Here is a 72,089-nt window from a genome sequence, read left to right on the forward strand (position 1 = left end):
AGGAAGATTAAAACGCTGCGGACAGGATTCGAACCTGTGCGGGTAAAACCCAATGGATTTCAAGTCCATCTCCTTAACCACTCGGACACCGCAGCTTTTTACAATGCAACATTCAAGACCACCCACAATAAGCATATCATTGTTGACGGATAAATGCATTTACTAGTACACTCAGAAAAAAAAAATACTTTTTAGTTTTATTAAAGTTTACTAAAAGTTTCATTTCGATATTTTATAACTTAGTACATTTTTATAAGAAAAATAACCATGTTTCGTAATTTGTTGCTAAAAATAAAATTTATATACAGTGAAACCACTGAAACTTGAATATTCTAAAAACTGGATACTTCTCAAAAGTGGACAATCACTGGAATGACGTTTGCTATATTATCACATTTACCGTAACCTCTTATAAATGGACACATCAAAAATGTGGACAAAATGTAGGGGACCGTGCGAGTTCACTTTTAAGAAGAAAATGAACCCGAATTTGTAGCAAGCGTTTTAATGATTGTCTAAAGTCTTTTGTTTTTGTTAAAAAAATATATTCAAAATTAAAAGATAAATTTCGTTGCTCAGAAAAGAGAACTTTCCTTTCAGTGTACCAAATTTCATGGTTGGACGGACAGCTAAATCTACTGAGTTCGATTTTATTAAGGTTTTTATAAATTGGCAAATGCTAGTAAAGACTATAAACCCAGAATGAGAACAGCACAAAAAATTCTAAATAACATATATATTTTTCCTTCTTTTTTAAGAAGGGCAAATAAGGCTGATTTATTGTTATGGTTGCTGTAAATAACAAATTATAAAAGAAATATAGGTTTTTAACTCACAAACCAAAATCTTCCTATTCTCTGTAGACAATCGCTTTAATTTCTTTTCATATCTTAACTCAAAGTAAACTATCATTTTTTTCGTGTGTAGTACTCAACTGATTGAAGTTTGTCATCTCATTATGTACCCCTATCACATACGTACATATTTATAAATATGTTTATGCATTTTGTTTTTTTTTTTGTTTTTGTTATTATGTATGTACAACGTGTTATCCGAATATGAGTAACAATTCTAAATATAGATGCAAATATGTAAATTTGTTTTCTTTGTTATTAATAAAAGTGCATGATTCATAGTAATGTTTTAGTTTCTGTAATAAACTAATAAGCAAGAAGATACTCTAAGGCTGATTAGGCGCCAACATTTGGGAATTTATTACATTACCATTTGTGGAAAATTTATTTATTTTTAGATTTAAGTTAAATTTAAGTATATAAGTTGCTTGATTGGCACGTTGAACAAATCGAAGTAATTGTATGATTATTGGTAATAATCTTAATAAAATCTAAATTTTCAAAACAAAAAAAAAAAAATAATAAAAAATAATAATAATAATAAAATAAACAAGTATATACGGCCGTAAGTTCGGCCAGGCCGAATCTTATGTACCCTCCACCATGGATTGCATAGAAACGTGTACTAAATACTGTCATCCACAATCGAATTACTTGGGTTGAGGTAACACTTGCCGATGGCAACGTATCTTAAAACTTCTTAACACCGTCTTCTAAATTGGAAGTTAGTCCATACGGGGTATATATTAAACAAAAAAAAGCCTATAGAAATAAAATTTTGACAAAATTTTCTATAGAAATAAAATTTTGACAACATTTTCTATAGAAATAAAATTTTGACAAAAATGAAAAAATATAGAAAACTTTGGCAAAATTTTATTTTTATAGAAAATTTTGTCACAATTTTATTTCTATAGACAATTTTATTTCTATAGAAAACTTTGGCAAAATTTTATTTCTGTGGAATATGTTGTTAAATTTTTATTTCTATAGAATATGCTGTCAAAATTTTATTTCTATAGAAAATTTTGTCAAAATTTTATTTCTATAGACAATTTTGTCACAATTTTATTTCTATAGAAAATTTTGTCAAAATTTTATTTCTATAGATAATGTTGTCACAATTTTATCTCTATATAAAATTTTGTCAAAATTTTATTTCTATAGAAAATTTTGTAAAAATTTAAATTCTATAGAAATTTTTTTTTTTTAATATTATTTCTATAGAAAATTTTGTCAAAGTTTTATTTCTATAGAAAATTTTGTCAAAATTTTATTTTTATAGAAATTTTTGTCAAAATTTTATTTCTTTAGAAAATTTTGTAAAAATTTTATCTCTGTAAAAAATTTTGTCAAAACTTTATATCTATGGAAAATTTTGTAAAAATTTTATCTCTATAGAAAGTTTTGTCAAAATTTTATATCTATGGAAAATTTTGTCAAAATTTTATATCTATATAGAGGTACTTAGTTGAGGAATTTTTTGCAAATTCTACCAAAACATCACGAATTCTTCGAATCCACCAAACAGTAAAAAATTTACTATTTGAGGTAGAATTCTACCAACTGTGGCAACCGTGCACAATACTAATATTTTATACACTGTATTGGTCGATTTGGTCAAACATTGTTCCAAAACCCACATTTGACGAGTTTTCTTGGCAAGATCTAGCTCATAATTTTATAAAATCGCCAAATTGCATAAAATGGCTGTAACTTTATATATTTCCATTATTATACCCATCACCATAGTATGATGATACACTCAGAAAAAAGTGAACTCTCTATTTCACTAAAGCCAATTTAACTTTATTTTAGTTCATGGAATTATTATGTTTGGAGAAAGTTTCCTTTACTCCAATAATTTTTTGCGTAAAGGGTGATACGGTCAAAATTTGGTCAATATAAACTGTACGTATTTCTTTCAATTTTGCATTTAAGAAATCTGAACACCCCTCATTTTGAAGGTGTGTGTGTGTAGAATGTTGCTCTTATTTTGATGTTGGAATTCACTCTTCAGTTGTCAAAATGCCGTCCAAGCAAGAAGAGCAGCGTATCAAAATTTTGCTCGCGCATCGCGAAAATCCGAGCTACTCGCACGCAAAGCTGGCAAAATCGCTAAAAGTTGCCAAATCAACCGTTACAAATGTAATTAAAGTGTTTGGGGAACGTTTGTCGACAGCCAGGAAGTAAGGATCGGGGGGAAATCGAAAACTGGAAGCTGCTGAGACGACAAAGAGAGTTGCCGGTAGTTTCAAGCGAAACCCTAACCTCTCTCTACAACCGTGCATCGAGCCAAAAAACGAGCCGGACTATCGACTTACAAGAAGGTAGTGACTCCAAATCGCAATGATAAACAAAATACGACGGCCAAAGCGCGATCCCGGAGGCTGTACACGACGATGCTGACGAAGTTTGGACGACGAAACCTACGTCAAAGCCGACTACAAGCAGCTTCCGGGACAGGAGTTTTATACGGCAAAAGGAAGGGAAAAGGTAACAGATATTTTCAAGCACATAAAACTATCAAAGTTCGCAAAGAAATATCTGGTTTGGCAAGCCATCTGTACCTGTGGCTTGAAAAGCAGCATTTTCATAGCTTCCGGGACTGTCAACCAAGAAATTTACGTGAAAGAGTGTTTGAATAAACGTCTGCTGCCTTTCCTGAAGAAACACGGTTGTTCCGTACTGTTTTGGCCGGATTTGGCATCTTGCCATTACGGTAAAAAGGCCATGGAGTGGTACGCCGCCAACAACGTGCAGGTGGTTCCCAAGGATAAGAACCCTCCCAACACGCCAGAGCTCCGCCCAATTGAGAAATACTGGGCTATTGTCAAGCGGAACCTAAAGAAGGCCAAAAAAACTGCTAAGGACGAGCAGCAGTTCAAGGCAAACTGGCTTTCTGCGGCGACGAAGGTGGACAAGGTGGCTGTACAAAATCTGATGGCAGGTGTCAAGCGTGAGGCTCGGCAATTCGGATTTGGAAAAGCGAAAGCCTAACTGAATATTTTTCCTGAATTTTATACTAATTGAACTTGAAAAGGAAATTTAATTTGATTTTTTAAATAAACGATTTCACCGATTTACACGCGTTTTCCCTTGACCAAATTTTGACCGTATCACCCTTTACGTTAGTTAAATTATCTAAAACCGAGGGAAAAATATACACAAATGAAGCAAAAAGATTAACTAAGTTCGTGTCTTCCACAAAATTGTTCAGTATTTCTTTAAATTTGTAAATTGTACTACCAATGCGTTCATCATGAACTTCGTATGTCACTAAAGACATTCTTGCAATTTTGAACTCCAGAGAATAAGAACAACAAATTTCATCCGATAAGGCTGAAATTTGGTACATGGTGTTAGTATATGGTCTCTAACAACCATGCAAAAATTGGTCCATATCGGTCCACTTTTACGTATAGCCCCCATATAAACGGACCTCCAAATTTGGCTTGCGATCGCTCTAAGAGAAGCAAATTTAATCCGATCCGTCTGAAATTTGGTACATGGTGTTAGTATATGCTATGTAACAACCATGCAAAAATTGGTCCATATCGGTCCATAATTAAATGTAGCCCCATATAAACCGATCCCCCGATTTGGCTTGCGGAGCCTCTAAGAGCACCAAATTTCATCTGATCAGGCTGAAATTTGGTACATGGTGTTAGTATATGGTATCTAACAACCATGCAAAAATTGGTCCACATCGGTCCATAATTATATATAGCCCCCATATAAACCGATCCCCCAATTTGGCTTGCGGAGCCTCTAAGAGAAGCAAATTTCATCCGATCCGGCTGAAATTTGGTACATGGTGTTGGTGTATGTTCTCTAATGGCCATGGAAAAATTGGTCCATATCGATCCATAATTATATATAGCCCCCATATAAACCGTTCCCCAGATTTAATCTCGGGAGCCTCTTGGAGGAGCAAAATTCATCCGATCCGGTTGAAATTTGCAACGTGGTGTTAGTATAAGGCCGCTAATATTCATGCCAAAATTGGTTCATATCGGTCTATAGTTATATATAGCTGATCCCCTATCACACAAAAATTGGTCCATATCGGTTCATATTCATGGTTCCCACTCGAGCCAAAAATAATCTACCAAAAATTTATTTTTATGGAAAACATTGTCAAAATGTTATTTCAATAGAAAATTTAGTCAAAATGTTATTTCTATAGAAAATTTTGTCAAAATTTTATTTCTATAGAAAATTTTGTCAAAATTTTATTTCTATAGAAAATTTTTTCCAAATTTTATTTCTATAGAAAATTTTTTTCAAATTTTACTTCTATAGAAAATTTTGTCAAAATTTTATTTCTATAGAAACTTTAAACTTAATTATATACGTATTTAATCGGCCTATTTAGTTTAATATATACTACGTATGGACTACCTTGTAATTTAGAAGACGGTGTTAGGAAATTTAAAGATACCTTGCCATCGGCAAGTGTTACCGCAACCCAAGTAATTCGATTGTAATACTGTTTAGTTAAAATTTTCTAAAAGTATTCCAAATTTTCTAAAATTAGCCGAAAGTTTTCTTCCTGGTGGGTTCACTGTTTTTTTTTCAGTGTAGGGATATAATAAGTTTGCCATTCTGGTTGTAACATATCGAAATATTGATTTTCGTCTATATAAAGAACATACATTCTTGATATATGCCCTGTTCCAAAGATTTGGTCTTTACTAACGATATTGGTATTGATTCGGAGCCAAAGAAGCGAAGAATTGAACTAAGGATACATTTAAAACAAAGTTCTCTTTTAATTTTGAGTTTTGCGTACTTGGTTCTAGGAAACAAATTTTAATCTATTCGTTTTCCAAAGGAAGTGTAAGAAAAATTTTTTCAAATTTGGTTTAGATTTAAATATATGTATATGGGAATATAAACCTTTATATATAACTGTTAACAAATTTGAAGGATTTGAGATGATATCGAATATTTTGGTCTATAAAGTGGCGAAATTACAGTATATTCGGTCCTGCTTGTTTTCTTTTATACAAATTAATTTGGTAGTTTGGTATGTCTGGGGATCAAGAAATTTAAAGATGAGCCTAGTCGTATATAATTAAAATAAAATTTTGGTTATAATGGATTTTATATATGAAGTTCATTTGTCGTTTATTTTTCCATATGTTCGGTTTTTCGACCAAAACTCTAAATTAAAAGTGCTACAACATATATGAGGACAATTCCGGAATTTGACGACGTTAATCGAAACGACGTAAACCGAATTGAAAATTGCTCATATTTACTCCTAAGTCCATTTAATTTTGTATGTATGTGCGTGTACACAATAAAAACAACTTCAAAAATAAAGGTAAACGTCAAAAGAAAACTTTGCTTGTCTAAAATTTCATTCCTCTTCTCTTCTTTCGGTGCACTTCGACAATTGCATTATATATGCAATATCAATCAGAATTCGACGAATTTTCGGTAAGAATTTCAGAAATAAATGTTTCGATGTCATCATCGTTGGTACTTCCGAGTATTTCACTTATGGAAGGCGTTTCTGATAAAGTTGGCAAACAAATCGACGACGTAAATCCTTGAAAATTGGATAGAAGAAAAAAATTTGACGACGTAAATCAAAACAACATAAACCGAAGCGACATAAATCGAGGGATTGCTGTATTTAATTCAACTCTTTTTATACCTTGGGTGGAAACTGTTAAAGCATTTCGACATTTAATTGATTCAAAAAAGTAAACGGAAAAGTATAGTTTTCCGGCAAAATTTTGAAGCAGAATTTTCAAATTAAATTGGGCACGTTTGTCTCTTCTGTAATGCGAACAATATTATATTTGTATTTGTTTTTAATTGAAGGAGAATCGACCCACGTTCCACACGTCCTATATATTCCTAAAAATTTCACAGGAATCAGCTGTGATTTGTATTATATATGGATTTTTTTTGTAACAGAAATAAAAATTTTTATAACAAAAATTTTGTTCTGCTGACAAAAGAAATTAAACAAAAAAAAACTGCAACAAAAGAACAACGTTTGCGATAGCCGTTTTCCAAAGTTTTTTTTTTTTTTATGTAATACCAAGCGTAATATATGAGACTAAAGCATGACAATGGTGCGACAACGATGCATTCTACTATCCCTATTGACAATTATTGCATGCAACATGCATTTAACCGCAATTAGTACATTTATTGGGCCAAGTATTAAGTAACGTAGCAAAATAGTAGCAGGGCTTGAAATTTTTAACTTGAAACAAATAAACCATATGGGTGGTGGTGGTAAACATAACATTTTTTGAGAAACACAGTGGTTTATAGGTAACTAATAACCGGATCTAATTTCTTTGCTTTTTGTACAGAAGAAAATTGCACGAAACATTTACCAAGTTAAATCTTAATTGAATTTCAAAAAATATTAAATTAAAATTTTAATTGATTCAATAAATCTTTTAACTGTAACAAAAATTAATAGTATAAACTATTTTTTAGCTGGATCAATTAATCTTTTAATTGACTCTCAATTAATTTTTTAATTGATACTATTATTTCTGTGATTGAAGACTTTTCAATTAAAAATTAATTGAATCAACTAATTTCGTGATTGAAAACAAATCTGAAGCAATTTTAAGGAAACTTCGAAAAAGTTTATTTATGATTTATCGCTCGATATATATGTATTAGAAGGTTAGGAAAATTAGAGTCATTTTTACAACTTTTCGACTAAGTAGTGGCGATTTTACAAGGAAAATGTTGGTATTTTGACCATTTTTGTCGAAATCAGAAAAACATATATATGGGAGCTATATCTAAATCTGAACCAAATTTGGCACGCATAGCTACAATGCCAATTCTACTCCCTGTGCAAAATTTCAACCAAATTGGGGTAAAACTCTTGCTTCTGGGACCGTATTAGTCCATATCGGGCGAAAGATATATATGGGAGCTATATCTAAATCTGAACCGATTTCAACAAAATTTGGCACACTTGACTATAGTACTAATTGTTCTTCTTGTGCAAAATTTTAAGTAAATTAGGGTACAACTCTGTTTTCGGGAGCCATATAAGTCCATATCGGGCGAAATATATATATGGGAGCTATATCTAAATCTGAACCGATTTGTTCCAAAATCAATAGGGATCTATTCTGAGCCAAAACACATACTGGTGCCAAATTTGAAGTCGATTGGACTAAAACTGCGACCTAGACTTTGATTACAAAAATGTGTTCACGGACAGACGGACATCGCTATATCGACTCAAGAGCGCACTCTGAGCATTTTTGCCAAAGACACCATGTGTCTCGCTCGTCTACTTCTGGGTGTTGCAAACATATGCACTAACTTATAATACCCTGTTCCACAGTGTGGAGCAGGGTATAAAAATTTAGATTAAATTCCTATATAAGCAAATTCAGTTCGTAATCGGTATATATAGAGGAGTCTATAAAAAAATACGAACCGATATGATCAATTTTAACATGCTAATTGGAATTGAAATTTTGGGACCGATTCATATGTGGACTACACATATTTATGGACCAATATGAATGGATTTTTGCATGGTTATTAGAGGCCATATACTAACACTACATACCACATTTATACTGGATCGGATGAAAATTGCTCCTCCAAGAGGCTCCTCAGCCAAATCTGAGGATTGGTTTATATGGGGGCTATATATAATTATGGAGCGATATGGACCAATATTTGCATAGGTGTTAGAAACCGTATAGTTTCACCACATACAAAATTTCATCTGGGTCGGTTTATATGGAGGAAATTAGCGTGATTTCAACAGATGGACGGACGGACATTGCCAGATCGACTCAGAATTTCACCACGACCCAGAGTATATATAATTTTTGTGGTCTGAAACCAATATTTCGACGTGTTACAAATGGGACGACAAAGTTAATATACCCCCCCCCCCCCCCCCTTCCTGTGGTGGTGGGTATAAAAACACATCCAACTTGAAAAAACACTCCACCAAAAAAGCGTCGCTTAACAAGTAGTGAAAATGCTCTTTTGGATCCGGAAGTGGTGCACAATTAAGGCAGAAGCGATGAACTTAACATGGGCTTGTCATAGGATGGATGTCCACCATTTCAACAGCCATTGCAATTCATTGTTTTAGGTGTGAATTAAAAATCTTTGTGATATTTTGCCAAATGGATAATTTTAACAACTTTTTGTAATTTATAATGCATTCAAAGGCTTGTCTGAAACGTTTGCACTCAAATATTTCCGAAAATTAGCAATTTCCTAGAATGGATTTAGCATTTTTTAAACAAAATGTAAATAATTTGTACCATTTTATTAATTCTTTCTCTGTTTTTCGGCATATTTAAAACAAAACACTTAAACTTACCCATTAAAAATAAACTGGTAGAATTTTTTTCTACCAGTTTATGCGCTATTCAAACATAATATGTTTGAATAATACAAACAATATTTTGTTTGGACCAATGCCGAAAATATATATGCTTGAAGCAAAATGTGTTTGGAGTATATGTTACAGAAGCGATTTTTTTTGAGGTTGTAGTTAAAATAAAGATCAAGTTTGGGAGGGAAGTGCTTTTAAAGTTGTGCCTGTATAACGACTTCTAATTTTTTTTGCTGGGAAGCTATTATGAAATATACTGTCCTGTAAAAATTACATTCAATAATTTCAGATCACATGAATTAAGATATTTTTATTGTCATCGTGTAATCTGAAGTTTTTATCTCATTCACTATGAGAGATATAACTTAAAAAAATATGTCAATGGAGACCAGTGTTCTCTTCTCGCTTGAATTCCATAAACTGCATGTAATGAGCAGTTTTAGCAGCAAACAACTACCAAACGTAATTATAGGCAAAAGTCTGAATGTCCCTGCAAATTGAGCTCCTTCTACGACACTACATTTAGCATTGCATTTACCTTGGATAATTTTCAAGAATTTTGTTTCGTTTTTTTGGTAATACATCATATGTTGTTGCTTGATCAATGTTATCGTTGAAAATCGCTCACTGTTTTAGTTTATTTAGCTTCTGCTGGGGAAATAGTAGAAATATAGTTCAGAAAATGAACATACGAACAGTGGAACAGACAGACAGATGGAGAAATGAGAGGAAAAAATTCTGCTAGAGGCTGTTTCGCATGCAAACGGAACTTGACAGGTTTTTTAAATGGTGACGTTTATTTGAGAAGTGGTCAGTTTGCTTTGAGCTTTTAGAGCACAAAATTGCACAAATGTTTCTTCGATGTGACTTAAAACAATGGTAAGGCAACACCAGCACACCACGTTGGCAATAACATGCGACATTGCTATAGGAATGGTTTATCTACCTCAATGTACAATTAATACCTTGGAAATGGAACTGAATACACAAGAATGAATATTAGAGTCCCAGCAAAAAAATTTCCTCCAAAGATGTTCTTCATTTTAACTACTCAGGAAGTTCTTTTAATTAAATTTTTTAGAACTCGGTTTATTCATATTTTTAAACGGTAATTTTAACTTTTTTGTCTCAAATAGGTTAAAAAGTGAGTAAGGATTAATAAAATGGTACAAATTATTTAAATTTTGTCAAAAAAAAAAAAATGCTTAATCCAATCTAAAAAAATTGCGAATTTTTGGAAATATCTGAGGTCAAAGGTTTCGAACAAAGGTTAGAATGCATTAAAAATCATAAAAAAATATTTGTTCGGCAACATATCACAATTTTTTTAATTTACGTTCAAAACACTGAATTCGGATCACACCTTAAGAAGTGAAGTACATTCAGTGCAACGGCTGTGGAAATGGAGAACATCCGTCGTATGACAAGCCCATGTTAAATTCATCGCCTCTGCGCCAATTTTGCACCACTTCCGGATCCAAAGAGCACATTTTTGGCTACTTTTTTGGCGACGCTTTTTTTGCTGGGGTATCCTACAACTAACTCCGATTGTGGGGATTGTAATAACAATCAAAAAGTGGACATTTCTATTTTTTTAATTTTGGAAAAGACGACTTTCGACTTTTTTAAATGTTGGAGAAATCTATTTCCGATTTAAAAAAATTTTGAACCGAAGGTTTTGAATTTTCCTTATTATACCCTGCGCCACACTGTGGAACAGGGTATTATAAGTTAGTGCATATGTTTGCAACACCCAGAAGGAGACGAGACACATGGTGTCTTTGGCAAAAATGCTCAGGGTAGGCTCCTGAATCGATATAGCCATGTCCGTCTGTCCGTGAACACATTTTTGTAATCAAAGTCTAGGTCGCAGTTTTAGTCCAATCGACTTCAAATTTGGCACAAGTATGTATTTTGGCTCAGAATAGATCCCTATTGATTTTGGAAGAAATCGGTTCAGATTTAGATATAGCTCCCATATATATCTTTCGCCCGATATGGACTAATACGGTCCCAGAAGCCAGAGTTTTACCCCAATTTGGTTGAAATTTTGCACAGGGAATAGAATTAGCATTGTAGCTATGCGTGCCAAATTTGGTTGAAATCGGTTCAGATTTAGATATAGCTCCCATATATAGCTTTCGCCCGATTTACACTCATATGACCACAGAGGCCAATTTTTTGCTCCGATTTAGTTGACAATTTGCACAGGGAGTAGAGTTGGCATTGTATTTATGCGCGTCAAATTTGGTTGAAATCGGTTCAGATTTAGATATATCTCCCATATATAGCTTTCGCCCGATTTACACTCATATGACTACAGAGGTCAATTTTTTACTCTGATATAGTTGAAATTTTGCACAGGGAGTAGAATTGCCATAGTAGCTATGCGTGCCAAATTTGGTTGAAATCGGTTCATATTTAGATATAGCTCCCATATATAGCTTTCGCCCGATTTACACTCATATGACTACACCCAAAAAAAAAATTCTGATTCAATCACGAAATTAATTGATCCAATTAATTTTTTATTTGAAATGTCTTCAATCACGAAAATGATAGTATCAATCACAGTTTTAATTGGGCATAGAAAAAATTCTTGATTAAAAAAATAATTGATGTCATTAGCAATTTTCAATTAATTTTTTAATTGATTCAATTAAAAATTTAATTGATTTTGAATGCAAACCCCAATTAATTTTTTATTTAAAAAGGTAACCATTTTCAATTACTTTCTGAATTGGCTTAGAGTTTTTATTTGGATTAAGAAATGTTCATCACTTTTTTAAACTGACTTAGTCTTCCGAATTTGATAAAAACATTAATTGTATCAATTAATTTTTTAATTAAAAATTTTAAAATTTTCAATCATTGACTTAATTAACTTAATGTTTCTATCTTTATTAGAAAGTTAATTGTATCAATTAATTTATTAATTAAAAAAACATTCTACTTCAATTAACTTTTTAATTGGAAATATTTTGGTGATATTTTTTTCTGTGTACAGAGGCAAATTTTTAACTCCGATTTAGTTGAAATTTTGAACAGGCAGTAGAATTAGCATTTTAGCTATACGTGCCAAATTTGGTTGAAATCGGTTCAGATTTAGATATAGCTCCCATATATATGTTTTTCTGATTTCGACAAAAATTGTCAAAATACCAACATTTTCCTTGTAAAATCGCCACTGCTTAGTTGAAAAGTCGAGCGATAAATAATAAATAAACTTTTGCAAAGTTTCCTTAAAATTGCTTCAGATTTAAATGTTTCCCATATTTGTTTATAAACATTGTGTTTCCCCCTAGCGCATTAGCCGACTTAATTTGAAGTCTATACACCCTCACAAAAAATCGCTTCTGTAACATATACTCCCAAACATATTTTGCTTCAAGCATATACATTTTTAGGTATTGCCCAAACATTTATATGTTTGATCTCTTCCAATATATAATATGTTTGAAAGCATATTGGTCTAAACAATATATGTTTGGGTAGTCTAAGTTCCAAACATTTTGTATTTTTGCATCCAAACTCAATAATGTTGTCTTCCAAAAAACAATATGTTATTATGTGAACATATAATATGTTTGGAAGCATTTTGCACCCAAAAATATTATATGCTTAAAAAAAATTCTCCCAAACAATATTGTGCTCAAAATTTTATTTATTTATTTATATATTTACAATCAAAATGAATTATGAAAATAAACAGGTAATATATGTGCTAACAACATAGATTTTCGACCTGAATGCTCAAAATTTTGTTTCTGCCTAATTGTATATTCCCTCACATCTTTCTAACTTCCACGAGATTTTTTAGTTCTTAGCACCTTTTTCTGTAATACAAACATTGTAGAAGAAATTATTCAATTTTTTTATTTTAATTTTACATTTTGCCGGACGGGGATTCGAACAGCGGACCACACAGTTTGTAAGGATCAAAGAAGTAGCTGATCAATTGCCCAATGGAAAATAAAATATTAATTTTGTAATAACAAGCAACAACCACCAACTTAATTCAATATCGCTCCCTGTTAAATAGCGCTCCAAGCCACTAAACACATATATGTTTATAGGCTATTTCTAAATTAATATATGTTTGCATCCAAGCATATTATATTTACAAACATTGTATGTCCCAAACATAATATGTTCTAACATATTAACATATATGTCCCAAACATGTTATGCTAGTTTATGAACATTATATGCTTGCACTCAAAAATATTCTGTTTACAAATTTGTGTTCCAAACACATAATGTTTATAGCCAAACATATGAAAAACAGTCTTTTTCATCCGTGTAGATTATAAATTTTGTTCAGATGGAGTCAGATTTAAATGTATGTATTTGGGACAAACCTTTATATAGCCCCCAACACATTTGACGGATGTGATATGGTATCGAAAATTTAGATCTACAAAGTGGTGCAGGGTATAATATAGTCGGCCCCGCCCGACTCTAGACTTTCCTTACTTGTTTATAGCTTAGTTTTTTGCTCTGGAAGACTCTACCTAGATCAGGAAATATTTGCAAGTTCCAGATCGTTTGAGTAGACCCAAGTTTGGATGACACTAGATGCTACATGACATTAGGGACATCGGTACCTGTTTTAATTTTTTTTTAATTGACGGACGTTACTATTACAATTTCCATTGAAAAAATCTGGGTTTTTGTTAATACTTTTGAGCTACATGTGTACAAAAAGATGGTATTCTTTCCAAACAGACGAAGAAAAAAAGAAGAAAATTTTTTCTTCTTTGTCATTGAATATTGAAATTCCAGATGAAGGAACATCCTAATGTACAGTAGTGAGAATCCATCACTATGCCTTGACTAAAACAAAACCTAAGTGTTCTGTTTGAAATTCGTTAATGTTCTGTTTATGTTGAACCCTTTTATTAAATGTGGCTACGCTCAATTAAATTTATTGTTTGTCATTTAGATAAAATGCCATTTATATCCATAGGCAATATGGCTAGAAAAGAACATACGTAATATTTGCATTTATAAACTTAATACTGTTTCCATTTGTTTTCTCAGGTTTCCTATCAATTTCTTTTAATTATTGATAAATGCTACGAGTCCTTATAATTTTCCATTTTTTTCCCTGTGTTTAACGTTGGCAAGTCGAGAAAACAAATACACATATTTAAAAAAAAAAAAAAGGAAATTTGCAAGGTCAATTCATCTTAAGTTTATAGCAAGAAAATCAATTAATTGCAGACAATTTTCCCCAATGTGATTTTAATTATTTTTCGCTTACTCTAAAAACATAAACTCAAAATGAGAAACAGTTTTACACTTTTAACATAGTTAAATATTTCTTAAACAAAACTACATTTATTTTACCTCTTTTTAGTGTAAAAAATGTACATTCATATAGAACTAGCTGAACTCGGCCCGCTACGATGTGCCTTCCTAATTTTGTTAACTGAGAGACTATTTGTTAAAAATATCGCATTTCTAAGGAACATTTTGGATTAAGTAAGTCAACCCTATCCTGTTGGTTCTAACAGTTAAAGATTTTTTTAAAGAATTAGGCATGGGATGGCATCTTACTGGCTCAAAAACATGAAGTGTACCGTTTTAGTAAATTTACTTTCGTCTGTTAAAGTCGTATGTCTTTAAGTTTAGGAAAATTTTCTTTAAAGTAACGAAAAAAATTTTTCGATTTAAAGAAATTGTCCTTATTGTCCATAAAGTATATATATTCTGGGTCGTGGTGAAATTCTGAGTCGATCTGAGCATGTCCGTCCGTCCGTCCGCCCGTCTGTTGAAATCACGCTAACTTCCGAACGAAACAAGCTATCGACTTGAAACTTGGCACAAGTAGTTGTTATTGATGTAGGTGAGATGGTATTGCAAATGGGCCATATCGGTCCACTTTTACGTATAGCCCCCATATAAACGGACCCCAAATTTGGCTTGCAATTGCTCTAAGAGAAGCAAATTTCATCCGATCCGGCTGAAATTTGGTACATGGAGTCAGCATATGATATCGGTTCATAATTATGGTTGCCACTCGAGCTAAAAATAATCGACCAAAATTTTATTTTGATAGAAAACATTGTCAAAATTTTATTTCTATAGAAAATTTTGTCAACATTTTATTTCTATAGAAACTTTTGTCAAAATTTTATTTCTATAGAAAATTGTGTCAAAATTTTATTTCTGCATTGTTGTTGTTTTTTATTGCAGCTTAAAACCATACATTGACTAAACTACAAGTGTAGCTTAACCAACAGAGGAAAATAATGTTTGTCAAATTTATTTGGGCCCTATAGACTGCAAGATGGTTGGATGGACGCACGTTTCGGAATTACCACATTCCTCATCAGCATCCTCTACTTGCAGCAAAACTATCAACCAATTATCAGAATAAATTCAGGCAGTTTATTAAACCCAACAAAAACCCAACAAAAACCACACTTGAACCCTCCGAAAAAAGGTTTTACATTGATAGCCGGCTTATGCCGAAATAAATTCGAAACAAACATATCTCTTTTCCTATGCCACTGTCAAATCATCGATTTGAATTCAGTTGGCTGGGTTTATTTTGAGCGTGCCTAGGAAAAGAGATATGTTTGTTTATCACAATGGACTGAATAGTCTAAGTGAGCCTGAATCTTAATCGGGCTGCCACTTTAACCTTTGCTGCAAGTAGAGGATGCTGATGAGGAATGTGGTAATTCCGAAACGTGCGTCCATCCAACCATCTTGCAGTCTGTAGGGCTTTGCCCAAATAAATTTGACAAACATTCTTTTCCTCTGTTGGTTAAGCTACACTTGTAGTTTAGTCAATGTATGGTTTTAAGCTGCAATAAAAAACAACAACAATGCTTAAAGAACAAAACCAACAATAACAAAACAAAACGAATGGAAAATTTTATTTCTATAGAAAATTTAGTCAAAATTTTATTTCTATAGAAAATTTTGTCAAAATTTTATTTCTATAGAATTTTTTTTTCCAAATTTTATTTCTATAGAATTTTTTTTCCAAATTTTACTTCTATAGAAAATGTTGTCAAAATTTTATTTCTATAGAAACTTTAAACTTAATTATATACATATTTAATCGGCCTTTTTATACCCACCACCATAGAATGGTGACGGGGGTATAATAAGTTTGTCATTCCGTTTGTAACGCATCGAAATATCGATTTCCGACTATATAAAGTATATATATTCTTGATCAGGGAGAAATTCTAAGACGATATAACGATGTCCGTCTGTCCGTCTGTCTGTCTGTCTGTCTGTCTGTCTGTTGTAATCACGCTACAGTCTTCAATAATGAAGCAATCGTGCTGAAATTTTGCACAAACTCGTCTTTTGTCTGCAGGCAGGTCAAGTTCGAAGATGGGCTGTATCGGTCCAGGTTTTGATATAGTGCCCATATAAACCGACCTCCCGATTTGGGGTCTTGGGCTTATAGAAACCGTAGTTTTTATCCAATTTGCCTGAAATTTGAAATCTGGAGGTATTTTGTGACCGTAAAGAGGTGTGCCAAAAATGGTGAGTATCGGTCCACGTTTTGGCATAGCCCCCATATAGACCGATCTCCCGATTTTACTTCTTGGGCTTATAGAAACCGCAGTTTTTATTCAATTTACCTGAAATTGGAAATCTAGAGGTATTGTAGGACCACAAATACGTGTGCCAAAAATTGTGAGTATCGGTCCATATTTTGGTATAGCCCCCATATAAACCGATCTCCCGATTTTACTTCTTGGGCTTATAGAAACCGCAGTTTTTATTCAATTTACCTGAAATTGGAAATCTAGAGATATTGTAGGACCACAAATACGTGTGCCAAAAATTGTGAGCATCGGTCCATATTTTGGTATAGCCCCCATATAAACCGATCTCCCGATTTTACTTCTTTGGCTTATAGAAATCGCAGTTTTTATTCAATTTACCGGAAATTGGAAAGCTAGAGGTATTGTAGGACCACAAATACGTGTGCCAAAAATTGTGAGTATCGGTCCATGTTTTGGTATGTTCCCCATATAAAACGACCTCCCGATTTGGGGTCTTGGGCTTCTAGAAACCTTATTTTTTATCCAATTTGTCTGAAATTGGAAATCTAGAGGTATTTTAGGACCATAAAGAGGTGTGCCGAAAATGGTGAGTATCGGTCCATATTTTGGTATAGCCCCCATATAGACCGATTTCCCGATTTTACTTCTTGGGCTTCTAGAATCCGAAGTTTTTATCCTATTTGCCTGAAATTGGAAATCTAGAGGTATTTTCGGCTCATAAAGAGGTGTGCCGAAAACGGTGAGTATCGGTCAATATTTTAGTATAGCCCCCATAAGAACGATCTCCCGATTTAACTCCTTGGGTTTCTAGAAACCGTAGTTTTTATCTGATTTGCCTGAAATTGTAAATATTCTGGTATTTTAGGCTCACAAAAACGTGTATCGGATTAGGTTTTTATAGGTCCATTTGGTAATGCCACCATATAGACCGACTTCACTTCTTGAGGGTGTAGAAGGCGCACTGATGATGAAAATTGCTTGAAACTCAATGTAAAATTTCCAGATTTTACTTCTACAGATTTAAGATTTCAAATCAAGACGTTATTTTATAATTTTCTTGCACACTTACAAGAGATGTTAATGATTCCTCTAAAACTCAAACAAAAATGGTTCTTATAAATCCAGAATCTGATATAGTCCTCATGGATGAAATCTTTAAATTTATCTTCGGGAAGTGTCCTCAAGTCCTCAAGCCCTCCTGAAATTTCAAAGGAAACCCTAATATTTGGTTCATGGTGGTGGGTATTTAAGATTCGGCCCGGCCGAACTTACTGCTGTATATACTTGTTTAGTTTAATATATACCACGTATGGACTATGTGGTATATATTACGGTGTTAGGAAGTTTTAAGATACCTTGCCATCGGCAAGTGTTACCGCAACCCGAGTAATTCGATTGTGGATGACAGTCTTCGGTAGAAGTTTCTACGTAATCCATGGTGGAGGGTATATAAGCTTCGGCCTGGCCGAACTTACGGCCATATATAATTGTGTACTTTGAAGTACCTGTTATAATTTGGATTTTTTAAACTAGCATTTGGTGTACACTCAAAAAAAGTTTTTTTGGATTCACAAATTTTGACTTCCCCTCAAGGATTTTTGTATTGATTCCGAATTAAAGTTGCGGCTTTTTCAAAATAAAGACATTTTTTATTTTTTAATTTGAAGTATCCATTATAATTTAGAGTTTTAAACTAGCATTTACATACACGGGAATAGCTTTATTAATATATCGCAAAAAGATAATGCAAATTCCATAAATGAGATATATATCATAATTTTAATTTTATTGGTCCTAGATTTAAAGCTACATAGGCCCCTAGAAAAAGGTCTTTATTTTAAAGAAGTTGAATCTTTGGCTTGGAATCAATACCAAAATCATTAAGGGAAGGTCAAACTCTTTGGATCCAAGTAAACGTTTTTTGAGTGTGTGTGGTAACCTTGAGGAGAATAAAAAATAAACCGCAGAATTCGTTTGAAGAGTAAGACCTGGGAAAGTTCCTTTACTGGCACACAAAACGTAAGTATATCTTCTTCCTCCTGTGTGAAGTCCATTGGGAGTTTTTTACACTCAAAAAAAAAGTGAATCCTCTATTTCACTAAAGCTCATTTAACTTTATTTTAGTTCTTGGAACTATTATGTTTGCTTCCTTTACTTTTACAATTTTTTGCGTACGTTAGTAAATGAACTAAAAAAGCATACAGACTTACTAAATTCGTTCTTCTAATAAAATAGTTCATTATTTCTTTAAATTTGTAAATTTTACTAAAAATGCGCCCATCTTGAACTTCGTATGACACTAATGACATTTTTGCAATTTTGAACTCTAATTTTTTCCTTCAAACAACAATTTTTTTTAACAAGTGAAAAAAATTAATTAGTCTAATAAATTTTCTTGAATTTGTCGAAAAATATTTACTTATTTTTGTAATATCGGTATGATGTCAGCGTTTGTAATACTAATTAGTTAAAATTTTCTACAATATTATATAAATAATATTAATTTTCTTACATTAACCAAAAAATTAAGTTCTTACACGGTAGAAAAAATGCGGTTTGTGGCCATTACCGTTTGGTATTAATAAATTGATTCACGTTACCTTTTAATTTTGGTACTACTTTGTATCAAATCATTTACATCCGGTATTATTGTGGTATTAACTATCACAACGCCGTAACACATGATATGCAGACGGTGCGATCAATTGTAATTGGTCGCCTTGGTAGTTTAGTTTTTTTTTTATGCGGCCTGTAAATAACAATAACAGGTTGGCTGATAAGTCCCCGGTCTGACACATAGATGGCGTCGCTAGTATTAAAGCATGGAGCTACTTTTGTTATTGTGAAAAAAATGGAAAAAAAAGGAATTTCGTGTTTTGATAAAATACTGTTTTCTGAAGGGAAAAAATACGGTGGAAGCAAAAACTTAGCTTTATAATGAGTTTCCGGACTCTGCCCCAGGGAAATTAACAATAATTGATTGGTATGCAAAATTCAAGCGTGGTGAAATGAGCACGGAGGACGGTGAACGCAGTGGACGCTCGAAAGAGGTGGTTACCGACGAAAACATCAAAAAATCCACAAAATGATTTTGAATGACCGTAAAATGAAGTTGATCGAGATAGCAGAGGCCTTAAAGATATCAAAGGAACGTGTTGGTAATATCATTCATCAATATTTGGATATGCGGAAGCTCTGTGCAAAATGGGTGCCGCGCGAGCTCACATTTGACCAAAAATAACAACGTGTTGATGATTCTGAGCGGTGTTTGCAGCTGTTAACTCGTAATAAACTCGAGTTTTTCCGTCGATATGTGACAATGCATGAAACGTGGCTGCATCACTACACTCCTGAGTCCAATCGAAGTCGGCTGAGTGGACAGCGACCGGTGAACCGTCTCCGAAGCGTGGAAAGACTCAAAAGTCCGCTGGCAAAGTAATGGCCTCTGGTTTTTGGGATGCGCATGGAAAAATTTTTATCGATTGTCTTGAGAAGGGAAAAACCATCAACTGTGACTATTATATGGCGTTATTGGAGCGTTTGAAGGTCGAAATCGCGGCAAAACGGCCCCATACGAAGAACAAAAAAGTGTTGTTCCACCAAGACAACGCACTGTGCCACAAGTCATTGAGAACGATGGCAAAAATTCATGAATTGGGCTTCGAATTGCTTCCCCACCCACCGTATTCACCAGATCTGGTCCCCAGCGACTTTTTCTTGTTCTCAGACCTCAAAAGGATGCTCGCAGGGAAAATTTGGCTGCAATGAAGAGGTGATCGCCGAAACTGAGGCCTATTTAGAGGCAAAACCGAAGGAGTACTACCAAAATGGTATCAAAAAATTGGAAGGTCGTTATAATCGTTGTATCGCTCTTGAAGAGAACTATGTTGAATAATAAAAACGAATTTTGACAACAAAATGTGTTTTTCTTTGTTAGACCGGGGACTTATCAGCCAACCTGTTAAGCATTAAATGGATGCGACAACCATGTCCAAACATGTTTTTGTCTGTGCGTGTATACCTAAAAAATCAGACAAAGGGGAGAGTAGGACCTCTCCTTTGTCCCGACCAGATATAATATGAAATCAGGTTCACTATTTTCACCACATGATGACCCTGAACGTTCTTTTAAAATTTCAAGTAAATCGGCTGAGCTGTTTCCGAACTTATCCGGAACAAACATACAAATAAGCATAACTTGGATTTTATATACATAAATATATATTATTGCTCAGGAAAAAAATTCTAAGACGGTTTATCTATGTACCTCTCTTCGATTATTTGTCTGTATGTTATAATCACGCTACAGGCTTTAATAATGGAGCTTTCACCTCGGAATTCGTCACAGATTCGTTTTATTATGCAAGTTATTCGCTATATAGCTTCCATATAAACTGACCGCGCCATTTTGTTTCTTGAGAAAAATTGGAATTCTATACGTATATGTAGGAACCGCCATTTGTATGCGATTTGCCTAGAAATCTAGAAGTATTTCAAGTCCACAAATAGCTGCGCCAAATATTGTACGTATCGGACCAAGTTTTGGTATAGCCCCTATATGGATCGATTTCACTTCCAGAGCTTTTATACGTCGCAATTTTTCTCCAATTCCACTTTAAATTAGGTACCTGATATTTACTTAACTTGTTCAATACTGCAAAACATTACCCTTTTACGATAAAAGTCATCAAGTCGGCTTAATTGTTTCTTGTTTATAAATAAAATGCATTATGTTTGGGTTTAATACTTTTGAGCTAATTTGTATTTGTATTTGTTTTGTTTTACAATAAGAAAATGAATAAACATTACATTTACGACTTAATTGCTATTACGATAAATACATTATTTATTTTTAGTACACATATAATTTAATTAAAAAAATAAAATAAAAAAAATAACCAAAATAAAACAATTACTGACGATCATTTGAAACGTTTTAAAATGCCGAAAATTGGGAGCACATTCACGATGTTTTTTTTGTTTTTTTTTGTAATTTACAAGTATTTTTTATGAACTTTCAAGTACATCTTGTTGTAATTATCTAAGAAAAAAATATACAATTTTATGAATATTATTAAATACCTTTTTTAATATCATTGATTGGTTGTTCACATTTGCATGGGGTATTTTATTTTATTTTTTTTTTCACTAAAAAAAATATATATATATATATATATATATATATATATATATATATATATATATATATATATATATATATATATATATATATATATATATATATATATATATATATATATATATATATATATATATATATATATATATATATATATATATATATATATATATATATATATATATATATATATATATATATATATATATATATATATATATATATATATATATATATATATATATATATATATATATATAAATACGCTGCTATAAACTAAAATGCACAAAATTTTATATACAATAAAAATCTAGATAGTAAAAGATTTTTTGTTTTTTTTTTTTTTTTTTATATAAATTAATTTATAATTTGTATTTAAAAAATTAAACAAAACAATAATAATAATTAACAATAATACATAGATACAAGGAGACCTTAACTAAGCTATGCTAAATGTGATTGAGCCAATTGTTTGCCATGATATTGATATAGTAACAAATGTCCTTGGTTCGCCATTTATATGTCATTGTCAAGGATATTTGTATGGACGTAAATATCATGGGCATTCTCTACCACAATGAATAATCTCATGTGTTTTGTCCTTTGATTCGAACAAAACAATATTCCTTTTTTACTCGGTTGATTAACCTTCAACTCAAACCTGTATGTGATCTTCATCATCGGATTGGTGTTGTGACGAACTATCCACCGATCGACCAGGTGGACTACCAGGATTTAGAGTAGGACTAGGCGACCTTGTACCAGCTGCATGAACGGGTGAGGATTCTGCCAAGGGGGTGGGTGGTGAGGGACTTGTAGGTATGGGTTTTATAACACCCAATGCGGTTGCAGTAATTCCTGGACCCGCACCACTGCCATTCGTTGCATGTGGTGGTGAGGTTGGAGCACTGGCTTGAGCTGTGGCAGCACTTTGATAATAGCTACTCAACGACGATAATGAACTGGAGGCTGTAAGATGTGAGAAAGGTGTGGCCGCGGCTGCCGCTACGGGTAAACCAGCCAAGTGACTCATATTTGGTACGCCAGCGTAAAGACTATAGGGTAAAGGTTTTTGCATAGCAGCTGCTGCAGCAGCTTGTCTATAGTATAGATCAATGGAATTTGGTGGATGACCAGCATGGGCAGATTGTGCTCCTGGATAGGGCCAGGCTCCTATATATGGAGAACCACCATAGAGACGTTGAAAAGCGGCAAAGTTTCCAGCTTCGGCCAGGAGTTCTAATCCTACAGCAGTTTGACGTTTCCATTTAGTTCTGAAAGAAACAGAAAAAAAAGAAAAAAAAACACTTAATTGAATTTCGTCTGGTAGAAGCGAATAAAGTTAATGTAAATGGATTTGGATATTTATGTGTCCATAGGCCTGTGGAGAGCATTTATAAAACGGTCATATGATTTATTTATAAATATACAAAATTGTAGCATACATTTAGGCTTTAAGAAAAAATTTTATTTTACCACAGATAGATAGTCAAAAACTACAAAAATAATATAATTTATCTATATTTAATAAAATATTAATTTTACGACCAAAATAATGATAATATATATTATTATAATTATATATGAAGTTTCTTGGATAAGGTAGATGTACATAACTCTTGTGTATAATTGTAATAATATTTTAAACATCTTTTTTTTTAAATATTTCTAAAGAATCTAAGAAACTTTCTTAATGTAATAGGTTTAGGGTTATTAACCTTTTGTTGGAATTTTACAGAATATTACTGGTAAATCAATTACTCTCCAGTCCAAACCATAAATTTTGCTACCAGAATTATATCCATAAGATTTTTAATTAGCCCTAACCTTTTATGAATTGTAGCATTTTGGATAATAGCACCATAAAGAACATTTTTCACATTACCTGAAATGTTTATATTTGTACCAAAAGCTAGCTTTGAGAAAATATTCATAATTTCCCAAAAAAGGAAAAAAATACGAATTTTATAATTTAATTTTCTAGGGGATAATTTTTGATGATTTAGATAAAAATGAGATTTAGCTTAAAAACGAATTAATACTTTGGAAAGTGTTTTATTTAAATATAGTCGATATACTAGGACCAATTATTTTTACTCAACTGATGACTTTCTCATTCGATTCATATATGTGGCCACCCAGCAAATAAAATTTGAAGTTTTAAAGGCACAATTTTTAAAACACTTCCAAAAATGTCCTCCCAAAGTTGTTCTTTATTTTAACTGCACAGGAAGTTCATTTGGGTCACATTTTTATAATTCGCTTTTTTCGCATTTTTAATGGGGATTTTAAATATTTATTGTTTCAAGTAGGTTAAAAGCAGACTAAGAATTAATAAAATAGTGCTAATTATTTAAATTTTGCCTCAAAAAATGCTAAATCCTATCTAAAAAAATTGCGAATTTTTTAAAATATTTGATGTCAAACGTTATAATGCATTAAAGATCATTAAAAATTTTAAAAATTATTTAGTTGTCAAAATATCACAAAATTTCTTAATTCACATCCAAAACAACGGATTCGTATCACACCTTAAGAAGTGATGCAAATTTAGTGCAACAGCTGTTGAAATGGTGGGCATCTGTCCTATGACAAGCCCATGTTAAATTCATTGCTTCTGCGTCAATTTTACACCTCTTCCGGATCCAAAAAGAGCATTTTAACTACTCTTTTGGCGATGCTTTTTTTTGCTGGGCTCACTGCCCATGCTATAATGAAGTTTAGAAATAAACGAATTTATTTCAGGCCCTGCTCTGAAATGGTCTCTTGATTGTCCTTGTTGTTCGATATCAGCAAAAGCGATAGTCATCTTGCCAACAACATTGTCACGCCTATAATTTCGTGCAGAGTCTGTGCCAGGCAATCTTTTGAAATGCCATGGCCAGTAAGAGATCGTGGGTTTTTGTCACTTTATTGTCAGTGATAATCTTTTTCGAGGTCCTTGACCTTTTTCATCAAAAGGGTTATATTATCGACTGACATCGAAATGGTCTTTAACTTTAGCTACTTACCCTCCAAACAAGTATGGAGTCGGCGAACGAAATTGCTCATTTTCCAATATTCTATTATATTTTTAGCCAAAAAAAAAATATTATCTAACACTAATAAAGTGTTTATATATTTAATTCAATATTACCCAGCAAACAAAACGCCGTCAACAAAGTATTGAAAATATCCGTTTTGCATAAGGAAGTTGTGCAAAATTAGTTCAGAAGCAATGCATTTTAAATATTCGTGTCTTAATTTCGTAAACAGAAAAAAATCCGTAGTTAAAAATTTTTTGAAATTCCTCCTTACAAATGGTTTTTATTTATCAACTGAAAAGAACTTCTTGTAAAGTGAAAAAGAAGTGCATCGCTAGATAATTAAATAAATTTCGGATTTTAATATAGTTTCAATGAAAATAACAATCTGTATTAATGCATATAGGAAGCGAAATATTCAATATTTGTGGGATTCGTGAAACATATGCTCCCGTCCGAATGTTGTTAATATAAATCTTGACAATTAAAACCATATGTTTGAGGAAATATAGTTCACTCTAAAAAATATCAAAAAAAGTTTAAATTTGTATTCCTAATTTTTGATTTTATTATTTTTTTATTTTTATTTTTTTTAATACAAATAAAAAAATTAAGATTAAAAAAATAAATCTTTAAAAACAATTTTATCCTAGTAAAATAAAAATATCATTTTTTTAGATTTTTTTAAATTAAGATTAGATCCTAAGCTAATGTAAATCCATAGTGGAGCATATGTGAGCTTTTACTCCATTTTTACCAGATTAATTTAACATAGCTCTCAAAAAATAATTGTTTTTTCTTGAATAATGCATAGTGCAAACACAAATTATTTTTACAATTTCAAAATTTGTTCACACGCATTCGTTAGAAGTGTGAAAAGTTATTTTCAAATTCAATGAGCTTTTATTACATTGTAATTCGTGGAAAATATGTTTGGTTTCGAGTTCTCATTATTTATTTTTTTTTTTAGAATATTTTCCATACAATTTTTTGCAATTTTTCAAAATTTATTCACTTTAGGCTAAGAAACATTGTTTCAATATTTTATGATAATTTGTTATAACCAATGTATGTATAATTTTTCTGGCTCGATGATTGTTTCGTGTTGTATAGCATTTGGCCTTTGGTTTGTTGGTTGTATATGCTGCTGTTGTTACAGTTGCAGTTGTTTGTGTGAATAATTGCTATTTCATAGTGGTCTTACACGCACCTATCGAATGGCCAGATCCATATGATATATATCCATCAGTAGCATTTTTATGCATTTCAATGTAAAAATTTTGGTACACAAAATACAAATATTCACATTTTATGCCTCAAACTCATTGTTCACGTTCTTCCCTTACAAAATGTTTTTCTGTTTGTCTTTGGGTCTTTCTAAATTTGCTTGCATTGCATTTTGCAAATGTAGCTGCTGTGGAGTTTTACGTTTTAGTTTATGGTTTCAAATGGTTTTTAATGTTGGCTGTTAAATGTGCAGCAGCTACCAAAAGTGGTAATTAAAAAACGCAAAACGAGCAACTGCATTAAAAAAATGAACTATCGACAAACCGGGGCTGTAAAGAACAATATGAGTGCACAGAAGCGTAGTGGCGGGTCGGATCTTTGTTTTCTCAATTTTAGATAAGTTTTTTTTTTTATATTTGGGTACCTTCACCATTGTATGAAATTAATTTAAATTTTTTGATTTGATAAAAACAAAATCTTCTAATTAAATTAAAATCATAGCAAGGTGCTAAAATTTATTATTTTCCAAAATGCTAACGGAACAGACTGTATGATATCATAATCTAAACCTAATATATATGTAGGAAATTCGGCACCATTGTGCTCCACTAGTCGCAAATTTTTCGATTTTTTCAAGCTTTGACACATTTGTGCCACATTTTTGTCATGGCTTTAAATTGCATACTTTTTTCATTTTGCTACCACTTTTTGTCATGTTATGACTCATTTTGTTAAAATATCTAGAAAAAAATTTTGCACAAGCTTTCTACAGAAATAAAATTTTGACAAAATTATATATAGAAATACAGTTTTTACAAAATTTTCTATCGAAATATAATTTTGACAACATTTCCTATTGAGGTGAAATTTTTGGGAAAAATCCTCTCCAATTAAGAGGTACTTCAATTTTCCATAGAAATAACATTTTGATAAATTATAAACTAAAATTGTGACAACATATTCTATATATATAACATTTTTGCAAAAATTTTCTATAGAAATAAAAATTTTGCTAAATTTTTCTATAGAAATAAAATTTTGCAAAACTTTTCTATAGAAATATAATTTTGAAAACATTTTCTATAGAAATAAAATTTTAACAAAATTTTCAAAATATAATTTTGACAACATTCTCTATAGAGGTGAAATTTTTGTAAAAGAATTTCTATAGAAAAAAAAATTCAAGAGCTTTCTACAGAAATAAAATTTTGACAAAAGAAATACAATATTGACAAAATTTTCTATCGAAAAAAATTTTGCAAAAAATTTCTCTCCAATTAAGAGGTACTTCAATTTTCTATAGAAATAACATTTTGACAAAATTATAAACTAAAATTTTCACAACATTTTCTATATAAATAACATTTTTGCTAAAATTTTCTGTTGAAATACAATTTTCCTAAAATTTTGTATTGAAATAAAATATTGCAAAACATCTCTATAGAAATAGAATTTTTAATAAATTTTTCTATAGAAATAAATTTTTGCAAAAATTTTCTATAGAAATAAAATTATGTAAAAAAGATTCTATAGAAATACAATTTTGACAAAATTTTCTATAGAAATATAATTTTGATAACATTTTCTACGGAGGTAAAATTTTTGCAAAAAAAAATCTATAGAATTAAAATTTTGCAAAAGCTTTCTACAGAAATAAAATGTTCGACAAAATTTTCTATAGAAATATATTTTTAATAAAATTTTCTATAAATTAAATATAAAACATTTCTTTCGGAAAAAATATTTATACTATACATAAAAATTTGGTGAACAACTTAATTAATAGTAATTTTTTTTTAATTTAGGTAGATTTTTGTGAAATTTTAGTAGATTATTTTTAGCACGAGTGACAGCCGTGATGATAATACATACAAAGTACCTCAAGTTTCAAAATGGTGAGCAAATCGCACTATGACTTGTAATTGCTCAAAAGGATAGATGGTAAAAAATGATCCATATTGGTAACCGAAATTCGACACATAATGCCCACAGTATTAGAAAAAGTTAAAAAAATATTGATTTTATAATGATAACATTTCAATAGTATATCCACTTTAAACCCTTTAGGTATCCACCAAACTACGTCCCTGTTTATTCAAAATAAAAAACGCAACTCTACATACAGCATAAACGTGTTACTAGCTGCCACAAATTTATAATAAATTCCACGAATTTGCAATAAGTTTTATAAGTATGTGAGGCACTTTTTAGCTGGTGGTCATGAAGGTGATGATGGTGTGCCATCTACCAGAAAGACAACAGCAGCAATAATGCAGACCACCAGTACCATTTGGTTTTGTGCTAAGTGGGCAATTTTCAGAAGGAACACTAACAAAAGCTAGTGTACGAAAAAAAAACTAAACAGCTCCCGGTGCTAAACTTTAACTGAATATCAAGCTCGAACAGAAGAGCTCTATGTAGTCTAGCAGAGACAAATGTCTATGGACAATGTTGGCTGGACTAGCAGCCTAAGTGGCTGGCTGGCTGGCTGCCTGATTGTTGTTTGAATAATTTATGGTTTGTTGGCAGCACCAGTGGCAGCAGCAGCAGTCTGGGTAATTTACAGATGCATATGGTAGAAAAATTGTCATATGTGTATGCTGGGGGATATTGTTTATTTTTGTTTTATCTCAAGTTGTGCCATGATTTTTACACCACCCCGAATGGTTTGAGAAAATTTATGACACATTAGCCAAATCTTCGTCTATACACTTCACCAAAGGCCTAAATGGACTTTTTGTTACTTTAGATATCATTTACACTTACCTTCGATTTTGATACCAAGTCTTAACTTGACAATCACTGAGATCCAATTTGTGGGCTAGCTCTTGTCTTTCTTGGACACTTAGGTATTTTTGTCTTTCAAAAGATTTCTCCAATGTCTGTAGCTGATGATCGGTAAAGGCGGTGCGTGCTTTGCGTTGCTTTTTACTTAGGCCACTCATGTCATTGGTGGAACCACTTTTAATACTATTGCCATCGTCATCTTTGCCTCCTGCAAAACAACAATGAAGAAAAAGAAACGCCACAAACAAAAAGGGCGGAGATATTTTATGTTAGCAACAAAATCAATGCAAAAAATACAAAAAACAGACAAACTACAAAATTTTACTAAAGGAAAGGGGAAACAAATCATACAAATCTCTATATATATACAAACACACACACACATACGGTCGCTAACTACCTCATAGTATTTATCAAGAAAGCAAAAAAGTTGATAAAAAAACTCATTTCCCTGGCTAGACTGTGTTAACTGAGCATAAAACCCCAAAACAAAAGACTTAAGACACAAACTTGTTTGGTTGGTTCCTAGAGGCCGCAACCAAAATGAATGATAAGTTGTGACTGCTCGTTAGTTAGTTCTCTTGTCTATGTAGTGGTGAGTTGTTTTCTCTTCGTTTTTTTTGCACTCAGATTTAATTATTACGTTTTTTATTATTATTGATTTGCTCGGTCATTATCTATTTTATAAATTTAATCACATTTGACTTTAGTAAATCTATCTCCAACTCTTGAGGCTCCCACCTTTAATTTATTTTTCTATTTATTTTTTTTTTTATAATTTGCATATGCCCATGCTGTTTAAGTGGATTTGTTATCGCATTTCGCTTTTCTATTTATTTTTTATTATTCTTAAAACGTTAAACAAATTGTTTTAATATTTATCTCATACTGTTGTAGGGGTTTGCATGTTTTTTTCATGATCGTTAACTGCTAACTAGCACTGCCTTCTATTAAAGTAATCATAATTTTATTTTATTTTTTAATTATATGCTAAGTGTAACTAATCTATGGAATTTCTTCCTCTATTTGGATAAATATTTAATGTGATTATAATGTAAAGGAAATTGCTTTTTGAGATTTTGCTAGATTTTTCTAAAATGTATGGACTATTTTATTGGTTAGGAGACTTGGGAATTTTTTATTAAAAATGAATATTTAATAACTAAAATTCATAGAAATAAAAATAGGATTTTTAAGTGTTTTTCTTTAAAATAAAATAATAAACCCAAATTAACGATTTTCCAGCAAGTCGGATATACTAAATTGGGACTTCAAGATTTTCGTAAAATAAAATTCTTGTATATAGTTGTTATATCAAAATATCGGCCATTCACACGGCGTCTCCTGATTTCAAATTTTAGGCTAGCTTAGAAATTGGGAATAGGGAGTACCAGACCAGAGATATTACTTTTAAATGGAAAAAATAGATTGGTCAGAATAAATAAAGACATTTAAAATAAAAAAGAATGTCTATAAGACTGTTTACCTATAGATTTATATATATGAAAAGCGTAGTTGTTACAGGGGCGAAAAGATTGAAGATGATGGCTTGTAATTCAAAACCTAATGAACCATCTGAATAAACTGGGTGAATAAAAGGCAAAAAGAATTAAACTTAGTGAACGCTTGGCTCACACACAGAAAAAATTCACAAAATTTTTTCTAATTAAAGTCTTAATTGTGTTAAAAAAATATTCAATTAAAGATTTAATTGATTCAACAAAAATTTTAATCGAAACAAAAATCAATCACAAAAATATAGTATACATTAATTTTTTAATTAGATTAATTAATTTTCAATTAATTTTTTAATTGATATTATCATTTCTGTGATTGGAGACATTTCAATTAAAAATTATTTGGATCAATTAATTTCGTGATTGAAGACATAAACCATATTTTTGTGTGCAGAGACAGAGAATGAAGCCGATTCGTTTTTTCGGTGGCGGCTGACACCAAATGTTTGCCTCCGGCGGCAGCTGATTGACGGTTAAGCCGACATAAATTTGTATATTCGGCGGCGGACAATTATCCATTATAAAACCAATTTCAAGTTATCCTAATGGTTAATTGGAAATTAATTGTACAATCAATCTTACAATCAAATTTACATTTGATTCAAATTTCCTGAGCTAAATTTTTGCAAAATTGTTGCAGCAGTTTGATATTGATTAATTGTGGGTGAATGGTTCAAAAATTTGGTGAAAAATACCACAATTATTAATACATTTTTCTGATTTAAATTAATATTTTTGATTGATTGACGGCTTAATTTGTGCATAGAGGCCATCACACAGAAAATATTTCACCAATATTTTTTCAATTAAAATATTATCATTATTAAATATTAATCTGGAAAAAAAATATTCAATTAAGAAAATTAATTTATTTTATAATCTTTTAATCAAAATAAATATTAATCACAAAAGTTAAATGAAAAAAAATTATAGCTTTAACCCCCTTTTTCATGAGCCTCGTTAGTGCTACGTTAGCTAACTAATTAGTAAACCGATCTGTGGACATATCTGTTATCTTGTCTATACATTCTATATGCCAGTTAGAAGCTTAACTGCTAGAAATTTTTCAGTTAAAGTTAACTGGAGAAAATATATTTGCAATTTACTTTCTGTTAACTGACAGTTAAAGCCTAACGGGGCTACATGAAAATGGCGGTAATTAGAAAAAATTAGAAAATTAGAAAAATCTATTTCTATATTTGTGATTTATTATATTCTTGTGACTTACATCACATTCATATGTTTTCAACACCCAGAAGGAGACGAGATAGACACATGGTGTCCTTGGCAAAAATGCTCAGGGTGGGCTCCTGAGTCGATATAGCCATGTCCGTCTGTCCGTGAACACATTTTTGTAATCAAAGTCTAGGTCGCAGTTTTAGTCCAATCGACTTCAAATCTGGCACAAGTATGTGTTTTGGCTCAGAATAGAACCCTATTGATTTTGGCAGAAATCGGTTCAGATTTAGATATAGCTCCCATATATATATATTTCGCCCGATATGGACTTATATGGCCTCTGAAGCCAGAGTTTTACACTAATTTGCTTAAAATTTTGCACAAGAAGAACAATTAGTACTATAGTCAAGTGTGCCAAATTTTATTGAAATCGGTTCAGATTTAGATATAGCTCCCATATATATCTTTCGCCCGATATGGACTAATACGGTCCCAGAAGGCAGAGTTTTACTCCAATTTGGTTGAAATTTTGCATTAGGAGTACAATTAGTAGTGTAGTCAAGTGTGACAAATTTTATTGAAATCGGTTCAGATTTAGATATAGCTCCCATATATAGCTTTCGCCCGATTTACACTCATATGACCACAGAGGCCAATTTTTTGCTCCGATTTACTTGAAATTTTGCACAGGGAGTACAATTAGCATAGCAGCTATGCGTGCCAAATTTGGTTGAAATCGGTTCAGAGTTAGATATAGCTCCCATATATAGCTTTCGCCCGATTTACACTCATATGACCACAGAGGCCAATTTTTAACTCCGATTTAGTTGAAATTTTGAACAGGGAGTAGAATTAGCATTTTAGCTATGCGTGCGAAATTTGGTTGAAATCGGTTCAGATTTATATATAGCTCCCATATATATGTTTTTCTGATTTCGACAAATATGGTAAAAATACCAACATTTTCCTTGTAAAATCACAACTGCTTAGTCGAAAAGTTGTAAAAATGACTCTAATTTTCCAAAATTTCTAATACATATATATCGAGCTATAAATCATGAATAAACTTTTGCAAAGTTTCCTTAAAATTGCTTCAGATTTAAATGTTTCCCATATTTTTTTACTAACATTGTGTTCCACCCTAGTGCATTAGCCGACTTAAATTTTGAGTCTATAGATTTTGTAGAAGTCTATCAAATTCTGTCCAGATCGAGTGATATTTAAATGTATGTATTTGAGACAAACCTTTATATGTTATATAGCCCCCAACACATTTGACGGATGTGATATGGTATCGAAAATTTATATCTACAAAGTGGTGCAGGGTATAATATAGTCGGCCCCGCCCGAATTTAGACTTTCCTTACTTGTTTAATTGCACTAAGTGTACAAAATCAAAATTTGATTATTCGAATTTAAAGAATTTCTTGATTGTAACGATTTTAACACTGAATTCAGGGTGGTGAGGCTACTTTCAAAAAATTATGTTTTGAGGAAGCAACTCAAATATCATATAAATTTAGGCTCTATAAAATAGAAATTAGGATACACACATCATTTATCAAATTTTATTTTTGCAATCTATTAATCAAAGTATTCGTGATCAGTTAAATATTAATTTAAAAATTTTATTTATAATAATTTTAAAATTGCGCTTCAAATTAAAAAAGAATCCCTTAATTAAAAAAAAAAAACAAGAATGGAAGTTCTCAAAAAAAAAAAATCATATTCAATTTTTGAACCTTTTTTAATTCCAAAGATTTAATATCCCTTAATAATTAATTACCATTTCTGGCAAATCCTACAATACATGTCCATGATGAATAATGTAATAATTTCTTCTCTAATATTTTGTCCACAAACTTTCTCTACCAATGTACAAAACATTCAATTTTAATTCACTTATACATATTTTTCTAATCTATTTTTATTGTCTGGCAACTAAATACCCATCATATGAATACCCTATAAAATACCATATTTACAAGTCAATGATTTAATGGTTTTCCGCCCAGAAAAAAGTAAAGAATATAAAACCAAAATAACATCCTCAACATGATTAACATAAAGTCAATAGAAATGTTTTTTTTTTTGAATGGTTTTTGTAAAAAAAAATAATTTACTCATATTAGTTGGGAGGTTCCATTTAACCCAACCATTTGCCATAATGTTGAACATTAAAACTCAACTATGGAAAATAAAAACAACGAACAAAATCACCAACTACAACAACCCATAACATAATTGTATATTTTTATGGCAAATAACAGAACATTCAACTGGAGTTCTGTATAATTTTCTAATATTAACTAATACATGAATGGGATTTTAGCAAAAAATAATAGAGAAGAAAAAAAAAACACAGCCAAAAGAATAGACGAAAACCAAAACTTCCTGTTGGCAGTAGGAATCACCACACATATGATGATAGACTATCAACGAAGAAAAAACACAAAATAGATGGAGGGACAAGCTATAAAAGATAACAAAACATTGGATATGAACATAACCACAGTTTATTCCAATGTTTATGGTCATAGAAATTAGCAGCTAATACTCCTCCCTATTGATGATAGCAGTAACAGCAAAAACAAAAAAAAAAAAAAGAAATTGAGGAAATTTAGCAAAATAAATAGCCAACATGAGTTAGGGAATAAAAACCGTTGAAGTTTTTCCACTACAATAAAAAATTTAAATGTCTCTTTGGTGTGGAGTATGTGAAGTCAAGTCAACTAACATTAAAAAGCCATCACTCTTTTTTGAATCCTCTTAATACAATGAACGAGAGAAATACCCACCACCCTAATCTCGAAACAAAATAGTTCATGTGAAAAATGTATAGCCCACCAATACCACAAAGGCTTCTCATGAAATGTCAGAAAATGAAAGAGAGTACTCCAAATAACACTTCAAGTCAACGGGGTTCTTTTTCATTAGCCTAGACTATAATGCACGTTTCATATTCATGGTAAATTCGCATATTCCAGCTGCGAGTACATTAAAGCGAAAATAATCGCTACATCCGGTAAAACGATAAAAATTGCCTCAACGAAAAACAAATAAAACCAAAAAATACCAAAATCAAATTAAACATTGAATTTTATTTGCTTTTAAATTCAAGCGAAAATTTATGTTGGCTCCTTTTATATACTGGAGTTTGCCAAATTTCAAAAAAAAAAATATATACGAAGACTACCTTGTGTACAGTAAAAGCTCCTCTGTCAGTGGGAGGAAATTACCTATGGAAAGAAAGTACTTTTTTTCAAATGTAAGTATTTGGTGTTTTTTTCCTTTTTTAAGTTATTTACTCATAATAGTTTCACCGTAATTTTTGCCATTATTTGTTTTTGGGCCATTTTTTGTTTTAGTGGATCAGTGCAGTTGGTATGAGACGGGGTGGGATAGTCAGTCTACCTCAATTAAATTGTCTTCACGGGAAATGGCTGGTGTAATAAATTTCATTAAATTCATTACAATATGAATAGAAGTAGGAAATTGCCTTTACCTTTTAAATGCTATGATGATATAATGTTTTAAAGTGATGGGTGGGGGAGATTACAAAATTAACACAAGAAAAAAGTATTCGCTACAAGTAGATTTGTTAATTTAAGACTTTCAAAAATTTGAGTTTTCAAAAGCAAACAACAAATTATTAAGTAAACGTTAGCAATTGAAAAATTTTCCACAATGGCTTTTTTAGTTTCAATTAAAAGTTTGTAATACATCGAGATGCCATATCGATGTCCTCATTCCAGAGTACGCTAAGTCGATTTAGCAGTTTTTGACGGAGTTCGTTGTTTTTTATTCGGATTGATGTGAATTGCATCCTGTCAAAAATCCGAATTTATTGGAACTGTGACTAAAATTTTAAAAATTTCTAATCCTAAAAGGGCAATAAACATGATTTTAAGACATACAAAAGTAAATTTATATCTTATACGGTTTTTGAGAAATTTAAAAAAAAATTAAACTTGTTTCTTGTAAAATTCACTTTTTCGACTTAGCGTACTTTGGAATGGAGACATCGATATTTATTACAAATATAAATTCGATCAATAAATAAGAATATACCCATATTTTTATACGCTTCACCATAGGATGGGTCATTCCGTTTGGAACACATCGAAATATTGCTCTAAGACCCCATAAAGTATATATATTCTGGGTCGTGGTGAAATTCTGAGCCGATCTAAGCATGTCCATCCGTTTTTCAGCGGTGGATTATCCCACCTCAGTGATGCTGGTGACATTTCTGAGGGTTTCAAAGCTTCTCTAAGTGGTTTCACTGCAATGTGGAACGCCGTTCGGACTCGGCTATAAAAAAGAGGTCCCTTGTCATTGAGCTTAACATGGAATCGGGCAACACTCAGTGATAAGAGAGAAGTTCACCAATGTGGTATCACAATGGACTGAATAATCTAAGTGAGCCTGATACATCGGGCTGCCACCTAACCTAACCTAACCTATGTCCATCCGTCCGTCTGAAGAAATCACGCTGACTTCCGAACGAAGCAAGCTATCGACTTGAAACATGGCACAAGTAGTTGTTATTGATGTAGGTCGGATGGTATTGCAAATGGGCCATATCGGACCATAAACCGACGCTCAGATTTGTCTTGCGGATCCTCTTGGAGGAGCAAAAATCCGATCTGGTTGAAATTTTGTACATGGTGTTGGTATATGGCCTCTAACAACCATGCAAAACTTGGTCCACATCGGTCCATAATTATATATAGCCCCCCATATAAACCGATCCCCCGATTTGGCTTGCGGAGCCTCACAGAGAAACAAATTTCATCCGATCCGGTTGAAATTTGGTACGTGGTGGCAGTATATGGTTTTTAATAAGCATGCAAAAATCGGTCCATAATTATATATAGCCCCCCATGAAAACCGATCCCCCGATTTGGCTTACGGAGCCTCACAGAGAAACAAATTTCATCCGATCCGGTTGAAATTTGGTACATGGTTTCAGTATATGGTCTTTAATAACCATGCAAAAATTGGTCCATACCGGTTTTAATTATATATAACCCACATTTACACCGATCCCCAGATTTGACCTCCGGAGCTCTTGGAGGAGCAAAATTCATCCGATCCGGTTGAAATTTGGTACGTGGTGAAATTTGTTACATTGCGCTAACAACAATGCCAAAATTGGTCCATATCGGTCTATAGTTATATACGAGTATAGCCGATCCCCAAAAATAATCTACCAAAATTTTATTACTATAGAAAATTTTGCGAAATTTTTTTTTTCTATGCAAAAATGTGTCAAAATTTTATTTCTATAGAAAATTTTGTAAAAATTTTATTTCTATAGAAAATTTTGTTAAAATTTTATTTATATAGAAAATTTTGTCAAAATTTTATTACTGTAGAAAATTTTGTCAAAATTTTATTTCTATAGGAAATTTTGTCAAAATTTTGCCATCGGCAAGTGTTACCGCAACCCAAATAATTCGATTGTGAATGTCTGTCTTTAGTGCAAGTTTCTATGCAATCTATAGTGGAGGGTACATAAGATTCGGCCTGGCCGAAATTACGGCCGTATATACTTGTTATAAATGAAGTTATGGGAGCTATAAAAAATAGCAAAAACGATGAACATGTGTAAAATTTGAAAGAGATTGCTAAATAAATAAATATAATTATGTCATATTTATCAAGAATGGGCGAAATTCACTGAAAAATATTGACTAATATTAAGGATTACTAAACATACATTTAAGGACAGACAATTTATACAATATTAAAGGCAAACTTCTTTAAAATAAAGAAAATTAAAATTAAATTAAATAATTCCTAATCTATGAGACTTTGAAATCTACGTCCCTACTTTAAAATAGCATGTTTTTGGAATATGGCAAATTTTCCTTCATTTCAAGAAAAACATTTTGACTTAAAGAAATATTCTTAAAATTAACTGAATCTTTGGATTAAATATAAAAAACCTTCAAATATAGACTAAAACATATTTTGAGGATTTTTGTATCTTTGGTTAAATTTTTTTTAATTTTATTTATATTTGTTTGGTTCGGCTTGAGGTCATGAGGTTTTTTTAATTAAAACATTTTTACTATGAAATTGTGTTATAATTTAGATTTTTAAACTGAAATTTATTTGTTAGTGCTTTATATATGTTGAAAAAGAACTATCCCTAAATTAAATCTAGCTTTAAAATACCTAAAAATGCCTTTATTTTATGGACAGACATATGCACCGATTTTTTTAATCTAATGCCAATTTGGTTCTGACTACAATCCCTAAAAAAGTAAAAAGAAATTGTAACTTATTTTAAACTTTGAACGTAGTTTTTTATCACGAAATTATTTACTCCAATTAACATGAAATTGATTCAATCAAGTTTATTCAAAATTATTTCAAATTTAATTTAAATATTTACTGAAAAATGATTGTTGATATTTCTTTCTATGCATATAAATCAAAAATATCTCTATAAAGTGTTTCGCATATGAATTTTATATTTATTTTTTATTGATTTGGCATTAGAGCAGAAATATATAAAGGGGGCATATTTTTAAATGCCATTAAATTTAGGTTTATTTTCTATTAGAAAATACACAGAAAAAAGTAAAGCCAATACGAACTCAAAATGTCCTTTTTGAATCGGATCAGAAGCAATGAATTTTACAGTGGCTTGTCATAAGGTGGAAGTCACATTTTTAAATATTGTGCTTTTTCATTATTTCGGGAAATTTTAAAACGTATAGTATTTTATTTGGTTTTACAGTTTTTTACACCGGATTAAATTCAGAAAATTGAAATTTATGGCATAAACATTATAAATCAAAAATCTGTTATATAACAATTCAAATTTTCGATATACCAGAATAATAAATGTAAGGTAACTCGACAAATTATTTTTTTTCTGAGCCTGTTAGTGTGGAATAAGAGTATTTTTGGATATATACAATTTTATTGACTACTAAATTGGCAAAAAAATGTCCATATTATCTTGCCTGGGACTGTTCATAAAAAGGAAGAAACTTGGTCCATTTTTATTTCTATTAATTTTAGGTATCAGAAGAGCAATCCTCCTTAGATTTGCATAAGACCAATACCAATAATTAATGCTAATTATTGGTGGAGTAAGATATTAAGCCTTTTTTTATTTGCATCATGTTAAATTAATTTCATTTAGGGTTTTTCCAAGATTAAAATGCGATTTCAAATAGATTTTTTTTTAATTTCTTACACTATTTGTAAACCTAAAATTTTATTATTTCTATTTTATTATTTATTTATCTAATTTTTTTTTGAAAATAATTAATTCTAAACACAAATCCCACCAAAAATAGCAAGCGGTAAATCTCAATCTAATATCATAACTCTTCGTTTTCATTCCACCCTTTTCCAAGATTATGGCAGAAAATTCTGAAATAATGTGAGGGGCATAACAAAAGATGATTGCAATTCGTTGAAAAATTGAAACCAAGCATGAAAATGCAATTTTTCTAGTGATGTTTGAGTGCAAAAAAAAAGGTAAACGTATGAAGAGCAGTAATCATATGAGTAACACAAATTCATTTCATTGTTGTTAAATTTTTCTGCCTGCTTTACTCAGGCAATTGCAGTTAGGTTGAATATGATTTTTTTATTTTTATTTTTATATTAAGTTAAATAAACTATATAAGTGGTTTTAAATTGAAATTAGACTTTTCAGTTCCTATATAAACGCCAAACGTAAAATTGTTGGCAAATATGCCTTCTAATATTGAATTTTTTTTGCATCACACTATGAATGTTATTTTTTCTCTATACTTTGCCGGTTGTTGGTTTATAATAGATTTTGTTTGCCGTTGATTGTTGTTTAAAAAAATTTGCTTTTATTTCTATTTACATGGTCTTATGATTTTGTTATTTCCTAATATGTTCTGTTGTACGATTTGCCATGTTAGTATGTTGTCGATGTTAGTGTTATATTTTTTTTTTTACTTTGTCTTATGGGTAAGTATGTTTTCAGTTTAAGGCAAATTGTTGAGGTTTTTTTGTATGCATGTTGCACGTTAAATATTGCTTGATATCATGAAGAGTAGGAATAAGGTAAAAAAAAACTGAAATTATATCACTTAAGCAAACATGCTAGTTTAACATTGCATTTGAAAAAAAAGAAAACTCTTTAGACAAAAGACTTAAGTGACAAACTTGTTTTTGCTTTTCGTTTTATTTTCTATGATATAGATTTTGACACATTAACAACATCCAGTATGGGCTGAATGGTTTGCTAAAATTTTAGTTCATTTTGTTAAGATTTTATTTTTTGTCATATATATTTGGTATTTTTTGCAAAATGTTTTTCGATTTTTTGGGGTTTATGTGGCCTTGTCATATGAATTAGATTTTCATATAATTATAGATTTTGTTTATGTAATGGTAGTTTTTTATTTTTATTAATCAAGAGTTTTAAGCGATAAAATAAAAAAAAAACGAAAAAAATATTCTCTCATAATTCGCTTTCTCAATATTTTTCTCCGGAATTTTGCGCAATTGAAATAATTGTTTTTAGTGCCGAAAATTAGTGAACCTAACATGGGTTAATAAATGAATAGCATCTAATTAAATTAAATTGAACTAACAAAAACTAATAAAAACATTGAGCTGTTTTTCTAACAGTTAACTTTAAATATCCTATACTGTAATTCATCATTTTTAGTTCATGTTTTCTTTAACAAAACTTCAAATTTCTGAGCATTCGATATACAATTATTATAAAAATGCATTGTAAAATGTTCGCCGTTAACGAAGTAGGGTTTTAAGATATTTTAAGTCTAATGTCCGTTTTCAAAATAATGTACGCGCAGTATATCGAAGGTATTTATACAGAAAGAGAAGTTTTAAAGTTTAATAAAACTTTATTTAAAATTTAAAGTCTTTGAATTTCGTTCCGATCTAGTAATTATATCTATGAGAGATTCCAATTAATAGTGTTTAAGAAATCATTGCAGTAGTTCTCATTATAAATAAAATGAACACAATTTGAAATTGAAATACCCACTATAATCCATTTTATGAGATATCATTTACAAAAATTTTCTATACAAAAAACATTTTGACAAAATTTTCTATAGAAATAAAATTTTGACAAAATTTTCTATAGAAATAAAATTTTGACAAAATTTTCTATTAAATAAAATTTTGACAAAATTTTCTGTACAAATAAAATTTGTTGGCAAAATTTTCTATACAAAATAAAATTTTGACAAAATTTTCTATAGAAATACAATTTTGACATAATTTTCTTTACAAATAAAATTTTGACAAAATTTTCTATAGAAATAAAATTTTGACAACATTTTCTATAGAAATAAAATTTTGACAAAATTTTCTATAGAAATAAAATTTTGACAAAATGTTCTATGGAAATAAAATTATGACAAAATTTTCTATAAAAAGAAAATTTTGACAAAATTTTCTATAAAAATAAAATTCTGACAAAATTTTCGATAGAAATAAAACTTTACCAAAATTTTTATAGAAATAAAATTTTACCAAAATTTTTATAGAAATAAAATTTTGTGAAAATTTTCTATAGAAATAAAATTTTGACACAATTTTCTTTACAAATAAAATGTTGACAAAATTTTCTATAGAAATAAAATTTTGACAAAATTTTTTATAAAAATAAAATTCCGACAAAATTTTCGATAGAAGAAAAATTTTACCAAAATTTTTATAGAAATAAAATTTTACCAAAATTTTTATAGAAATAAAATTTTGTGAAAATTTTATATAGAAATAAAATTTTGACAAAATTTTCTATAGAAATAAAATTTTGACAAAATTTTCTATGGAAATAAAATTATGACAAAATTTTTTATAGAAAGAAAATTTTGACAAAATTTTCTTTAAAAATAAAATTCTGACAAAATTTTCGATAGAAATAAAATTTTACCAAAATTTTTATAGAAATAAAATTTTACCAAAATTTTTATAGAAATAAAATTTTGTGAAAATTTTCTATAGAAATAAAATTTTGACATAATTTTCTTTACAAATAAAATGTTGACAAAATTTTCTATAGAAATAAAATTTTGACAAAATTTTCTATAAAAATAAAATTCCGACAAAATTTTCAATAGAAATAAAATTTTGACAAAATTTTCTATAGAAATAAAATTTTGACAAAATTTTCTATAGAAATAAAATTTTGACAAAATTTTCTATAGAAATAAAATTTTGACAAAATTTTCTATACAAATAAAATTATGACACAATATTCTATAGAAATAAAATTTTGTGAAAATTTTCTAAAGAAATAAAATTTTGACATAATTTTCTATAGAAAAAACTTTTTAACAAAGTTTGCTATAGAAATAAAATTTTGTTAAAAAATATTAAACCGATTTCTTGAAAAAATCCCCAAATTTATAGAAATTCCCCAACTCAGAAATTTCGTCCCCATTCACACGAAAAAATATCCCCATTTTGGGGAAAAACCCCCAACACTGGCAACACTGCATACGTGAGATATAAAAATTTGATTGGTTTGTGCATATGTTTTAAAAATGTATAATATAAACTGAATCTTTTGTTTTTAACGTATAGACAATTTGCAGGTCCATAGCTCAACTCTCAGAAAGGCCCCACTACAATTTTTATTTTTTAATTGGAATCAACTTAAATGAAATATGAAAATTATTTGTTTGCTTTAGTTTAGATTAGAGAATATACATATGTATTTTTTCAATCTACAATAAAAATAACAAAAAAGTTCGTTTGGAAAAATGACCTACATAATGGAAAATTTTACTTATTTTTATGTTCCATGTTTAGGTTTGTCGAAAACATATTGCCGAAAGAAAATATTTTTCCATATATAATTATTGTTCCATTTAATTTTTCGATGACCCTATTTGCATTAAACAAAAAAATAATTACTAAACAATTAAACTATCTTGGGCTTCAAATTATTTCGGTGAGGAATTGTCGAATTAATATAAATTTAGAATTTTTAGGAAGTTTTGCTTTCATTGTAACTATTTTAAAGTTAATCTAGTTAAACTTGATATGACGGCGTTGATGGATATAAAAATAGCGGCAAAAATTATGCAAAACCAAAATTTCATATCGAAAAAATAATATTGATATTTATATTTATTTTATTTTATTACACTGAAAAAACAGTGAACCAACCAGGAAGAAAACTTTCGGTTAATTTTAGAAAATTTTGAATATTTTTAGAAAATTTGAATTAAACCGTATTACAAACGCTGGCATCACGCCGATGTCACAAAAATAAGTAAATATTTTTCGACAAATTCAAGAAAATGTATTAGACATAATTAAGTTGTGTATAATTTTTTCTCCTTTTTTAGTTCATTTAACTAACGTAGGCAAAAAATTATTAGAGTAAAGCAAACTTTCTCCAAAAACAATAATTCCATGAACTTAAATAAAGTTAAATTGGCTTTAGTGAAATAAATGGTTGACTTTTTTTTGAGTGTAAATAGCGCTAAAATAAAACATATCGTTAAAATCATGATACAAATTATGCCTTTCAACAAAACGGAAGTGCGTTTGTCTAAACAAAGTGTCGGCCAACTCTACGACTACATTTATTAAAACCATTATTTTAATTTAAGGAAATAGTTCCCTCCCATTTGGGACATGTTTAAATATCATTAAAAGAGTAAACAATTCCCCACAATTTATTCTATTTTATTTTGATAGAATTTTTCAGATCAGAAATTTTTGTAAATTCTTTACTTGTTCCAATCTGTAAGAATTTGTATCAAATGTTTAACTTTAACTGCCAAACGTTTTGTGTAATAAAATAAAAGATTTTAATAAATAAGGTTTATGCCGCTAGTAGTAGCCATGTGCTCACTTTTTCATTGCCAAATTTCTTTTACAACTCCCCGTCGGCGCCTGAAAGTATGTACTGCCAAGTTTCAGACATAGACAATCAGGATTGCCGGCTAATTCTATCAAGAGTTAACTCAGATAAATTAAAAGGAAAATGATTTTTCAATAATTTTTAACTCAGAGTAAAAATGGAAATTTATCAGTATTTTTTGGAATAGCGGTAATTAGACCTCTAAATCAAAAATTTTCTCTTAATATCAAACACTATTGAAAAATATTCGGACTTAGATTTAGGATGCTGGCTATACATCATTAAGATAAAAAAACTTAGTATACCATGCATACTCAGTAGTGGTGGAGGATACAAATAGGATGAGAATAACCATTTTGCTGTGCAAGAAATTTACAACTTGTATAGGTTTATAAATTTTTTAATTATTTTTCAAACTGATTTTCCTCGTATATGTTTGTGGTGGAAATTATTTTATCCACCACCGAATTACTTCTAATTTCTCTAAAGAATTGCTTAAGTATTTGCGTAGGAAAATGGCATAATATTTGGGAAAACACAAACCAAAGTTTTGTAACGATCCGTTTCATGCATTTTTTGTTTGAAATGTATTTTTCTTACAAATAATGCACAAATTATATTTATATTTGCGATGCAAACCCCAAGCAATTTTTTGATCGTTATCCTAATCCTATATCTCAACCTATCACCTAATCCCTAAACCATAGTAAATCAAAGCTCACCTCACCATTACTACAAACGCTGTTATCGTCCATGTGTCCACCGCTGCCATTCTCGCTATCACAATCATCATTGTCCTGATAGTCACTGCTATCATCCAATTCGGCTCCATGGTTACGTTCCACAGCGGCAGCTCTAGCGGCTGCCGCTGCATTTGCCGCCTGGGCATAATGTTGTTGCATAGCAGCAGCATATTGGGCCACATTGAGACCATTCGAACCCATTTGTGTTGCACCGACGGGAAAATGTAATTTATGAGCTGCCGAGGGGTGAGTAGCGGCTGAATTTAATCCAGTGGGAGATGTATTCGAATGGGAGTGTTGTTGTTGTTGCTGCTGTTGATGTTGTTGTTGCTGCTGCTGCTGATGATGAGCCAAAGCCGGATGATGACCAGCAATCAATGGCAATGGCTGACCCAAAGGATGATGTGGGCCATGAGGATGCTGTAGAGGATGCAATGGATGTGATGTCAAATGTTGTGGAGGCGAAGGATGTTGGTGAGGATGATGTGGATGTTGAGCCGGTGGAGAATGTGAAGGCTCCGAATTATTGTTGTTGTTATTTTGCTGCTGTTGCTGTTTATAGAAGGCGGCCGCTGCATTAGCTGCCTCAACGGCAGCAGCAGCAGCTGCACTACCCGCCAAAATATCATTGATCATGAAACGTGAACGATTTGGTTTGAGATTGGACATTTTCTGATGTTCACTGGCATTAAGGGTCGGTGTTAATATGGTCATTGAATCTTTCATGGCCACCACACTTTTCATCAAAGCAATGTATAAATAAAACACACACTAAACACGTTTGTATAAAAATAATCCACAAGCTTTGGTTTATTGCAAATATTTTACAATTTTTGTTTATGTTTTTTTTTTTTTTTTTTTTTGTGAAACCACAACTTTATAAATTTTGTTTTTGTTTATAGCCACTTTTTTAAGGTTCACCAATATTTTGTTTTGGTATGAAACATTTTATTTTAAATTGTTTGTTCGTATATTTTTTTTCTATCAAAAACCTTGTAATTTGTTTTCGTTTTAAATTCTTTTGAATATCTTTTTATCTTTATTTTTCTTAACTTGTTTTTCTTTCCAATTGTTTAACGCGCTTGCAACGTTCACATTCACGCTCAAAACGAAACTAACCGCACCTGCTCAAGTCTCAGACACAAAACGTATCTTACAGTTTCAACTTGTGCCGACTGAATGAACGTTGAATAAGCCCAAAAACCAGTAATTGCTCACTTTGTTAAGAGTTTGGCAGAAGGCAGTAGCATGGGCAGCAGCTCTGAAATAGTGGTAGTTTTTTCTACTTCAAAACACATACACATACACATCCTCACTCAAATTTATCACAGGGAATCAAAAACAAACAACATCATCTCATTCATGTAGTTGTGGTAGTATTGAAGTTAAACCAACACTTTGATAGAGTGAGAAGTCATTTAACCCAAAGGTAAAATGACTTGGGTGGTGATGATAGCATTGTTTCATTTTTTCGATTGTTGTTGTTTCTCGCATGCGCTATAAATATGTTGGATTTAATCCCATTGTATATATATTTATCTCTTTCTTGCATACTTCCCCAAACCCTATGAATGAAATGTGCAAACTCTTGCCCATAAACGCCGCCATATTGGTCTTACAAAATAAACCACCAAACTACCCACCAATACTATATCCCTCTATACAGAAGCTCTTTCGCAGATCTCACTCACAGTTATTCATAATACAAAGAGCTCTCTATCCACCACCTAGGGATTTTGTGAGATAGACAATGTCAACACGTATGTATCCATGTTTGCTGTTGTTTTTCTAGCTACACTAATTGTTTGTTTTGTCAGTTTAATTATGAATAAAGGGCCGTCAAATACTCTATAGAGAAAATATTGTTGTGTTGAAAAAAAAACGGAAATTGGTTGAATGTTGTGACATGGCCTAGTTGTTTTCAACACTTACTATGAACAAAGGAGAATTTCTTATTGTTGTAAGAGACTGTTCACCACTCATAGACTGTTCGCTGAACGAAGGGGAAATGTATTCATTTGAATTCACCTTTCATTTTATAGCACCTAAAGTCTTTCTCTTATGTGAGATTTTTATATTGCCATTGCCATTGTATTTGTTTTTGTATGAGGTGGTGGTATCTTGTCTGTTGATTATCAACAAGACGGCCATTTTCCACTGTCTGTTGAATTGATTATTTATTGATGTTGAGTTAAAATAAAAAACGTAACATGGAAACATTTAATTCAATTTGATGCGTATTTTTGTTAGCTTACGTAGAGATAGCGATATAGGGATTTAATCGTATACAATGGAGTAAATGCGTTAAATAAAAAATCAAAATGTGGTAGTTGCAAAAAAAAAAAAAACAAAAACAAAAAATTAGAGAATATTTTCTTAGCGACACCACAGCCAATATCATTATTTCAAAGCCATTTACTTTTGTAGAGAATAAAATGCTTAACTCCACAAATAAATTTAATATCACTTATTGGAAACGGTACACATTAATATGATTTTGAATGTATCCGGAATTAACCGTACGAAAAATTTCGGAATTAAAAAAAATTCATATATTACTGAAAAGTCGCCGAAATTACAAAAATAAGTAAATATTTTTCGACAAACTCAAGAAAATTTATCAGACATAATAAATTTTTTTCACTTGTTAAAGAAAATTTTGTAGTTTGGAAATGGAGTTCAAAATCGCAAGAATGCCTTTAGTGACATAGGAAGTTTAAGATGGGGGCATTTGCAGTAAAATTTACAAAGAAATAATGAACTATTTTGTGAGAAGTATGAATTTAGTATATTTTTATGTTTCATTTTGTATAATTTTTTCCCATTTTTTAATTCATTTAACTAACTAACGTACGCAAAAAATTATTAGAGTATGAGCCACGAGCTATAATAATGTTAAATTGGCTTTAGTGAAAAAGAGGGTTCACTTTTTTTGAGTTTAGGTTAGGTGGCAGCCCGATGTATCAAGCTCACTTAGACTATTCAGTCCATTGTGATACCACATTGGTGAACTTCTCTCTTATCATTGTGTGCTGCCCGATTCCATGTTAAGCTCAATGACAAGGGACCTCCTTTTTATAGCCGAGTCCGAACGGCGTTCCACATTGCTGTAAAACCACTTAGAGAAGCTTTGAAACCCTCAGAAATGTCACCAGCATTAGTGAGGTGTGATAATCCACCGCTACAAAACTTTTTGGTGTTCGGTCGAAGTAGCAAGGCGGGCATGCTAACCATTGCACCACGGTGGCTTATGTTTGCTACTTCATAAGGATTTTTTCAATGAAGATTTTTTAAAAGTCAGTTTAAACGTCGTATCGAAATTTTTCAAACCTACTTCTTATTATTGGGATTTCACAAAAAAAAAAAAAAAAAACTCATAAAAAAATTTTGGGTTTTTAGAAATTTATAACTATATAATATTACAAGTGCCACCATATTAGAAATAAGTTAATATTTTGCGACATATTCAGGAAAATTTATGAAACACAAAAAAAATTATAAAATTAAAAAATATGTAATTTTAAAAATTTTTAACTAAACTGTGTTACACTCAAAAAAACGTGAACCCTCTATTTCAAAGCCAATTTCATTTTATTTTATTTCATGGAATTATTATGTTTGGAAAAAGTTTCTTTTACTCCAATGAGTTTTTGCACACGCCAATTAAATTAACTAAAAAAGGGGGAAAACATATAAACAAATGAAGCATAAAAATTTACTACATTCGTAAATCTCACAAAATAGTTAATTATTTATTTATATTTATAAATTTTACTATTTATAAATTTTACTACTACTACCAAATTTTACTTTGAAACCCTCAGAAATGTCACCAGCATTAGTGAGGTGTGATAATCCACCGCTACAAAACTTTTTGGTGTTCGGTCGAAGTAGCAAGGCGGGCATGCTAACCATTGCACCACGGTGGCTTATGTTTGCTACTTCATAAGGATTTTTTCAATGAAGATTTTTTAAAAGTCAGTTTAAACGTCGTATCGAAATTTTTCAAACCTACTTCTTATTATTGGGATTTCACAAAAAAAAAACCCAAAAAAAATTTTTGGGTTTTTAGAAATTTATAACTATATAATATTACAAGTGCCACCATATTAGAAATAAGTTAATATTTTGCGACATATTCAGGAAAATTTATGAAACACAAAAAAATTATAAAATTAAAAAATATGTAATTTTAAAAATTTTTAACTAAACTGTGTTACACTCAAAAAAACGTGAACCCTCTATTTCAAAGCCAATTTCATTTTATTTTATTTCATGGAATTATTATGTTTGGAAAAAGTTTCTTTTACTCCAATGAGTTTTTGCACACGCCAATTAAATTAACTAAAAAAGGGGGAAAACATATAAACAAATGAAGCATAAAAATTTAGTAAATACGTAAATCTCACAAAATAGTTAATTATTTATTTATATTTATAAATTTTACTACAAATGAGCTAATTTTCCCTCAAACTACAAAATTTTCTTTAGCAAGTGAAAAAATTAATTATGTCTAATAAATTTTCTTGAGATTGTCGAAAAATATTTACTTAGTTTTGTAATATAGGCGTGATGTCAGCATTTTTAATACTGTTTAGTTAACATTTTCTAAAAACAATCTAAATTTTCTAAAATTAACCAACATTTTTCTTCATGGTGGGTTTGTTCAGTGTACAAACGCCAATATCACAAAAATAGGTAAATAAATAATTTTTCGACGAATTTGAGAAAATTTCATAGACATAATTATTTGTTTTTTCACTAGTTAAAGAAAAAAAAATCGAAGTTTGAAGGAAAAAATTGCAAAATTGCTTTAGCACCAAACGAATTTTAATATATGCATATTTGTGGTAAAATTTAAACATTTTAATAATATGTGAAAAATTTTGTCGGAAATACGAATTTAGTAAATTTGTATGCCTCATTGGTGTATAAAGTATTAAAGTTTACGAAACTTTTTTATATTGGAGAAGTTTTTTGAGTGCAGTATATTAAATTTTTCCACGTTTTAACAACATCCAGAAAACAGTGAACTCACACTCAAAAAAATTTGACAAATTTTTCTTATGAACTAAAATTTTAATAAGGTCTTCTACAGAAATAAAAATTTGACAAAATATTATGCAGAAATAAAATTTTTTCAAAATTTTCTATAGAAATAAAATTTTGACAAAATTTTCTATAAAACAAAATTTTGACAAAATTTTCTATAGAAATAAAAATGTGCAAAAATTTTCTATAAAAATAAAAATTTGCAAAAATTTTCTATAGATAAAAAATTTTGGGAACATTTTCTATAAAAATAAGATTTTGGCAAAATATTGTATAGAAACAAAATTTTCTATTGAAATAAAATGTTGCAAAAATGTGCAATAGAAATAAAATTTTGACAAAATTTTCTATAGAAATAAAATTTTTCAAAAATTTTTTATAAAGGGTGATACGGACAAAATTTGGTCAATATAAACTTGATGTATTTCTTTCAATTTTGCATTTAAAAATCCTAAACACCCCTCATTTTGAAGGTGTGTAGAATGTTGCTCCTATTTTGATTTTGGAATTCACTCTTCAGTTGTCAAAATGCCGTCCAAGCAAGAAGAGAAGCGTATCAAAAGTTTGCTCGCGCATCGCGAAAATCCGAGCTACTCACACGCAAAGCTGGCAAAATCGCTAAAAGTTGCCAAATAAACCGTTACAAATGTAATTAAAGTGTTTGGGGAACGTTGTCGACAGCCAGGAAGTCTGGATCGGGGGAATCGAAAACAGGAAGCCGCCGAGACGACAAAGAGAATTGCCGGTAGTTTCAAGCGAAACCCTAACCTCTCTCTCCGAGATGCCGCAAATAAGCTGGGTGTATCGTCTACAACCGTGCATCGAGCCAAAAAACGAGCCGGACTATCGACTTACAAGAAGGTAGTGACTCCAAATCGCGATGATAAACAAAATACGACGGCCAAAGCGCGATCCCCGACGATGCTGACAAAGTTTGACTGCGTGGTAATGGACGACGAAACCTACGTCAAAGCCGACTACAAGCAGCTTCCGGGACCGGAGTTTTATACGGCAAAAGGAAGGGGATAGGTAGCAGATATTTTCAAGCACATAAAACTGTCAAAGTTCGCAAAGAAATATCTGGTTTGGCAAGCCATCTGTACCTGTGGCTTGAAAAGCAGCATTTTCATAGCTTCCGGGACTGTCAACCAAGAAATTTACGTGAAAGAGTCTTTGAATAAACGTCTGCTGCCTTTCCTGAAGAAACACGGTTGTTCCGTATTGTTTTGGCCGGATTTGGCATCTTGCCATTACGGTAAAAAGGCCATGGAGTGGTACGCCGCCAACAACGTGCAGGTGGTTTCCAAGGACAAGAACCCTCCCAACACGCCAGAGCTCCGCCCAATTGAGAAATACTGGGCTATTGTCAAGCGGAACCTAAAGAAGACCAAAAAAACTGCTAAGGACGAGCAGCAGTTCAAGGCAAACTGGCTTTCTGCGGCGAAGAAGGTGGACAAGGTGGCTGTACAAAATCTGATGGCAGGTGTCAAGCGTGAGGCCCAGCAATTCGGATTTGGAAAAGCGAAAGCCTAACTGAATATTTTTCCTGAATTTTATACTAATTGAACTTGAAAAAGAAATTTAATTTGATTTTTTAAATAAACGATTTCCACGCGTTTTCCCTTGACCAAATTTTGACCGTATCACACTTTAAATATAAAATTATTCAAAAATTTTCTATAGATATAAAATTTTGAGAACATTTTTTATAGGAATAAAATTTTGACAAAATTTTCTATAGAAATAAAATGTTGCAAAAATTTTCTATAGAAATAAAATGTTGCAAAAATTTTCAATAGAAATAAAATTTTGACAAAATTTCTTATAGAAATAAAATTTTGACAAAATTTTCTATAGAAATAAAATTTTGCAAAAATGTTCTATAGATGTAAAATTTTGAGAACATTTTCTATAGAATTAAAATTTTGACAAAATTTTCTATAGAAATAAAATTTTGACGTTACTTTGTATAGAAGTAACATTTTGACAAAATTTGCAATAGAAATAAAATTTTTACGATATTTTCTATAGAAGTAACATTTTGACAAAATTTTCTATAGAAAAAAAAAAAATTTTGACAAAACTTTTAACTTTTCAATGATATTATTTTAATTGAGAAAAATGGTCGGCTCGTACGTATTGTGAACCAATTTTGGAAATTTTTGGTCCAAAATAAAAATTCTTTGTGGCAACGCTCCTCATTTGTTTCTAGGTAACATCCTTTTCCGTGTGAAACTTGTAAACTTTAAATGACGGAAATCGATGATCAATACATTGGTACAATTTGTAGACAATGTTAGTGCAATTATTGGCGCCCCCATACAGACCATTCGTAAAATAACAAAATGACAGAACAATAGATAACAGAAAACCACAAGAAAATTCAAGTGGTTTCTACATTCTCCGGACGAATAATAAAAATGATTATGAACGCTCGAATAATATTGGCAAAATATATTAACACGTGTGCACACTATCCCTAGCTAAGGCTGGTGATTTTGCTATATGGGCTCCTAAGCTGTTTGGTTTCTAGCTTTTAAAGGATAATTGCAATTATTTGCAATTAGTTGTGTGTAATTCAACCGCAAATATTAACCACAAAATGTTCAATGTATATTGCAGAGCCATCACCAATGCCTTAATGCCTATTGAAATTCATCGAGAATAATAGACTAAGGCGAACACTAAATACTCATCACAAACAGACAATAGTTCACTATTTATGGGTATGGCACGTCATCTGCATAAAGTCCCTATTTTGAGGAAAATACCGATGTCGAAGAAGCGAAACGAACATCCATGCATTGGGCTTGGAGTGTGGATGTTGATGCTCCTTTTTTAATCGTTCCTCTCTTTTCTTGTCAAATTAAACATGAAAACCTTTCGACAGACATTCACAGTCTATTGAGAATGGACAGGCTGACTGACACAACCAGTGAGTGCACAAAATGTAGCCATTGATGCAGCAGGCATAGTCACAGTCGGTGGGCGCGCATGCTCATTAACCTTAAAGTCTAAAAATTGTCTGTCCTATGTCTTTTCGGTCCGACAATCGATTGATATTGGAAGAAACCACACAATTGTGTAGTGTAATTAGAAAATTACTTTTGATCAAAGCAACCCAAAGAAGGTAAAAGAGACACTGTACAGTGACCCAAAGTAAAACGAAAGGGAATATTTATATATGCACTGAAAAAACAGTGAAACAACCAGGAAGAAAAATTATGGTTAATTTTATAAATTTTAGATTATTTTTAGAAAATTTTAATTAAACAGTATTACAAACGCTGACATCATGCCATACGAAGTTCAAGATGGGCGCATTTGTAGTAAAATTTAAAAATTTAATGAAATAATTAACTGTTTTGTGAGAAGTGCGAATTTGGTAAATCTTTTTGCTTCATTTTTGTATAAGTTTTCCCGTTTTTTAGTTCATTTAACTAACGTACACAAAAAAAATATTAGAGTAAAGGAAACTTTCTCCATGAACTAAAATAAAGTTAAATTTGCTTTAGTGAGATAGAGGGTTCCAAGCTCTACAAAAAAAAATCACATTAAATTTATCCAGGGATCCCTCATCTAATTTTCGTTTCACTTAATAAATACTCAAAAAAAAAAAAAACATTTCACGAAAATTTTTCCATTTAAAGTCTTAATTGAGTTTTAAAAAATATTAAAATTTAATTTGATAAATTAATTAAATAATAAAAATGTAATTGATTCAACAAATTTTTTAATTTAAATAGAAATCAATCACAAAAAGTTATAATATCAATTAATTTTTTAGTTGACTTTCAATTAATGTTTCAATCATTTCTCTGATTGAAGACATTTCAATTAAAAATTAATTGGATTAATTAATTTCATAATTGAAGACAAACAAGTATATACGGCCGTAAGTTCGGCCAGGCCGAATCTTATGTACCCTCCACCATGGATTGCGTAGAAACTTCTACGAAAGACTGTGATCCACAATCGAAATACTTGGGTTGTGGTGTCTTAAAACTTCTTAACATCATTTTCTAAATTGTGAGTTAGTCCATACGTGGTATATATTAGAAAAAAAAAGTTATATATAGTTAAGTCTGCAAATAATTAGGAATCGATATGGACTTTTTGCACGGTACGTAGAGAGCCAGAATTGAAATATGGGGGTCTCTTATATGGGGGCTATATACAATTATGAACTTGATATGGACCAATTTGTGTGTGATTGGAAATCGATTTATCTCAGGGATATATATAACAATAGACCGATATGGACCTAGTTAGGCATAGTTGTTAACGACCATATACTAGCATAATGTACCAAATTTCAACTCACTCGGATGAAATTTGCTCCTCCAAGAGGCTCCAAAACCAAATCTCGGGATCTGTTTATACGGGGTTATATATGATTATGGACTGATATGGACCACTTTTGGCATGGTTGTTAAATATCATATACGATCACCACGTACCAAATTTGAAGCAGATCGGATGAATTTTTCTTCTCCAAAAGGCACCGGAGGTCAAATCTGGGGATCGGTTTATATGGGAGCTATATATAATTATGGGCTAATAGGAACCAATACTAACATATACTAACATCACGTACCAAATTTCAACCGAATGGGAAGAATTTTGCTCTTCCAAGGGGCTCTGGAGGTCAAATCTGGGGATCGGTTTATATGGGGCCTATATATAATTATGGACCGATTTCGACCAAATTTTGCAAGGGAGTTTGAGGCCATATATTAACACTACGTACCAAATTTCAACTGAATCAGATGAATTTTGGTCTTCCAAGAGGCTCCGGAGGTCAAATCTGGTGATCGGTTTATATGAGGACTATATATAATTATGGACCGATTTTTGCATGGTTGTTCGAGACCATATACTAACACCGTGTATCAAATTTCAGCCGGATCGGATGAAATTTGCTTCTCTTAGAGGCCTCGCAAGCCAAAGCGGGGGATCGGTTTATATGGGGGCTATATATAATTATTGATCGATGTGGACCAATTTTGGCGTGGTTGTTAGAGACCATATACTAACACCATGTACCAAATTTCAGCCCGATCGGATGAAATTTGCTTCTCTTAGAGGCCTCGCAAGCCAAATTTGGGGGTCCGTTTATATGGGGGCTATACGTAAAAGTGAACCGATATCGCCCATTTGCAATACCATCCGACCTACATCAATAACAACTACTTGTGCCAAGTTTCAAGTCGATAGCTTGTTTCGTTCGGGAGTTAGCGTGATTTCAACAGACGGACGGACGGACGGACATGCTCAGATCGACTCAGAATATTTCGATGTGTTACAAACGGAATGACAAAGTTAATATACCCCCCATCCTATGGTGGAGGGTATAAAAATATTTTTTTGTGTGTACGCACTTGTCTTTGGTACAAATAAATATCGTAAAAAAATCTATAAAAAAATTAAAACAAAATGCAAATAAAATAAAAAATCACTCTAGCGGGAATTTGAACCAGTACCGTTTGGTATTTACTTATAAGGAAGTTATTTCGAGAAGGCATTATTAATTGAAAGAATTTTAAATATTTTCTTGGAATTAAATGGTAAAAATAAATTTGTACCAAACTCAAAAAATAATATAATAAATAAAAAATATATATGTTCAAAACAAAAAACAAAAAAAAAAAAAAACAAAAACAAAAAAAAACATGTATAATATGAAAGCCTATTACTTTTTTATTCATAAACATAATGAACATCTCGAGAAGTAGTTATTATGTTATATCTTGGTGTATTATTACGTTTATATCCCAAACATTTGATTTGACATTTTGATGAATTATTCATTGAATTTTCAAAAGAAAAACTTTTCCAATTAATCCATAAGAGTTTTGTCATTAACCATATGTTGGAAGAATAGAACCGCATCTGTAATTATCTAATGAAAGTGCAAAAAATATGACCACGAAATTACCCATCAACTTAAGTATTTCGATCTCAATGGAAACGGAAGTAAAATTCCAATGTTACGCTTTTCACACAACAATTAAACATAAGACCAACAAATGAACGAATTCCAAGGTAATGTAGTCGGCCAACACCAATTTGTCTACAACATGACCTAGACAGAGCGGTTGAACATCTAAGACAATTGATTGATTTGCTAATGCCACATTAAGGATCAATGTGGAAAAACATGAAAGACATAAGGTTCCTTTGTGGGGAAATTGCCAAAGAAGTATGATATTACAGCTATGCTGTCTAGTAATGATGCATCATTTTCTTTAATTTGTTTTTTTTTTTTATTATTTTATATAGCTCAGTGAATTGTTTAATTGGTAAGGATGTATATGGAAAAGAAAAAAAATTTATTTTGAATTTTTACGTAACGATGTGTTCAGAAATAGTGAAAGGTAGCCTATATGAGATACAGATCTCCTAGGTTAGGTTAGGTGGCAGCTCGATGTATCAGGCTCACTTAGACTATTCAGTCCATTGTGATGCCACAGTGTTCACCACTACTCTCTTATTACTGAGTGCTGCCCGATTCCATGTTGAGCTGCGAAACTAACTTAGAGAAGATTTGAAACACTCAGAAATGTCACCAGTATTATTGAGGTGGGATAATCCACAGCTGAAAAACTTTTTAATGTTAGTTCGCAGCAGGAATCGAACCATCGACCTTGTGTATGCAGGACGGTCATGTTAACTATTGAAACACGGTGGCTTCCAAAGAGTACATATACGCCGAACATCGATACTTGAAGTTTAGGAAATCTAGACGGGAATCAAGATCGGTAAATTTCCGAACTAAGGAATTTATCAATTGAACAAACTTCAGTATGATTACCAAGAAATACAATAAAAGGTCTGTTCGCGTACTTTTCCAGTAAAACATATACAGTAAAAACTAGCAAGAGAGTAAGAGGGTATTTTACTATCTTTGCTTAACATTGCTGAAAAGTACTCGAACGGCACCCAGTAACTATTTCCACATTCAAATTTTCAGTTTCTAAAAGATAAAACATAAAAAACGGTTCTTGTTTTTATACCCTCCTCCATTAACTTTGTCATTCCGTTTGTAACACATCGAAATACTGCTCTAAGACCCCATAAAGTATATATATACTGGGTCATGGTGAAATTCTGAGTCGATCTAAGCATGTCCGTCCGTCTGTTAAAATCACGCTAATTTCCGAACGAAACAAGCTATCGACTTGAATCTTGGCACAAGTAGTTGTTATTGATGTAGGTCGGATGGTATTGCAAATGGGCCATATCGGACCACTATTACGTCAAGCCCCCATATAAACCGACGCTCAAATTTGGCTTGCGGAGCCTCTTGGAGGAGCAAAATTCATCCGATCCGGTTGGAATTTGGTACATGGTGTTAGTATATGGTCTCTCACAACCATGCAGAAATTGGTTCAAATCGGTCCATAATAAACCGAGCCCCTTGGAAGAGCAAAATTCAACCGATCCGGTTGAAATTTGGTACGTGGTGTTAGTATATGCTCTCTAACAATCATGCAAACTTTGGTTCACATCGATCCATAATTATATATAGCCCTCATATAAAACGATCCCAGATTTGACCTCCTGAGCCCCTTGGAAGAACAAAATTCATCCGACCCGGTTGAAATTTGATTCATTGCGCTAGTATATGGCCGCTAACAACCACGCCAAATTGGTTTCAGCTTAAGTTGAAATCAAAAACGACAATAATGATTGAAGAGAAACCAACAATAACAAACAAAACGAATGAAGATAGAGGAAACACGCTCAAATACAAACCAAGCCTACTACATTCAAATCGATGATTTGAGTTTGGCAAAGGAAAAGAGATATGCTTGCAAATTTGTTTAGGCAGTAGCCGACTATCAAACCTTTTTTCGGTTCAAGGTTCAAGTGTAGTTCACTTTGGGTTGAGTGAATTACCCGAATTTATTCTGATAATTGGTTGATAGTTTTGCTGCAAGTAGAGGATGCTGATGAGGAATGTGGTAATTCCGAAACAACTGCACATCCAACCATCTTGCAGTCTATAGGGCTTTGCCCACATAAATTTGACAAGCACAATTTTCCTCTGTTGATTAAGCTACACTTGTAGTTTAGTCAATGCATGGTTTTAAGCTGAAATCAAAAACAACAATATAATTTTATTAATTTAGAAAATTTCGTTAAAATTTTCGTCAAGATTTTATTTCTATAGAAAATTGTGTAAAAATTTTTTTCTATAAAAAATTTTGTTAAAATTTTATTACTATACAGCATTTTGTAAAGATTTTATTTCTATAGAAAATTTTGTCAAAATTTTATTTCTATAGAAAATTTTGTCAAATTTTATTGCTATAGAAAATTTTGTCAAAATTTTATTTTATTTCATGTTAGCCTGATAATGAAACAGGCAATTGACGTCCAAATGCATTATATCTAATTATACAATTATTCTTCGAGCTTTATGGACAGATATAGATTAAGGAACATGGTTAATAGAGCCATTGAAAAGAAAACGCCAGATACCAATCTATACACGCCTGGACTGTACATGTTTCGGTTCGGGCGAATGAACCTTTCCACAGCCTTTAGTATAGTCTGGCTGGGAGAGATAACTCAATTTTGGGCCCTTTATGCTAACTCCTTATGGAGAAAACATTTGGGAAATTTCCTCTTACAAATTGAATCATCTTTTCTCCATGTTCCTTAATCTATATCTGTCCATAAAGCTCGAAGAATAATTGTATAATTAGATAAAATTTTATTTCTATAGAAAGTTTTGTCATAATTTTATTTTTATAGAAAATTTTGTCAAACTGAATTGTTTCGGTCTTTTTATACCCTCCACCATAGGATGGGGGTATTAACTTTGTCATTCCGTTTGTAACACATCGAAATATTGCTCTAAGACCCCATAAAGTATATATATTCTGGGTCGTAGTGAAATTCTTAGTCGATCTGAACATGTCCGTCCGTCCGTCTGTTGAAATCACGCTAACTTCCGAACGAAACAAGCTATCTACTTCAAACTTGGCACAAGTAGTTGTTATTGATGTAGGTCAGATGGTATTGCAAATGGGCCATATCGGTCCATTTTTACGTATAGCCCCCATATAAACGGACCCCCAAATTTGGCTTGCGAATCCTCTAAGAGAAGCAAATTTCATCCGATCTGGCTGAAATTTGGTACATGGTGTTAGTATATGGTCTCTAGCAACTATGCGAAAATTGGTCCGCATCGGTCCATAATTATATATAGCTCCCATATAAACCGATGCCCAGATTTGGCTTGCGGAGCCTCTAAGAGAGGAAATTTTCGTCCGATCCGGCTGAAATTTGGTACATGGTGTTAGTATATGGTCTCTAACAACTATGCAAAAATTGGTCCACATAGGTCAATAATTATATATAGCCCCCATATACACCGATCCCCAGATTTGGCTTGCGGAGCCTCTAAGAGAAGAAAATTTCATCCGATCCGGCTGAAATTTGATACGTGATGTTAGTATATGGTCTCCAACAACTACGCAAAAATTGGTCCACATAGGTCAATAATTATATATAGCCCCCATATAAATCGATCCCAAGATTTGGTTTTGGAGCCTCTTGTAGGAGCAAATTTCATCCGAGCCAGTTGAAATTTGGTACATTGTGTCCCATATAAGCGACCTCCATATTTCAATTCTGGCTCTCTACGTGCCGTGCAAAAGTCCATATCGATTCGTAATTATTTGTAGACGTACCTATACATACATTTTTTGTCTAATATATACCACGTATGGACTAACTCACAATTTAGATAACGATCTAAATTGTTTTGTTTAATATATACCCCGTATGGACTAACTTACAATTGAGAACACGGTGTTAAGGAGTTTTAAGATACTTTGCCATCGCCAAGTGTTACCTCAACCCAAGTAATTCGATTGTGGATGACAGTCTTTAGTATAAGTTTCTATGCAATCCATTGTGGAGGGTACATAAGATTCGGCCTGGCCGAACTTACGGCCGTATATACTTGATTTTTTTTTCTCTTTTAACTTCCAATTGCAATTGCGGACCATGTACATTGTACTGGTGCTTTGATTGTTATCAAAACCAGCTGCACTCAAAAAATAATTCTTTCCTCCCAAACGAAATTTTAGACAAACAAAGTTCGTTTCTCATTTGCTTTTCGTTGAAAGGAAGTGTTTTTTTGTGATAAACGTTTATTCTTTTCCAGGATGTAAAAACAATTTCATAAAGACTAACTCAAAAAAAAAAATTTTTCTGGCTAATTGTATTTTCCCTCACATTTTTCTCACTTCCACGAAGTTTTTTAGTTCTTAGCACCTTTTTCTGTAACACAAACAATGTAGAAGAAATTATACGATTTTAAAAATTAAAAATTTTTTTTTTACCTTTCGCATGGACGGAGAATCGAACCGCGGACCATGCAATTTGTAAGTCAGCACACTATCCACTGAGCCATGTAGCCGTTATTGTCATCAATAGACAATTACCCATATAAGTTATATTTATATAGCATAGCTTGCGGCGCCCACGAGCCGATTAAACAAAGTTTATTTAACAGAAAAATACATTTAGTTGGGCACCGTGGAACAGTGGTTGCTACGTCCGACTTGAATGCCAAGGGTCGTGGCTTCGATCCCTGTTTCGACCAAAGTTTTTTTTTACAAATATTCCAGATATGGTCGGAAGATTCGGAAAAATGTTCAACATTACATTCTACTATATTAAATTTTTACTATGAACTGTAAAATGTGTCTTATTAAAGACCTAAAGTCAGAAAAGAACAGTGTTTGATATAAACGAAATGGACTGTGTTGTTGGTTTAAAAATAACTTTTTTTATTGAAAAAAATAAAAATTTTGTAACAAACGAATTTTTTGGTGATAAAAATGTATACTTTTCGAAGCAATTCAAAAAACTCTAGCAAAAGAAAAACGTTTTCGGGAAACGTTTTCCAAACGCTTTTTTCTTTGCATGTGCAACGTATGCTATGGTTTGCAAGATTTCTCTAGCAAAATTTTGCAATTTCTCTATCTGCTAACTGTCAAATGTAGTCTCTCTCCGGCTCTCTTTTGCTGGCTTTTTGGTGTAAACGAACGACTTCCAGTGATAATTATCAAAAATTATAGGGTTCTCGAACGGAGATATTATTATAAGGGCTACAAAACGCAACACTTTCCGCGGAGAGATTGATGCATGCAAAATAAGGACAATAATAAATGGTGTGCGAAACAAGAGATGATACGTTAATACACATTTTAACTGACATTTTAGGTCCCTATATGCTTGATGACCGATAAATTAGATATTTTTCCTATGGTGGATAATGTTTCGAGTATATAATGATGGGCTATAGGATTTCGTCCAAAACGAAAATCTCATGTCAGGTTTTGTTTGAATGTGGGAAATCATATTAACGTGATCACTCCAGATTTATAGATACGAACGTAAAACAATTCTCTCCCAATGAATTCTATTGGGCATTGTAGTCTTATATCAATTTTTTTTGTCGAAATTCACTACTGTTTGATCAATTAACATCCTTTTCATCATATATCCTGCTCACGACATTTGGCATGTGTGTCTGTTTGTATGTGTTTGGGTGAGCTGTAAATTATAGAGCTTAACATGCTCTTATCATAGCCAAAGATAAAATACATTACTCTCAATCTGTACATGTTAAGAAATCCTTTGATTAACATAACCTGGCCATCCATAGTGGGTAGTTGGTATAGGCAGCGTTTTTAATAGCAATGATGGTGGTAGTAGTAGTGGTACTGGTGGTCAACACTATCCACACATTTTAATTGCAACCACTAGCCATGCAATGGAGAACACACACAGAAAAAGGAATCATAGAGAGCAGAAATCAATTCGTTTTGAACAAACCAAACAATTCACACCAAAAACACAATATGAATGAATTGGTTTTAGCAGAAAAATTGTTGTGGAATAGAGATAAGGAAAAATTGTGTGTTACGGATGTTGTAAACATGAAATATGCGATAGAGATCAATAAATTTCTTTTTGGTTGTTGGTTGTGGTCCATAAACCACCACCTCCTCCTTCTTAGTGTGTGAGTGTGTATGTGTAGATCAACCAACCACCTCGTTTTAGTTGGACTCCATTATTAGCCGCAGTATAGAAATGTACTATTAACATGGCAATTATCGCAAAACGATACCAACAGATACTATGGAGTGTAGTTAGTTAGATAAATAGATAGGCTCAAAGATAGATGGATTCATGATTTTTCGATTCGAAGAAAACGATTAAACTGAATCGAAACGAGAGAGAGAGAGGAAATTGGTGTTAATTAAGGGGCAATAATATGATAAGTGACTGATAAAGCATTCTCTCTTCCACAAACCAATTAATGATTAAATAAATCAAACAATGATTTTATTCAAACTGGTCACAATATATCTTAAAATCAAATGTAGAATTTGTATTAGATTTTTATTGAACACAGTAAGAGTCTACATGCATCTCATATCATTTAGACCTTCAAATTCCCACCCCATTTTAATTATTTGTTCCTGTGACATTTAGCGCATCCAGCTCGAGGTTTATTCGACTTTTATTTTGTTCATATTTTTATTCTACACCTTCCCGGTGAAAATGTGGAAGTTGCAAAATAGTTTGAAAAGGGTTTGTTATTATTCTTAACAACAAGTCGGGGAGAAGATAGTCCTTAAAAAAAAATATTTCCAATTAAAAAGTTGATTGAAGCTGAAAACTTTTTCAATTAAACAAAAATAATTGATACAACGTTTTAATCAAACTAGAAACATTAATCCGCTTAAGTCATTAATTAATTAAATCTTTTATTAACAAATTAATTGATACAAATAAAATGTTAATCAAACTGGGAAGACTAAGTCAGTTAAAAAAATTATGGATTTATTTTAATAAAAATTTTATTGAGTTTTGTAGTCAATATAAATTAATTTTTTAATTGAATTTAATTAAAATTAAAAAAATTAATTGAAATTTGCAAATGCAATCAATTAATTTTTTTGATTCCCAATTAAAACTGTGATTGTCACGATTGATTGTCACGAAAATGATACGTGATTGAAGACATTTCAATTAAACAATTAATTGAATAAATTAATTTCGTGATTGAATCATAAAACGTTTTTTTTCTGTGTTCAGACCAATTTTTATATGTTACCCTCCACCATAGGATGGGGAGTATATTAACTTTGTCATTCCGTTTGTAACACATAGAAATATTGCTCTAAGACTCCATAAAGTATATATATTCTGGGTCGTGGTGAAATTCTGAGCCGATCTAAGCATGTCCGCCTGTTGAAATCACGCTAACTTCCGAACGAAACAAGCTATCGACTTGAAACTTGGCCCAAGTAGTTGTTATTGATGTAGGTCGGACGGTATTGCAAATGGGCCATATCGGACCACTTTTACGTATAGCCTCCATATAAAGCGACGCTCAGATTTGGCTTGCGGAGCCTCTTGGAGGAGTAAAATTCATCCGATCCGGTTGAAATTTGTACATATGGTCGCTCACAAGCGTTCAAAAATTCGTCCACATCGGTCCATAATTACATGTAGCCCCCATATAAGCCGATCCCCAGATTTGGCTTGCGGAGCCTCTAAGAGAAGCACATTTCATCCGATCAGGCTGAAATTTAGTACACGGTGTATGTAAATGGTATCTAATAACTATGCAAAAATTGGTCCACATCGGTCCATAATTATATATAGCCCACATATAAACCGATCCCCAGATTTGGCTTACGGAACCTCTAAGAGAAGCAACTTTCATCTGATCCGGCTGAAATTGGATACATGGTGTTAGTATATGGTTTTTAACAAACATGCAAAAATTGGTCCACATCCGTCCATAATCATATATAGCCCCCATATAAACCGATCCCCCGATTTGGCTTGCGGACTAAATGATCTCTCACAATCGTGCAAAAATTGGTCCACATCGGTCCATAATTACATATAGCCCCCATTTAAACCGATCCCCCGATTTGGCTTGCGGAGCCTCTAAGAGAAGCAAATTTCATCCGATCCGGCTGAAATTTGGTACATGGTGTTAGTATATGGTTTTTAACATACATGCACAAATTGGTCCACATCGGTCCATAATCATACATATAGCCCCCATAGAAACCGATCCCCAGATTTAGCTTGCGGAGCCTCTAAGAGAAGCAAATTTCATCCGATCCGGCTGAAATTTGGTACTTGGTGTTAGTATATGGTATCTTACAACCATGCAAACTTTGGTTCACATCGGTCCATAACCGATCCCCAGATTTGACCTCCGGAGCCTCATGGATGAGCAAAATTCATCCGATTCGGTTGAAATTTGGTACGTGGTGTTAGTATATGGTCTCTGACAACCATGCAAAAATTGGTCCATATCGGTATTAGTTATATATAACCCCCATTTAAACCGATCCCCAGATTTGACCTCCGGAGCTATTGGAAGAGGAAATTTCATCCGACGCAGTTGAATGGTATGTGGTGAAATTTGGTACATTGCGCTAGTATATAGCCGCTTACAACCATGCCAAAAGTGGTCAATATCGGTCTATAGTTGTATATAGCCGATCACTAAAATAATCTACCAACATTTTATTTCTATAGAAAATTTTGTCAAAATTTTATTACTATAGAAAATTTTGTCGAAATTTTGTTACTATACAAAATTTTGTGGGATTCTGTGAAATTCAGCGGGAGATATTCCTATGACAAAGGGAGGTATCCTTCTCCTCAACATACCGGAGAATGTAGTATCCCATTTCAAATGCCTAAAAACTTGATTCCTGTACTCTAATAAAGGGTGATTCTTTTGAGGTTAGGATTTTCATGCATTAGTATTTGACAGATCACGTGGGATTTCAGACATGGTGTCAAAGAGAAAGATGCTCAGTATGTTTTGACATTTCATCATGAATAGACTTACTAACGAGCAACGCTTGCAAATCATTGAATTTTATTACCTAGAAAAGTTGGCAGAAAATCCGCTTTTTTATCGACAAATTTTGTTCAGCGATGAGGCTCATTTCTGGTTGAATGGCTACGTAAATAAGCAAAATTGCCGCATTTGGAGTGAAGAGCAACCAGAAGCCGTTCAAGAACTGCCCATGCATCCCGAAAAATGCACTGTTTGGTGTGGTTTGTACGCTGGTGGAATCATTGGACCGTATTTTTTCAAAGATGCTGTTGGACGCAACGTTACGGTGAATGGCGATCGCTATCGTTCGATGCTAACAAACTTTTTGTTGCCAAAAATGGAAGAACTGAACTTGGTTGACATGTGGTTTCAACAAGATGGCGCTACATGCCACACAGCTCGCGATTCTATGGCCATTTTGAGGGAAAACTTCGGAGAACAATTCATCTCAAGAAATGGACCGGTAAGTTGGCCACCAAGATCATGCGATTTGACGCCTTTAGACTATTTTTTGTGGGGCTACGTCAAGTCTAAAGTCTACAGAAATAAGCCAGCAACTATTCCAGCTTTGGAAGACAACATTTCCGAAGAAATTCGGGCTATTCCGGCCGAAATGCTCGAAAAAGTTGCCCAAAATTGGACTTTCCGAATGGACCACCTAAGACGCAGCCGCGGTCAACATTTAAATGAAATTATCTTCAAAAAGTAAATGTCATGGACCAATCTAACGTTTCAAATAAAGAACCGATGAGATTTTGCAAATTTTATGCGTTTTTTTTTTTTTAAAAGTTATCAAGCTCTTAACAAATCACCCTTTAGTTTTTTGATTACTTTAGTAAAATGAACTAAACATCGGGGAAAAGTATACACAAATGAAGCATAACGATTTACTAAATTTTTACTTCTCACAAAATAATAAATTTTGTAAATTTTGCTACAAATGCGCCCATCGTGAACTTCGTATGACACTAAAGATATTCTTGCAAATTTTGAACTCCAATTTTTTCCTTCAAACTTCAAAATTTTCTTTAACAAGTGAAGTAAATTGCATCCAATAAATTTTCTTGAATTTATCGGAAAATATTTACTTATTTTTGTGATATCGGCGTGATATCAGCGTTTGTAACACTGTTTAGCTAAAATTTTCTGAAAATAATCTAAATTTTCTAAAATAAACAAAATTTTTGATTCCTGGTCGGTTTTTTCAGTGCAGTAAGATTTTTTAAAATGTGGACATTCCCGGACATATACCGGAAAATGAAGTACATTTTATAGTGCCTGTCAATTATATGTAAATTCCACTTTTACTTAGTTAAAAAAGTCTGAAAATAAAATATCGCAAAATCACATACCCTCCCCGTCCAAAAAATCTGGTACCCTATATAAGTTTCATAAGCTTCCCTCACGTCTTCTGTAAATTTCAAGTAAATCGGATAAAATTAGTTTTTTCCCTGTACTTTAAAACAAAGTCGGGCATAGGGGAGGCCACCCTTCACGAACAAATATCGAGAAGTAAAGTAGTGGACCCTTCCTTCCTGCAAGAGGCTCTGGAGTTCGACCGACCCTAGGTTTATGTTATATGGGGGCTATATATAATTTTGGACCGATATAAACCAATTTTTGCACGGTTGTTAGATAGCACTTATAAAATTTCGACGTGATCGGATAAAGTTTTCTCCTCCAATAGGCTCCGTAAGGCAAATCTGTGGATCGGTTTATATAGTAGTTAAATATAATTATGATATTAGATAGAAGCCATATACAAACATCGCGTAAAAAATTTCAACCGCTTCGGATGAGATTTGCTCTTCAAGGAGATTAGGTGTAGTGGCAATCCGATGTTTCAGGCTCACTTTTACTGAGAAGTTCACCCCACCACTCTAGAGTGAAATTCTCCCTTATCACAGAGTGCTGGCAGATTATATACTTTAGCTCACTGACAAGTAGAGGTGTGCACGTGAGTAATATTTTGCTCACGCTCACGCACACTCACGACGGAGAAATCTTATTCACGCACACTCACGCACGATATTTTTAGGTATGACTCACGCTCACGCACGTTCACGAAAAGAAAATTGGTACTCACGCACACTCACGCACGAAAATCTTTTAAATGTCGTGACTCACGAAAGATATCGTGACTCACGAAAAATGTCGTGACTCACGAAAAACCTCGTGACTCACGAATAATTTTATGAGTAATTTACCTATAGAACCTGACTAAAAACATGAGTATGATAAAAAACGAGAGCATTATAACACTCTTAATACCTAGGATGTCACTAAAATTATAAATGAACTCAACTCGTAAGCACTTTATGTTCGTAAGCGGGATTATTTTCGTGAGCGTGTTTTTCCGAAATTTGGTACTCACGCACACTCACGACGATACCATTTTCGTGACTCACGCTCACGCACGACATTTGATTGGTTAATCACGCTCACGCACACTCACGCCGTTGCCTTCAGCGTGACTCACGACTCACGCGTGAGTCACGAAAATTTTCGTGAGTCACGACAATTTCGTGTCACGTGCACACCTCTACTGACAAGGGACCTCGTTTTTATAGCCTAGTTCGACGGCGTTACACATTGCGATGAAACCATTTAGAGACGTACATCGCTAGATCGACTTATGGATATGAGACCCTATTTCGATGTGTTACTTATGATGGAGGGTATAAATACGAAAAACTTAACTCCGGTATTTTTTCAAATTTCGAAATAATAAAAAATCGTAATGATCGTTTTTGTACCCAAAAAAAAAAGAAAAACATCTTAGACACCCAGTTCAGTTCAGAGCAAATCACTTAATTTTGATCAAAACCCTTTTTTTAGAAAGTTGGAAATTTTTCGCTAGAATTTATGAAAATTTTGGTACATTATGTTTTGCACGTGTGGCAACCCTGCCTGTATCAGTAAGTATTACAGAATGTTTGCTGTTCTTGTTTATTTCTGCTCAAAGTATTCCCAATGCCAAGATGTTCAAAAATTCTACAGGATAATAATGTTCTCTCCTTATCATTCTCCATCATTCACTCATGTAATTGTTTTCTTTCCATTTTGGCTGTTGTTGGTGGTTTTGTTGTTAAGATCATTTATTGCTATCTCTTACTTCAACTCAATAAATAAATCGTTCAAATTAAAACAATATTAAAATAAATCTAAAAACTACATCTATAACTTCCCCATTACTACATATGGAACGGAATACATCACCCAGAGCATTCAGGAGACAACTCATCAAGGTTCTTAACAAACCAAACCAAATATAAAGCATAATACACACAACAACGACATCGACTACATAGAATTGCCACACAATGATCTTAAAGACATATGGAGGACCAATACACAATGATTCTGGGGATGGATCCTAATGTTGTAGAGGAAACTGGGACTCCATTGGAATCTGGACTGGAGCAAAGCGGCAAACGGCATCTTTTGATATTATAATGTTCGTGTTACTGCGTGGACAAACGTAATAAAATAACTGATCGTTGTCGCTGATAAGTTAATTTACTTTTAATGTGTTTCCCTTTAAAGACACCTCCAGGCACAAGCTGACGCCTGGTTCAACCAGAATGAGCTGGAGAACTCTTCAGGCCAAGTCGAGCTAAAGCAAAACAAAAAAAATCAAACAACAAAATGAAATAAATAAAAATTAAACAAACAGACCAATAAATACTTGAATATGCTGCATCCAAATTAAGGACAAACTTAAAGTACATATTTGTTGTTGGTGATGGGACCAGCATCTCAGTATTTACACCAGCAGCAGCAGCAGTACCGGCATCAATATAAGCCCAATCATCTTGCCAACCATGTAGCTATTCAAAATCCCTTAGCTCTGGCTCACACTCAAATTTAAACAAGTGAGTGGGACATGTATGATGGTCCAATAGTCTGAATGGTTGTATGTAAATTGCTTTGATTTGAGGTGCCGCTGATTTGTTAACACATTTATCTTGGCTTTAAATCAGAAAAAATACAAAATACATTGAATAATACGAGAGTCACCCTAGGAGTATATTTCTTGTTGACCTTTTGCAAACTATTTTGCTCTTCTGGAGATAGAATTAATTTTCATTTTACACACGGACAAAAAAAGACTGTTTTTCATATGTTTGGATGTAAAAATTATATGTTTAAAACACAAATTTTTTTAGCAAAATATTTTTAAGGGCATGCATACAATGTTCATAAACTAGCATACAATATTTGGGACATAACAGGTTGGCTGATAAGTCTCGGGTCTAGCAAAGAAAAACACATTTTTTTGTCAAAATTCGTTTTTATTCCTTCAAGATACAACGATTATAACGACCTTCCATTTTTTGATACCATTTTGGTAGTACTCCTTCGGTTTTGCCTCAAAATAAGCCTCAGTTTCGGCGATCACCTCTTCATTGCAGCCAAATTTTTTCCCTGCGAGCATCCTTTTGAGGTCTGATAACATGAAAAAGTCGCTGGGGCCAGATCTGGAGAATACCGTGGGTGGGGAAGCAATTCGAAGCCCAATTCATGAATTTTTGCCATCGTTCTCAATGACTTGTGGCACGGTGCGTTGTCTTGGTGGAACAACACTTTGTTCTTCTTCATATGGGGCCGTTTTGCCGCGATTTCGACCTTCAAACGCTCCAATAACGCCATATAATAGTTACTGTTGATGGTTTTTCCCTTCTCAAGATAATCGATAAAAATTATTCCATGCCCATCCCAAAAAAACAGAGACCATTACTTTGCCAGCGGACTTTTGAGTCTTTCCACGCTTCGGAAAGGGGTTACCGGTCGCTGTCCACTTAGTCGACTGTCGATTGGACTCAGGAGTGTAGTGATGGAGCCATGTTTCATCCATTGTCACATATCGATAGAAAAACTCGGGTGTATTACGAGTTAACAGCTGCAAACACCGCTCAGAATCATCAACACGTTGTTGTTTTTGGTCAAATGTGAGCTCGCGCGGCACCCATTTGCACAGAGCTTCCGCATACCCAAATATTGATGAATGATACGACCAACACGTTCCTTTGATATCTTTAAGGTCTATGCTATCTCGATCAACTTCATTTTACGGTCATTCAAAATCATTTTGTGGATTTTTTGATGTTTTCGTCGGTAACCACCTCTTTCGGGCGTCCACTGCGTTCACCGTCCTCCGTGCTCATTTCACCACGCTTGAATTTTGCATACCAATCAATTATTGTTGATTTCCCTGGGGCAGAGTCCGGAAACTTATTATCAAGCCAAGTTTTTGCTTCCACCGTATTTTTTCCCTTCAGCAAACAGTATTTTATCAAAACACGAAATTACTTTTTTTCCATATTTTTCACAATAACAAAAGTTGCTTCACAAAAGACGCTCTATCTCACAAACTAATTGACTTACAGACGTCACATTTTGACGCGAATCATTTGAAGGTTGGTACTATATAAAAATAATATGCATTTAATATTAGCGATGCCATCTATGTGTCAGACCAGGGACTTATCAGCCAACCTGTTATACGTTCCATTTTCATGTTTTAAGACAATAAAGTACTTACAACAATTTTTTTTCTAATATTTGTTTAAATTTAACGAAAATATTGTAGGGAAAGATATTTAGGAATGTATGGCAAAGTAGGGGACTTTTTTTGTCCGAACATTTTCCCTGGCACCCATATCCATGTACCCCTTAATTTAAATATGCAACTGCGGTTTATCTCCCCGACCTATATTAATGTTACCACACAAATGCTTATGATTACTAATTCAGTAAGGGTTGTTTAGGGTATGATATAGTCGGCCCCGCCCGACTTTCTACTTTACTTACTTGTTTTTAATTTTTAATGATTCTTACGCTTGTCTGAAACGTTTGACCTCCAATATTTTCAAAAATTCGCAATTTTTCTAGAAAGGATTTAACATTTTTTTTTCGACAAAATTTAAATAATTTTTACCAATTTATTAATTCTTAATATGTTTTTAACCTATTTGAAATAAATAAAAATAAATTTTCCTTTAAAACTGTGAAAAAAGCGGATTATATAAAATTGACTCAAATGAACTTGATGTGCAGTTAGAATAAAGAACATCTTTGGGAGAGCATTTTTGGAAGTTCTTTTAAAGTTGTGCCTTGAGAAGAACTTTTAAATTTTTTTACTGGATTCAATGTTTCGGATGTGAATTAAAAAATTTTGCGATATTTTGCCAAATAAATAATTTTTAAATTTGTTTATGATTTTTAATGTATTCTAACGCATATCTGAAACGTTTGATCTCAAACATTCTCATAAATTCCAAATTTTTCTGGAATAGATTTAGAATTTTTTTCGAAAAAAATTTAATAATTTGTACCATTTTATTAATCTGTTTTTAACCTATTTGAAACAAAAAAGTTGAAATTGCCCATTAAAAATATGATAAAAGTAAGTTATAACAAATTTAATTAAAAGAACTTCCTATGTAGTTATAATAAAGAACATCTTTGGGAGAACATTTCTGGAAGTGCTTTTAAAGTTGTGCCTTTAGAAAAACTTTAAAATTTTTTTTGCTGGGTACTGAAAGTTACGAATAAGATAAATATACGTCTGTGGGAGGTATCATAATTTATCAGCATCCCAGCAAAAAAATGGAAGTTGTTCCGGGATTCTAACGCGCATCGTGGGATCACCCAATAATTTTTTCCACTTCCGATGCAGTCCTTTCGGACAAGTATTAGAAAGTACGCAATTAGGGTATTTTAAGTGCAAATTTATGTTTTGGAAAATTAAAGTTCTCTTTATACCCTGCGCCGCACTGTGGAACAGGGTATTATAAGTCAGTGCATATGTTTGCAACACCCAGAAGGAGACGAGATAGACACATGGTGTCTTCGGCAATAATGCTCAGGGTGGGTCCCTGAGTCGATCTAGCCATGTCCGTCTGTCCGTGAACACATTTTTGTAATCAAAGTCTAGGTCGAAGTTTTAGTCCAATCGACTTCAAATTTGGCACAATTATGTGAAAGAAATCGGTTCGGTTTTGAAAGAAATCGGTTCAGATTTAGATATAGCTCCCATATATATATTTCGCCCGATATGGACTTATATGGCCCCAGAAGCCAGAGTTTTACCCTAATTTGCTTAACATTTTGCGCAAGAAGTACAATTAGTAATATAGTCAAGTGTGCCAAATTTTGTTGAAATCGGTTGAGATATAGATATAGCTCCCATATATATCTTTCGCCCTATATGGACTAATACGGTCCCAGAAGCCAGAGTTTTACCCCAATTTGGTTAAAATTTTGCACAAGAAGAACAATTAATACTCTAGTCAAGTGTGCCAAATTTTATTGAAATCGGTTCAGATTTAGATATAGCTCCCATATATATCGTTCGCCCGATTTACACTCATATGAATACAGAGGTCAATATTTTGCTCGGATTTAGTTGAAATTTTGCACAGGGAGTTGAATTAGCATTGTAACTATGCGTGCTAAATTTGATTGAAATCGGTTCAGAATTATATATAGCTCCCATATATAGCTATCGCCCGATTTACACTCATATGACCACAGAGGCCAATTTTTTACTCCGATTTAGCTGAAATTTTGCACAGGGAGTAGAATTAGCATTGTAGCTATGCGTGCCCAATTTGGTTGAAATCTGTTCAGATTTTGATATAGCTCCCATATATATGTTTTTCTGATTTCGACAAAAATGGTCAAAATACCAACATTTTCCTTGTAAAATCGCCACTGCTTAGTCGAAAAGTTATAAAAATGATTCTAATTTTCCTAAACTTCTAATACATATATATCGAGCGATAAATCTTAATAAACTTTTGCGAAGTTTTCTTAAAATTGTTTCAGATTTAAATGTTTCCAATATATTTTTACTTACATTGTGTTCCACCCTAGTGCATTAGCCGA

The 72,089-nt window shown here is 32.2% G+C and overlaps 1 protein-coding gene and 1 non-coding gene across 2 annotated transcripts; both read right to left on the minus strand.

Moving 5' to 3' along the window:
- Positions 1–13: 13 nt before the first annotated feature.
- On the minus strand, positions 14–95 carry TRNAS-UGA (transfer RNA serine (anticodon UGA)). The gene has a single exon. It is a non-coding gene; the product is annotated as a tRNA-Ser (tRNA).
- Positions 96–22,173: 22,078 nt separating this feature from the next.
- Positions 22,174–45,396, minus strand: B-H1 (homeobox protein BarH1). Its single transcript, XM_075300852.1, has 3 exons — positions 44,221–45,396; positions 28,917–29,145; positions 22,174–23,174 (listed from the first exon to the last, which is right to left on the minus strand). The coding sequence occupies exons 1-3, from the start codon at positions 44,978–44,980 to the stop codon at positions 22,556–22,558; spliced, it is 1,608 nt and encodes a 535-aa protein (XP_075156967.1). The 5' UTR covers positions 44,981–45,396; the 3' UTR covers positions 22,174–22,555.
- Positions 45,397–72,089: the final 26,693 nt, after the last annotated feature.

Source organism: Haematobia irritans, chromosome 3, assembly GCF_050003625.1.
Source record: "Haematobia irritans isolate KBUSLIRL chromosome 3, ASM5000362v1, whole genome shotgun sequence".
NCBI classification, from domain to species: Eukaryota; Metazoa; Arthropoda; class Insecta; order Diptera; family Muscidae; genus Haematobia; species Haematobia irritans.

Excerpts from the sequence above, each read along its gene's own strand:
- B-H1 (XM_075300852.1), bottom strand. The coding sequence starts at position 44,980 with ATGAAAAGTGTGGTGGCCATGAAAGATTCAATGACCATATTAACACCG. Across the intron at positions 29,146-44,220 it reads TAACAGCGTTTGTAGTAATG|GAGGCAAAGATGACGATGGC; the intron begins GTGAGGTGAGCT and ends GTTGTTTTGCAG. Across the intron at positions 23,175-28,916 it reads ACTTGGTATCAAAATCGAAG|AACTAAATGGAAACGTCAAA; the intron begins GTAAGTGTAAAT and ends TGTTTCTTTCAG.